At 44.5% G+C, this 72,089-nt stretch overlaps 1 protein-coding gene across 1 annotated transcript; it reads right to left on the bottom strand.

The window, feature by feature from the left end:
- Positions 1–32,406: 32,406 nt before the first annotated feature.
- LOC134601009 (dead end protein homolog 1-like) lies at positions 32,407–71,178 on the bottom strand. Its single transcript, XM_063445423.1, has 6 exons — positions 71,126–71,178; positions 47,387–47,504; positions 42,628–43,089; positions 38,352–38,750; positions 38,049–38,122; positions 32,407–33,125 (listed from the first exon to the last, which is right to left on the bottom strand). Exons 1-6 carry the CDS (start codon positions 71,165–71,167, stop codon positions 33,117–33,119), a joined length of 1,104 nt encoding a protein of 367 aa, XP_063301493.1. The 5' UTR covers positions 71,168–71,178; the 3' UTR covers positions 32,407–33,116.
- Between the last annotated feature and the right edge of the window lie 911 nt (positions 71,179–72,089).

Here is a 72,089-nt window from a genome sequence, read left to right as displayed (position 1 = left end):
ATGCTACCGACACTCTCTCGGCCCACAGGTGGCGAAGTAATTGGGATCGCTTCTCCGGGACATTCAAGCCTCGGGTGTTGTTTGACCATATTTTCAATTGTGCTGGGCGAGTGCCCGACATGGTTTCGCGGGCCGGGGGTCTCCCTCTGTTGTCCTGTGCGCGCGGCCGAGGTAGCGGGATGGGTCCGGGGTGAGGGGGGTTAAGGGGTCGTGTAACCAGGTGGGGGGGGGAAGTTTGGGGGGTTGGTCGGGTCAGGTGGGTACAACGTCGAACCTCGGTCGGAGGCTATCTTCGGCGGAGGCCAACCTGTGGTTCCGCCGAATTCCGACCGGTATGTACAAGTCTGGTCAGTTGCGTGAGGTGCGGGGAGGGCAGCCAACGGTGTCAGTCACTCAGTTGTCTGAAGTTAGTCCGCGTCTGTCTCCTAGGTCTCCCAACCCGCTGGGGGTGATTGTCTAATTTCGTAGTCGTCTGTCGAGTGGGGTGTCTCTTTGTTATGGTAGTGGTATCGTATGAGAGAGGGGGCGTCTTAGATCGGGTCTTCTGGTGATCAGGCTTTAGAGGGGCCACCTGCCGTGTTCAGTCTCATTGTCGTTGTCTCGGCTCTCAGGCCGCCGGGATTCCAGTGGTCTGACCATCTCTCAGGGGGCCTCTGTCAAGCCTAGGGCAAGGGCTCGCTGGTCGGGGTATATCAGTATTTCGGTCCAGTCTGTTACAGCATTGGGTCAGTACTATCTGGGCATGTTAAGGCCGGTCTAGGGCAACATTTAACAAAAACAAGAAAACCATAAAGTTTCAGACAATAAACATTTACATTACTTCATACATTGCATGACCCCTATCACAGGTTATCTAGATGCCGCGGCCGCCGGACCCCGCGATCGGGCCCCAAGCCTGCTATTAACTGTGGTAGCAGCGGGAGGCCCTCTAGGTCACAGAGGTGCGGTGGGTGCGTTTCCCTACATTGCTTTTTCGTAGTGTACTGCGTCTCGGGCCTTCACGTTCCCCCTGTTCCCCCTCCCCGTGTGTCTATGCCCAACCATAATACATGATCACAGGGTTTCACAGTCGTACTTATGCTCATCTGTTCTAATCCAGGCCTGTTTGATGCGTATCGTCTGGGTTTTGTGTCTGGGTGACCCATTCTGAGCTACTCTTGGCTATGGATTAGTCTAGCCATCGAGGCTGACGTGAGCTGCGCGCCTTAGGGCCTAGTACCCGTGGGTCGCCTTGTATAAGGTTGAACGGCTGCGAGCGCTGAGTGTCCCGTGTTAGGTCCATTGGGGAGAGTTCAGGGCCTGACTAGATCATCGAGCAGTTCTGGGTTCGGCGGCCCTGTCGGGTTTGGGTAGCAATGTCCCCTGTGCTTGGTGACAATCAATAACCCCTGGTGGAATCCCCGTTTCCCTCCATGGGCCCTTCCCTCCCAACCTATGCTGGTTCCCCCTTATCAATGCTATTACTGTGACTGTGAGGGGGTAGTCTCCATCCCGGTGCCGCCGTGAGCTCCCTTCTTCGCTTACCCTCTCCCCTCCCAAGTGGGCATATATCCCGGGCCTGTGTATGAATGGCGGGGATGGAGTGTATTTGTAGTACATACCAGTTCGGGTGGAGTCTGCTTCACATGGTGTAACTGGGCTTTTACGGCAAGGGGGGCAGGTGTTTGGCAGGTTCATCTCCGCTTATGGTGCAGGGATCCGGCGGCTTGTGGTGTAGTAGCTGCCCGGGGTCAGTGCAAAGTGGTTTCTCGTCTATTCCTCTGGAACTACAGGGCCGCCCCGTCTCGGGCGCGGGCCCGTGTGGTCATCAAAAAGATTCTCCGCCGGGATGGTGGGTCCAGTGGGGCGAGTCGGCGGGTAGTCCAATATCCAGTTTGGAATAGTCATGGGTGGAAGGCCAACGGCCCGTAGAAATCGGGGAGTGTCGTTAGGCCATCTCATAATGTGCCATTGTCCGTCTACTCTAGCTTGTAGGCTAAATGGGAACCCCCATTTGTATGGGATCCTCTTCTCCCGCAGGAGGCTGGTTACGGTTTTCAGTGCTCGTCGGGCATCCAAAGTGAGCGTGGATAGGTCCTGGTATAGGGATATTTGGGCTTCTCTGTATCTGATGGTGCGTTGCGATCTGGCAGCCCTCATGATGGTTTCTTTCAGTTGAAAGGACTGCAAGCAGCAGATTAGGTCCCTGGGCAAGCCGTCCCTGCGCGGGGCCCTCAATGCTCTGTGGGCTCTTTCTAGGCCGAAGTCTGCTGGGGCCTCTTCTCCTAGGATATGGGAGAACAGGCCTGTCAGGAGCTCATGGGGCGTCTCCCCCTCGGATTCCGGTAGGCCGCGCACCCGGATGTTATTGCGGCGCCCACGGTTATCAAGGTCCTCCGTCTGTCGTCTGAGGTCTAGGAGCATGTTACCTTGCCTCGACGTAGCTAGATCGGCTGCCTGCGAGTGGTTGGTGGTGTGCAAGCGGTATTCCTCCAGGGCGTCAACCCTCGTCTCCAGGGCCGCAAGATCTCTCCGAACTGCCGTGATTTCCTCTCGGATCGCGGTGCGGAGCTCCGCAACAAGGTCTGCTTTGTCTTTGCGTGTGAGCATATTCGCTGATATGGCTGCAAGGTCAGCGGACAACTGGGAAAGGGCATCTTCCCTTGGGGAGCTCCTTGTGGAGTCTGCCGGACTGCTAGGTCCCGGCGATGAGGGCGCCATCTTGCCTTCGTCGCGTGGTCTCCCCAGGGTGAGCGGGGTAGAGAGATAGTCATCCATCGGGCCCGGTGTGTGGGTCCCGTGTGTGTGCGGGGGTTTGGGGGTGGCCCCTCGTTTGGTTCTCCCCATATAGTTTGCAATTTTCGCTGCGTTTTATCGGGTTTTTGCGGGTTGGGGCCTAGGAGCTCTGGTCTCCTGCGTCCTATTCCATCGGCAGCCAAGCCACGCCCTCCTTTTCTATTCTACTGGATTCAAATATTAATTTAGAAATACAGTGAAAAATATATCCTATCACTCAGAACTCAATTTGTGACACATAAAACCACCATTCAATGTATGTTAAGTAAACGTTTACCCCATGACCTGGGAGTGGGGAGTGATGGGCTTATAACTTAAACAGAAAAGGGTACCTAAGTGCCATAGGACAGATGGAAGCTCCTTACACGCACAACCCAGGACACAGAAACGGTCACAGCTCCGACACTATGACATGTACAGACGGCTCGGCGGGGTTCCCGGCCATAATCCACCATCCTATCTTCACTCGCTCGAACTTATATGAAGCTAGCATCGAGACTCACTGGTCTCTTTTCCTTTGCTATGCTATTATACGGCCTAATCTATACTCCCTAAGGTGGCGATTGTTCATCAGATACACTTAGTTTTGTTTGAAACAGGTGGGTCTCGACCATCTGCTGTGTTAAAACCAAGAGTAGTGGTACGTTGCGAGTAAACACACATACATATACGCATACATTGATACACCATCCTAGGATGAAGCTCATCTACTGCACTTCCATTTAGGGGAAGGGAAACCCGGAACTTGTAAATAAATCAGTATTCAGAGCTTAAGATCTTGAAACGTTATGTTCAATTGTATTATGTTGGATCTAGGAACTTTCATGTTTACTTTGACTTATACCGGAAATATTGTATTTCTTTCTGGCCTGCGAGCCAACTCTTTGCTGACTTTCATAAACAGATTTACAAAAAAAACAAAAAACGTTTACCTAAATACTAGTTTTCCTTTTGTAAATCAAATGTCTTCCTCTATAAAAAAGTGAAAACCATTATGCATTACTTAAACTAATCTTGCTTCCAATATTATTTTTATAGCAGTTAGTCCATCACCTGGATGAAATATAAATACATTAAAAAAATAAATAAAAAAATCATTAAATAAAGGGTATAGGGTTATACATATTTTCCCTCTTGCTATAAAAGGCAGCTGTAACCTTGACTTCTATGAGGAAAGGGGAAAAAAAGGGTTGCACAATTATTCTTTTCCTTATGTCCAATTTCTTCCTCTTTATTGAAGACCTTTACTTGTAATCCAATTCATGGCCTTTTTTAAAGAGTCAAACGACTCTTCTTTCTTCATACGTTATTTGTAACGAGCAATTATATCCCCATTTGTATCTAATACTGTGCTTCCTTAGTATACTTGTTGCTTGGTAGAAGGAGCTTCTTCTTTTCCTTGTATAATATGAGATATCTTGGAATACTTTTACTTTTTCCTTCTTTTCTTGTGTTTCTTGTTGCTTTAAGCATGCTTTCTTTCATCAGGTAGCAATGGCAGCAAATTATAATACCTCTTGGTATATCTTTCTCCAGGCCTTTTGGTTTTTCTAGCCTATGGTATTTTTCCAAGAAGTTTCTAATAGTTTCTCGTGTTATTTCTTCCAGAACATTTTATACGCAAATTACAGCATCTTGATTTGTCTTCCACATCTGCGATTCTATTTTCCAGAATGTTAATTTGTTTTGCTTGTTGTTTTTCCCCCATCTTCTTGAATTTTTTATCTGTAGCTCAAAATTTTCTAGTTTTTCTTCCAAATTTTTTATATCTTTAGCTATTACTGCTATTTCTTCCTTAATTTCTGATACGTTTGTTATTATTTCTAATTTTATCTGTTGGAATAGCATCTCCAGTCTTGTATTTAGATAATCTGGAGTTACTGTTATTTGATCCATATCCCATGATTTTTCTACGGCTGGTTTTTTTATCTTCAAGTTTTTTATTTTCTATATAATTTTGTCTTTCTTCCATTGTTTGCTTTTCGTTGCAGACTTTTGCAGATTGAGGTGAGGAAAAAAATAGCTAGACAGTCTTTTCTCCTATTTACAGTCTGTCCTTTTCTCTCTCTCCTTCATTCAATTTTTTCGTTCCATTTTTTTTATTTTTTTTAAAGCCATTCTGGCCTAGAAGATCTTATTTCTTATTATTCTCCCTCCATCCTCCGTCCTCTCCTTCCGCACCTGTTCTGCCTTGTGTTAAATGTCATCAGAAAATGTTTTATTCCCTTTTTTTGCCAATATCTTGGTTAAGAAGAAAAAAAAAATAGCATAAGAAATATTTATAGAGCTGTACTAATTACTGTGCGAGTGTCGGTGTAGACTTATTAAGTCTTGCAAAGTTATTTTAGCATTATTGTCTCACCTAGTAATTTGGCATTCTGGCTTTGTTAAACTCCTTTTTCACTCAGTCTTGTTTAGCCTATCTCCCGACTTTAATCCCTCTGCAGCAGCCTACACACGATACTGCAATAGAACGTGCGGTTTTCCGACCGCCAACTCTTTTTCTAAAGCTCCGGGAAAATGACTTTTTACCGGGTCGCTTTAACTTTCACCGCTTCTCGCGTCTCCTTGCTCACTTCTCGCCTGCCCGCACGCTCAAAGACTCGGCACTTCCGTGTATTCTCTGGCTTAACGTGAGGACGGTACGCCACGTTACATCATCACGCCCCCTCCGCCGGGAGAGTACTGTTTTACCATTGAGGAATCCCTGAACATAAATGAGTGTTAGAGCCTATATTGACAATGATATAATCTGTGAAAGTGCAATTTTTTTTTAATGAAAAATGCAACAAGAAAAATTATGAACACTTACTTTGGCCAGTGTTTGTAACCAAGTGGCTAAAAAAAAAAAAAAAAAAAAAAGGCTGAATATAGAGAATGAGACAACATAATCTGTCCTGGTTAGTTAGGATCCTTAATAAACTTGATGCATAAAATATAACGTTTAATAGATATTATTAAAAAAAAGGTTAATTAGCCTTAGAACACACGGATACAGGGGATTGGACAAATATATACAGGGGGGTAAAGGTATATGCAAAGAGGGGGTAGTACAAAGTAATAAATACCTTTTCAAGGAAGATTGGGGGGGGGGGGGAGAGAATAACAATAGTGAATTCCCCAAAATGTAACCATAGATTACACTATTATGTGAACTGCTGGTAAGTAGAACGTAGGGGGAGAAAGGGGATATCATCTAAATGTCTAGTTTGGTGAAACCAAACTACTTGTGAATTCCTCTCTCACTCTTTAAAGATCAACCAAGAAAAGTAGTGCATTTAGTTATTGCATATGATCTGTGGTATAAACTAGGGTATCCGAGCTTAGAGTTTTGAGGGTTAACTTGAAAAAGTAGCTTGTGCTGATCAGTAAATATCATGCTATGAAGCCTCGTTCAATATAACGGTTAATTGTGATGTCCGCTTAGTTATAAAAGTCTTACATGGATAAATATACAAAAAGATAAGTCCTGCGCTCACTCCCATCACTCTTGGGCAGCAGCAACGACCACAGTACACATCAGCCCCAATATATAGTAAAAACCAAAGAAAAAAAAGTTACCTGCACTCTCTCCTTAAACCCTATGTATATTTAGACAAATGGGAGGTAATTTAGTTAGTTGCTCCAATGGCCATTGGAGGGAATGCCCGCCTGCCAACGTCAAGGTAGACCCCCCCCCCCCTAAGCGGGTCCTACACTGACCCTTCACTTTTTTTTTTTTTCTTTGGTTCTAACAGATAAATGCCAATTCCTCACATATTCATATATATATATATTTTCACTGGAAGAATATCATATGTGAAATATGATGAAGCCATTATGAAGCATACATTCAGGGAAAGATCAGGTGAAAATCCCAGCTGTTTTCAACAGGATTATTATAAAAGGGTTGCACATGCAAGAGCTACCCGAATTGAGATAACCTAAAACAGGGGTGCCCAAAACAGTAGACCCCTAAATACAACTCCCATGATGCTTAGAATGACAAAGCATCATTGAAGCTGTAGTTTTAAGACATCTGAGGACAGTGGCGTAACTACCACAGTCGCAGGTGCAACCAAGCCAGTCACTCCAGTGGGTCACCATGTTTTAGGACCAGTGCACGGCGTGAGGTGAGTGCTGTCCTGCGTCTGACAGGAAGTGAGATATGGCAGCCACCAGGAGGGGGCTCAGGACAATATTTACAACAGGGCCCTGTGGTTTCTGGTTATTTCTGGGGATGTACCTTTTGGGCATGTATGGTCCGTTGAGTGGTGTACGAGTTTGTATTGGGATGTAGGAGTGGTTGGACTATTGGCTGTGGAAGATGCACTTTCCTTTGGTTCCCCACTTCCTCTTCCTGTTGGTAGAAAGTTTTAGGGAATTGAAATCCCTGTGTAATAATGCAGCAATACAAGGAACCTGCAGTATATGCATCATGAAGAATGCATTTTACTAAACCTCACAAAAACCACTTGATCAAAACTAGTAATTAACTATATACCCCTCCCCCAACAAAAAATAAATAAAAACAAAGGTTAGGGTTAAGAGAATAGTGGAATGCTAGATTACTGCTAGATTTCCTATATTCTACAGTTGCTAATTTTCACTAGAAGTCTATTCTATACAGTCACAATCGTAATAATTATATCCACCACTAAGTGGCAGCATAAGTCGCACTATATAGTTTTGTGTGTTTGTTGAGGTTCACTTCTTAGAGCATGAAATACACAGTAGTGGGGAGGAGGGTGGGGGATAGCTCTGAAATGGTTACAAACAGAGTTGGAGGGAAGTGCAGTGGGATAGTTGGAATGTTAGATAGTCATCTACCATTCCATCTGTTGTCCTCCCACAGACCACTCCAATAGTCAAAAGGTAAAAATTGTGTGTACCTTGAGTGAGAACTGCTAGTTTACTTCTCTACCAGACCACACCATATGCAAGAGAACTCCAACCTGTTTCAATACAATCATACAGACTGAGAAACTAAATTGCATGCTCAAATGGTATGAAAGATGTTCCAGTGCTGCATAGTGCATCTTCCTCCCTAGGAGGGAGGGAATGCAATCGGTTATTTTATTTTCTGTAATGGGAAAATTACTTGTCTTGATCCAGTGGTTTTAATACGTCATCTGTAAAGTGGTTTTATTGTATAGTTGCCAACCTCATTTTCTTTCTTAACCACACTGTTCAGTATATTGGGATGAGGAAGACAAGATAATAGGTTAAATTGTTTGAGCACTCGAGACAGTATTTAACTGTAGAGCAAGCTGAAAAGTAAATTTAAAAAAAAAATAAAATATATATATATATATATATATATATACACACACATATACACAAGATACGAATTTTATCTGTTTTTTACACACACATATATATATATATATATATATATATTTATATTTGTGTTAGGTGCTTATGATAGTACAGTGTGAAATACCATAGATAAATGTAGGATAATAAAAAGAGCAAGTCGATTGTGGTGTGCCGGAACCAACGATGAGGTAGGCCTGAGAAAGAAGAGGGCAAAATTGAAGTAAACAAATTTATTTACAGACAACCAATACATTTACATTTTATCAACCAGACATGTTTTTGAAAGCATCCCTTAATTCTTGTACTGGGTTAGGTATGTACCGTGAGTAAGTGGATGACTTCCAGCACCCCAGTGTTTTGATAACATGAGTTGGGATGTTTACACTGGAGGCTGTGGACGCGGCTGCTACACAAAAGGAGTGCCCTGAGTAGTTGGCTGTGTTGAGGCCCAGTTGTGTGAGCAAAGACCTGACGTAGGTCATGAAGGATGTAGTGGTGAGTACTGAACCTTGCAGCTGTAGTAATGGTTGTGAGGGTAGTAAGTTATGATGCTGTATGTAGGCATCAAGAACCCTGACTGGACACCATCTGTTGTGCGTGGGATAGTACGGAATGTTTACGGGTATGTGCTGACTGGTTTTGGAGTGAGGTAAAGTCAGGATGTAATGATCCATATGTTTTGTCAAGTGGGAATAGAGGAGGAAAGGAGTAGTTTGGGTCGTGGAGGTTGTAGTGAATTCTCTCGGTCTTAGAAATCCATAGAAAGCTATGTATATTGCTGTTTTGATGATGGAGTTTGTATTGGTGTCAAACGGTTTTAAGTCAAGCAGGTTAGATAATGCTTATCTATGGGTAGCCTCTGGGCTGTATGTGTCGGTTCTGATTTCTGAATACCTCTGAGTATGGTCTTAATTTGGTGAGAGGCCATGAAACTGTTATTTGGGTGTAAGATTAGCATGCGGTGTTAAATGCCAGTGAGATAGAGTTTGATGGTGTTATATGACATTTTAAGTTTAAGGTGGCAAAAGGAAGCAAACCCCAAAAAAGAGGTCATAAATGGTTGCATGATGTTATGTTCCAGAAGGAATCTTTTGAATAGTGTGAAAGCTCTGTTGTATGTTTTGTGTGTATTGTTTGAAAGTGCCAATTTGGACAATGCTATGCTGAATGATGGTTTCTAGTCCAGTATGAGTTGTTGAAATGTTGGAGTGATGGTGGCTGTGGGCGCCGCTGACGGGAGTGCTTGATGAAACGTCTGAAATTTAAAGCGAGACAAATTGTCAGCAGCTGTGTTACATACACCCGGAACATGGAAACAACATAGGAAAAAATTATGACAAGCTGCCAACCAAGTGAGTTTCCTCCGAAAACTCATGATTGTAAGGGATTTGGAACAACCTTTGTTGATGATGCAACAGGTTGCCTGGTTATCTGAGTAGCAACGAACTGGCATGATTGCCCATAAATGACCCCATGCTACGGCAGCCGCCACGATGGGATAGATTTCAAAAAGAGCTGAGGTAGTGGAAAAACCTTCCAAATCCTGAACTGCTGAAGGCCAGCTGCCCCAAAGCCATTTGTTCCCAAAAATTGCTGCAAAACCAGTGGTAGATGCCGCATCTGACCAAATGGTGGGAGATGAGTCAGTCAATTGAGGGAGGAACATACTTTTACCATTCCAAGTGGATAAAAATCTCTTCCACATGTTTAGATCTGCCGTAGCTTGGGTATCTAAGGACAACCTGTGCGTGTCATGTAGGAAAAAGTGGAAAAAGATGCAATAGTCGTGATATAAAGGAGCGGCCTTGAGGTATGATGCGCATAGCAAAATTTTGTGATCCCAGCAGAGACTGTAGCTCTTTGCGGTTGCAAGTACCGAGCTGAAGGTAGCTGTTTATGTAAGTGAGAATATTCACTATCTGATCGTGTGGTAGGCTCGCTTGCATTATGGCGGAGTCTAATTGGATACCCAGAAAAGTGATAACCGTGTCTGGCCCCTATGTTTTCTTAGGGGAGATAGGTACACCTAGTTGCTCAAATAGCTTTGAGACTAGTAGGAGGGGAAGTGTTCCTCGACCAGTAGGAAATCGTCCAGGTAATGTAATACCGTAGGGCATCTGGCCCTACGTTCAATAGTAACCAGCATAATGCTTCGGCAAATGTGTCAAAAATAGCTGGGCTACTTTTGGACCCAAAGGTTAACTGGGAGAAAAAAAAAAAAGTAGTTCCCGGACCACTTGATGCCATGCAGGTGCCACAGTGGGGGTGGATTGGTAGTAATTTAAAGGCGTTGGTAATGTCGGTCTTACTGAGCCAGGCTCCAACCCCTGCTTGTATGATAGCGGTAATGGCGTGATCTATGGTGGTGTATTGCAGGGAGAATTCCTCAGAGCGGATGAGGGAATTAAGACTGGGGTTGGCAGATGAGCGGGGTGCCGATAAGTCAATGATGAGTCTATGTTTTGGGTTAGATTTCCCTGTGACAATACCAATGGGGTTAGTGCGCCATTCTGTGAATGGGGGAGTTTTGAAAGGCCCCAATACGAAGCCTTCAGCCACTTCTTGAGCTATGAGGGTGTCAACCGCTGTGGGGTTGTGTTGGGTGGATTGTAGATTAGGGCATTCCAGAGTTCCGACTGGTAAGTGTAGGATACCTGTATGTAAGCCTTCTGTTAAACCAGAGATAAGCAAGTCTATTAGGTGTCTAGATGGGTGCTGAGACATAAATGCAGTGAATACTGGCATATTAATGGACGTTAGGTAAGGCTTGGAATACATTTTATTTGGACACATGGTCTTTGCATGTGCCCTAAAACATTTTGAACAGACATGCAATAGTCTACATCCACTGTAATTACAAGACCCAACATTAAAATTATTACATATCTGGGACTTGCCTAGAAACTTGATTGGGCATCCCAGTTTGTCTCGTGACAACTTCTCTGGAACCCTAGAGGAACTAGCTCCTTGCGTGGTGGCATGTTCGTTCGCCGTGTTGGGACAAAAGTTTGTAGTATGGGCTGTGGAGGAGCAGTATGCACAAGCCGGTGTTCTTAGACTGCAAAGTGTCTGCAAAAAATGACGGTATCAATCCTTCCCCAGTTGGATCGTGTTCCGTACTGGGAGAAGGCTCCAGACACTTTTGCAGAAAAAGACCTATGGTAGTCATAGAAGGCTGAACCACCATATTTGTTGCCCAGGTCTACCAGCTTGTGCATATAGAGATCAAACTCCTCTCTTCTGTTGGGATAGACCGCACAGATGACATCCCTGTAAATACCAAAAGCTAGTACAAATTCAGGGATAGTCAGTTTCCTGTTTAGGCGGGCATCCCTAGACCTGACAACAGATACATCATCATAAGCATACGTTTTATTCTCAACAATATCCTGGGATGCAATCAACAGGGAAGCCAGGTTGACGTCTTTACCTTCCAGGATATCCCTTTTTATATGCTCAGGTATCATATGAGCCGGGCTAACTTCCTGGTCATCAAGGGTGATGGCTGGAGCAACTAATGGCAAGTCAGCTGGTGCTTGTGAAGCAGCAGCGGGTGGCCCTGCTAGAGTAAGGGCCGTGGTGACCGACTCAAGTTTCTCCAGCCTGGAGTTGACCTTGCTTATGGACGCCATGAGTGAGGATAACATGGCATGTATATCTCCTGGGTTGGACTGGCTAGGTCCTTTCCCGGCATCCATGTTATTTGTAGATGTGCGTAGCAGTTTGAAAAAAAGTTCTGCTTTCCTTGCTGTGGCGGGGTAGGGGATTTGTCGTCTCCTCAATTCCGTGGTTATACGTGGGATCGTCCAGGATCTGATCGATGCTGGACTGGCTAGCTCTCCTCCTTGAGTGGGAGTGACAGCTCTAGCCGGGGTGCTAGGCAGGGAGAAATGCTCTACCCCTTCCTGAGACATACTATAAACAAAACAATTAATTAGTATAGGAAACCAACAAATTGTACTGGCAGGCTAGCTAGGCCGGATGGTGAAAACACACTTGTTTGGCGACTGTTGAGGCCCTGCTAATTGCCAAGCGGCTTGAGAGGCTCTATGCGTTGGCGCGAGGGGTTATTGAGGCCACTCGTCGTAGTGGCAGGAGTTTTAGGCCTCTCTGTGACTGTAAGACAGAAAACAGGGGAAGGGAGTGACAGGCGAGGCCCTCTCTATGCAACATGCGAGGCGGCTAGCTAACGTGTGGCCCGATGGGTGTTTGCCTCTGAAACGTTTAAGGCGGGTGTTGGCCTCGCGGGACCACTAACTGATGGCGATTGCCAAGAAGGGGTAAATACCAATTGGGATGCCTGTGACCCGATTGCCAGCACTCTAACCTAGGGGGATGAAATGAAATGTATGGTAGAAATACCATATGAGCAGGTGTACGTACCTGGTAGTATGACAAATTCACAGGGAAAACCCGTGTGGAGCAAATATATATAAGCTTGACAGCCGGAAATGGGTAAAAGAAAGTAGTATGATTAGTGTGGATTGTTGGAAAGAAAACAGACTTATAGCCTGTAGCAGCAATGTTTTAAGGTTTGCTTGCGTATGATTGCAAATAAAATGTTGATACTATGCAATAGATGTGTTACTCAGAAATGTTGGCATGGCTTTAACTTTCTTTTGCAGATCATGGCTTCGCTGGACGAGATCCTGGACGGAGTGAGAGCAGCCGTGCGGGACAGAGGGATGGCATGGCTTCAGCAGCAACTGGGGGCTCCTGGGACCGGTGATAACCCCCTTGCGGCTGCAGAGCAGCGTCCGGTGAGGAGAGCGAGACCGCCCCAGCGGCTGAGTCCGGGCGTGATGCCCGCAGCACGTCGGCGGCGGAGCCCGTCCGCAGATTCGGGCGGGGCCCTGGCTGTGGATGCAGGCCAGGCGGAGGCAGAGAAAACGCCGCCGGCACCGTCTGTCCGACGCGGTGCCGGTCGGGCTGGGGCGGCGGCCAGGCCGAGGCCTACTTTGCGGCCTACCACGTGGAGTGCTGCCCGCCAGAAGGCGAACGGCAGGGTGGCAAAGTCGGCGGCAGCCCCCAGGGTGGCCAGGAACGCAGAAGGCCGGGGAGGAGAAAACGGAGCCCAGGGGCGTCCCGGTGAGTTGTCCGCCGGTGTAACGGCCGGGTGGCAAGGGGACAGGCAGGAGGATAATAATGGCGGGCAGGCGGCTCCCCTAGTGGCAGAGGGGGCCCCCAGCGGCAGGGACACAGTGGGAGCGGCCATGACTAGGGCCGGGCATGACAGCATGGGGACAGCCGACCGGCTCACCCAGCTGGGGCAGCAGAGGCAGGCCAGGGCGGCAGCAGAAGGGGAATCTGGCTACCAGGGACAGCGCTGGGACTCCCCTGCGGACAGGGAGGCGGCAAGGCTGTAGAAATGACCCCAGGCCGGTAGTCAGCAAGGAACGGCGCGGGGATAGCGCCAGGCATGACAGGGCATGGAGCGCCAGAGAGAGGAGCCCATCTGCTAATAGGTGCAGTAGGCGGAGGTCAGTCTGCAGGGACAGGAGAAGGAGGGAATGGCGCAGCGCTTCTGGGTCCTCAGACGGGAGCTCACAAGGACAGTGGTGTAACACATACGGCCAGGAGGGCCAGGCGTAGGGAGCGTAAGGAGGAAGGGCGGGTAGGTGGACGCACGAACAGACTACCCAGGTGTTCTCCTTACAGGTCGCAGAGCGCTACACCGGCGGTCCCGAGGCGGGATCAGGCTGACAGGAGTCGGCATCTCTTGGACACTCCGGAGCCGTATGCAGCGGATGGACGGAAAGCGACCCCGCGGCCCTCTGCGGCCGGGGGCTCTGGCGGTGAGTCAACTGGTGTACCACACTCAGAATCACTGTTAAGCTGCTTAAAATCGGTTCTAGATTCATGGGCGGGTTGGGGGGTTTCGTCACCGCAGTTCGAGGGTATGGGTCCCGGAGGCAGGTCTCTGATCGACAGGAAAGGCAGTCGGGGCAGTGAGTGGCGACCCCGGATTAGCTAAGTCTGTGTCGGTAGGGGGGCCGGGCGAAAGAACAAACTTATGCGGCGAGATTACAGACGCGGCGCGGCAAAATGTGCACGTTTCTTTTACGGGCCCTTTGGGCTGTCACCTAAAAGCAGAGATAAAGGACAAGATTTGGAAAGGGGAGTTTGTAGAGGTTTTTTCCCTTCTCCCTCTAGAAGAGTTCCTTGACTTGAAAGAGGAGGACAAAAAAGGAGGAAGAAGAGAAAAAACGTAGGTATAGCAAGATCCCCAAAACGTTTGCGAACTGGCTTAGGGCCTTTTGTATATTGGCCAGCGTTATCGGGGAAAAATTCCCCGACCGCTGCTCACAACTTTGTTATCTGAACGGGATTGCGGACACGTACCGAACGTACGGGGGAATAGCGTGGTGGAAATACGATGAGCAATTCCGCCAACGATTAGCAGTGAATCCTAGTATGAGGTGGGATCAAATGGACTTGCCCCCTATGGATGAAGCCGATTATGGCGCAGAAGGCTGCGCCCTTTCAAGGGGTGGCCGGTGCGGTACCTGGAGGAACGGCGCCGGCCGGGCAAAAGAAGGGTTTTTGCTGGCTCTTCAATGAGGGCCAATGCAAATGGGGGACGTCGTGCAGATTCAAACACGAATGTTCCGGTTGCGGCAGTGCCCATGGGGCTAACAGATGCTTTAAGAGAGAGGTAAGCCTGCTCCCGGAGGGGGCAACCCCGGTGAAGGTAGGCGAGATGCTGCCGTGGCTAAAGCGTTACGCTAACCGCGCGGACGCAGAGTTTTTGATGAAGGGGTTTACGGAGGAGTTTACTATTCCATTTAAGGGGAAGGGATCGGGGACATTATGTGCAAACCTAAGATCCGTACGGGAACATCCAGGGGTGGTTCGGGATAAATTGCAGAAGGAGGTACAGCTGGGTAGGATGGCGGGACCTTATGTGGCCCTGCCGCTGCCGAACTTGAGGGTGTCCCCACTTGGGGTGGTCCCCAAGAAAGAACCGGGCAAATTCCGTTTGATACACCATTTGTCTTACCCTAAAGGGGCATCAGTCAATGATGAAATTGATGCGGCCCTAAGCTCTGTCTCATATGCATCATTCGACCAGGCGGTCGAGTTGGTTCGAAAAGCAGGGCGGGGGGGCGTTAATGGCGAAGGTTGACGTGGAAGCAGCTTTTAGGTTACTTCCTATTCACCTGGAATGTCACCATTTATTGGGGTGTTTTTTCGACGGGGGTTTTTTGGTGGACCTATGTTTGCCCATGGGCTGTTCTATTTCCTGTTCGTATTTTGAAAAGTTCAGCACATTTTTAGAGTGGGTGGTGCGTCAGGAGTCAGCTGGGGGTGCAGTGGTGCACTACTTGGACGATTTCTTGTGCATGGCCCCAGCGGGCTCCGACCGCTGTGGGCAGATAACCTTAGCCTAGCCACTTGATACTCCTCGTTCATCCCAATTACCCTAGCCCTATCCCGCCACAGCCAGAGACATGATACCTCAACGTCTCGAGCGCCCCTCACCACACAGAAATAGGGCCCGTGCTATACCCAAGTTCAGCAAGTCGCAGAGGCTAAGAAACAAAACAATCCAAATTCCCATACTTACAAACACCACTATAAAAAAAACCACTATACGACCCCCAAGATATAAACGATGAAATGGCTAGATTCTACCATGCCCTATACAACCTCAAAAATCATAACAGCCATAACCCAAATACCTCCGAAATTGGACCTCACATTCCTGCCGAAGCTGACCCAACAGGAGATACTACAAAGCCCTGTTACATCCCACAAAATCATACAGACTATAGTGGCCCTGCCACCGGGCAAGTCACCTGGGCTGCATGGCCTCTCTAACTCCTATTACAAACTCTTCTAACATTCTTGCCCCCAAATTAGAATCAGTATGTAATAACGGAATCAAAACGGGAGACATGCCACACAAGATGCTGATGGCACATGTGGCCACACTCCCTAAACCAGGAAAACCTCCCACCAAAAGCCAAAATTTACAACCGATCTCTACTCAACACAGATACAAAACTGCTTACCAAAATTTACTCCAACAGACTGACCCAAATTATCCCCATGATCATTCATGCAGACCAAGTGGGGTACGTGAGTGGGTGCCAGGAAGGTCTTGGACCTGTTAGGTGGGCTGCGGGGACTCCCAGTTTATACCTTACGCTTGATGTGGAAAAAGCCTTTGATCGGGTTCACTGGCCCTTCCTCCTCGCAGTCCTAAGGAGATTTGGGTTGCACCCTTCATCTCTGGTGAATGCGCTATACTCCCGTCCATCGGCACAGGAGGTTAACGGGGCTTCATGTCCCGGTGCTTTACAATCACCAATGAATCATGACAGGGCTGTCCTCTCTCCCCTATCCTCTACATCTTGGCATTAGATCCCTTAACCCAGCAGATTCAGGACAATCCCGACATCCATGGAATCAAGATTTGGAATAGAAAGTATAAGTTAATATTTGCGGACTATATCTTACTGACACTTTAACAACCCAATGTCTCCCTCCCGAACTTCCACAACATCCACCTACAATAGAGCAAGTGCTCATATTACAAATTGAACCTGTCAAAAAAAAAACAAAAAACCACACACCGGCTATGGGCATTATTATTCCAAACTCACACACACCATCAAACTTGCAAAGCACATTCGCATATAAATTACGCACAGACTTCCTGAAATTCCTAGGCATAGCCATAACACCACAGATCTCAGGCCTCATCAAGGCAAACTACTTTCTATCATGGACGGGCAGGATAGCAACAACTAAAATGTTAATCACACAGAGATTCCAATACCTATTCCGTACCTTACCGTTGATGCTTCCAACCCGCTACTTCCAAGACGCGCAGTCACTTATCAATTTTATATGTAATAATTTGAAGCCAAGAGTAACTAAAATTACTCTATACAAAATCTCTCTCCCAAGGTGGGTTGGGACTCCCGAATATCAGGGGTTATTACAAAGCAGCCATCCCAAACCGCCCCACTGGCTTGATATTGATGCAGCCTATACTCACGATCTTCCTCTCATAGCTCTGGCATGGGTGCCCAAACAGTTGAGACCTAAAAATAGAGACATACTCCCAACCACTAAACTCACACTCCAAGTATGGGACCACTTCCAGACTACGCATGCTTTACACAAGGGGATCTCGCTTGCACTACCACTGGCCACGCTGCCCTTCCTTATTTCAGACTTTAACCACATTGGCATGGCATCACACACACCTCCACCACATATTCCAAGGGTCTAATCTAACACGGCAAGTTTTCACATACAAAACTGCTCTCATGGCCCAATAAACAAAAACTATTCTGTCGTTCCATATTCTAAATGGCCTACAGCTGATGTACGTAGAAAGAATATGTCTCTGCCTACAACCGCCTACCAAATTGATATCCATCCTATACTCTAAAAATTCACACCACACAAGCCCCAAAAACGAAAACTTCGTGAGAGCAATGGAACGGGAACTAAGTTTCCACTCAGCGAAAATCAAATGGTGCAAAATTCTACTGGCACATCAACCGCTCTCCCTATGCATCTCCCATATGGAGTTTACCAGGAAGATCTTATATAAATAGTATCTAGTTCCAACACAATTAAAACATAGTAACCCGGGCCTGTCTGATAACTGTTGGCGCTGTGTATCCACACAAGGAACAATGCACCATATTTGGTGGTCCTATTCTCACTTAGCATTATTCTGGACAGACACAGAACAACTCCTATAGAAGTGTTCAGGGATAGCCATACCAAAACAACCTGAAGTGTACTTATTACACCTCTTCCTGAAAGGCCTCCCGAAAGCCAGCAAATACCTCATTTACCATATACTTAGTCGCTCTTACCACTATAAGCAGAATGTGGCGCTCACCCAACCATCTTGCAATATGTCCAAACACTGGATACAATGAGGTAATATGAAATAATTGCAAGAAAGAATTTACCCCCAGAAACATTATTAAAACCAGCCTGGCTTTACCCCTCCCCTCATTGCCGGACCCGGCCGTGAGGCAGAGCATCGGAAGCCATCAGGCAGGCTTCCGATGCTCTGCCGGTGCCGAGAGCCTCGAGGGATCAAGGCACTCTGTAAAATAAATGAAGATTAAATTTTTTTTAAATAACCCCTTACCTCCCTCCCTCCATATGTACTTACCCGATCGCTGGCAGGGAACGGTGTTCTTCTATGGGAGAGAGGGTGAGGGGGGACTGTCTGACAGCCCAGACAGTCCCCACTCTGAAAATTAGGACCCCCAGGGACCATGTGACCTCTCTAAAAGAGCGGTCACATGGCCGCAATAGGTGTCCATAGTGCTGCCAGCAGGGGGACTGCCTGAACTGACAGGCAGTGCCCCTGCTGGTGAAAAAAGTTTTCAAATAAAAATGTTAATTTAAAAATAAAATATACATATGATATATATTTATATATAATATCATACTAAGTATTTTTATTAATATATATTAATCTAAAAAGAGAGTAAAATTACATGTATATAGTATATTATATATATTAAAAAGTAAATAAAATTATGAAATTTTATTCTAACTATATATATATATAAAAAAAAAAACAATCTATATATTATATATTAAAACTATAAATATGTATACATTTTAATTCTATGTAATATTTTTACATAAGTAATGTTAAGTAATGTAAAATTGATTGCAATTTGGGGGGCCTGCCTGACAACCCAGAGAGTTTAATTTGCTAGCACTATATTTAACCCAGTAACTTTCCAAAACACCCTAAAACCTGTACATAGGGGGGTACTGTTTTACTCGGTAGACGTCGCCAAACACAAATTTGAGTGTTTTTAAAACAGTAAAACATATCACAGCGATGATAGTCCGTGAAAGTGAATTTTTTTTACACACAAACGGCACTTTCACTAATGAAATCATTGTAATACATTTTACGGTTTTTAAACACTAATTTGTGTTCAGCGAAGTCTCCTGAATATAACAGTACCCCTCATGTACAGGTTTTATAGTGGTTTTGAAAGTTACAGGGTTTTTTCACATTTGAAACTTGCCAGATTGGTTATGTTGCCTTTGAGAGTGCATGGTAGCTCAGGAATGAGAACTACCCCCATGATGGCATACAATTTGCAAGAGACAACCCAAGGTATTGCAAATGGGGTATGTTCAGTCTTTTTCTTCGTAGCCACTTAGTCACAAACACTGGCCAAAATTAGTATTCATAATTATTTTATATAATTAACACAAAAATATTTTACAATTTTTTTTATAGTAAATTATGTAGGATATGATGAAAATGTTTTCTTTAGAAAGACCATTTAATGGCGAGAAAAATGGTATATAATGTGTGGGTACAGTAAATGAGTAAAGAAAATTATAGCTAAACACAAAACGCAGAAATGTTAAAAACAGCCCTGATCCCAAACGGTAAGAAAATTGAAAAGCAGTCTGGTCACTAAGGGGTTAATAGATAATTTAAGTGCTGGAGAACACTGATTTTTAGAGGGTTGGTCCACCCACCACATACCCCCTCCTGAAGTTAACACCCAGTGCAAAATATAGTGTAATGTACGCTACCGCATGCTGTGAAATAGGCTATGTTCTATACATGTCAGTTTAATATGAATACCTATGTAACATGCCATGTACCATGTATAGGGTATTATTGCACTGCACTGAAAATTGCAAGCCAAAAAAAGTCTGCAGACAATCTCCCCCCCCCCCCCATCCCCAAACAATATACAGTGAAGAATCCCATTCAACTTGAGAGAAGAGGGATCAGTCAAAAATGCAGGTGTTCTTGAAGCATAGCCCACTGAATGCAGCTAGACACATTTTAGCTTTACAGCAGCACTCCAAGTTATTGTTAGACTATGAATACATCATGTTGGGTATAATAAGCAGAGCTAGATGTAGCATTCATAGACTGAAAAACGAGGGTCATCTTTTTTACGCTGTTGAGATTTATGCGAGGATAACCCATTTCACTTGTCACATACATGCTACCTTAATGTTGAAAGGCATTAGTGTCCCTTAACATGTTGATTTAGCAAACATACACTGGTAGTCCTTAAGGAAACACTTCAGTGACAGTAATACAAACATGTGTTCCTATCACATGTCATGAAAACACACTTTAGGCCCCCAGCCCCATGTCAGCCAAGTAAAAGGAGGTTTTATGCAGCTTTCTTCCAGTGTCGCAGCTGGCTCAGACCTCTTGAAAGATCAAACTTTATCAGCCAATCCAATACATTCCCGTGGGAAAGCACTGAAGCAATGCATCTCTACCAGGTAGACAGACACTACATTAAGCAGTAGTTCTGGTGACTATAGTGTCCATTTAAGGACAGCTTCAAAAGCTTGTCTTACCCTTGAGGACACAAGCCATTTTTGCGGTTTGTGTTCAAACGCAATTTGCATCTGTCATTTATTACACCAACACATTATGTGCCGTTTAGAGGGCAAACAGGGCTTTAATTTTATGTCACATACATAGATAAATTCTCTTAAAAAAATTCCCCCCCCCAAAAAAACACATTTTTCCAGTTTTGGCACCAACAACATTTGCATTATATGTCCAGCTTAGAAAAATTCTAAATAAATTCATGTGTCTTGATTTATAGACTACATCATATGTATAGGATTTCAGCTTATTTGGAAAATTACAAGTCACAAAATACAAGGACTAAAAATAACATTTTAATGTGAAACAATTTTAGAAGTTGGTATATTTGTGTTGTAGGTTTAGTAGCCACCACAGAAAATAAAAATTTGCAACAAAAAAAGGTACACATTTTGGGGGCGGGGCCTGACCTGCAAGCGATCGGTCGCATGGCGGAGGAGCTCCCGCTATACATGCTACCTATGAGGAGAACACTCACCGTTACCAAGCCTGAAATTATGCCGGGAGGTGCTACCCATGCTGGGGGCACCCTGGCGAACACGATGATACCAGACCCGAGTTCCTCCCGCAATCATGAACCGACGAAGGTAGGCTGCGGCCTACGGCGGACGGAGCTGAGGAGAGACGGCCGCTCTCCTCGCCCAAATGCTGGGGGTACCGAGCTATTGCATACCCGCTCCCCCCCCTCAGGACCGGCGGGGGTGATCCCGGTCCAACCACCCCTGGCACCAAGGCTCATCCAAGCACAGCAAACGAAACCCAGCAGGTCGCCCGCAAAAGCAGGGAAGCATACAATGGCGGACACCACGTGTGAACACAGTGGCACAATATGGCACCTCACCTGGGCACAACTTGAAGCCATGATCGACACCTTCTGGGCGAACCTGGAGAGCAGACAGCAACAGACCGAAGACCCGGCGAACTCGCCTGGCAGAACACTCAAAGACCCCTGCTACAGCCACTTTGGCAACCACCTGGCACAATCCCAAAGATGGCGCCGCAGACGGAGACCTCACCCGCGCGCACGCAAACCACCACAACAACGCCATACAGTGAGGCCAGCCCGAAAGGGCCCAAGGGCCCACACCAGACCCCATGCATGGCAGAAAACCACAATGCTACCACCAGCAAGCGGGCCTACCACACAGCATCGAGCACAGCCACTGCCAAAGAGCGCCCCATCAACCTGGTCGACAACACCGCATGCCGGCAACATCAGCACAGATCTGCGTAAAGACAGGTGGCCGAGGAAAACGACGGCACCCACAATGCCCCACCTTGCTCGACCCCTGCGGGACACTCAAGCATATACAGAGCCCTCTTATAAACGAGGCATAGGCTGACAGGGCACCAGCACCCCAGGAGAGGGTAGAGGCCCTTACACATTGCCTCTGCTGCTAAGGACGCTGCCCAGACCCTACCACAGCCTCCACAACTGAGACTGGCTTACCACTTAAGTAACCTTCAACGTTTAAATGCATATTATCTCTTGTCTTTTTCGTCCAAGTATAACAATCGTATGTCACTCATAGCCTAAATGTTCTATGTTGCGCTGTCCACACAGGGCCACGTCACCTGCTACTCACATATTGATTAGCCTGCTGCCAGGCATTCTCTTGAGTCCCTCTACCTTTCTCATACTCCCTGTTTATAAGCGTGTACCATATCACAGAAAACTTGTCACCTTACACACCTGAGCGATACATAAACGCTGTCACATATACACGCCCGAACACACAGGTCATATTTATGACAATAGGGCACTAATTGTATCACTTCAGATGTGTACGGATACTTCTTGTATTTTCCTATAATTTAAAAATGTGCCGACGCAACAAAATGAAGCAAAGTATTAACTCATGTGGACTAACGCTTTGTGTAACCTGTTTCATTGTAATAATCGCATGTTCTTGCTCTCGTTGTTGTGACGAGGCAGGAGAATTTGTACACCTGTGCACAATAAAAATAAAGAATTGAAAAAAAAAAAAAGTACACATTTATATAAATTAGACATCACAGGCTATTTACCCAAGGTTAGTTTGACACTTTACGTAGCCATTTCATCGCCAATCTCTGCCAAATATTGGAGTAAAATTGTGTTCTTTTTTGGCATATACACAAGGTTTTTGTCATCTTTATTTTGTAAAGCTGGTGTGCTATTCATGCACAGAACCACATATTGTGTTCAGCTACATCTGCTGAGTACAACAATTGTATGCCTTTGGAACTATTCTGTGAAGCTACAATGCCATATAAGAGACAAGGCTATTTCAGTTTCTATAGTTGGAAGATGGATTTGACGGGCCTATGTCTCATTTTAGGGTATTATAGCAGTGTGACGTTCAAATAACCCCACAAAGGGCTTTCATTTGATAAAGCAGACACCCCTGGGTATCTAATATGGTGTATATTGTATCAAATTGGTGGGGGAAAAAAATTGTGACAAGTTTTTTTTTTATATTCTTTATTTTTGTTGTGCAAAGGCTTGACAGACAGGTTTAATATGCCACGATAATAGTTACAGGCATTTCAAAAGACATATTTCTGTGGCAATTAAGAAAAAACTCCCCCCCCAGAGTAATAAACAAGCAGAAACACGGTATGACAGACAATGAGATGGCAGTAAGCACATGTTAAACATATCGAGAAGACTAGCGATAACAGTGTTTAAAATGAGTGAATCTATGAACATGTTAAATTATATCTAATTCTGTAGCTTAGTAGCCGCTGGGTGCTATTCATAAAATTAAGGCAGATTTTAAGTTGGCGTTGTCTTAATGTGCCCAACGTGAGCTTGCTAACTAAGTAGAGCTAATACGTAGTAGCATTTATTACATTTACACACTGTACTAGTAAATACATGCTATTTGAATTATCCTGTCATCTATGAAGCAATGCAGGTGCTAAATACATCTGAATGAAACGATCTGACATTGTTTAAGTAAGGCTCGTGTAAAGACACGCTTAATAAGGACGTTTCCCAATTTTTCTACATCTTCGCAAAAAATATCACCCTGGCTGGTCTAAAAGGCATATATTGATACCGGCTCCTGGGGCTGGCTGTAGGGCGGGCATGACATCTCGCTGGTAGGGGCAGACCGTTCTGCTGTGTCCGTGTGACAGTGCATGAGTGTCCACCAGAGCAGGGACCCGAGCAAGGTCCAGCCATGTGTGCCGTTGGACTCTTCGTTGGTTTCGCTGTGGGAGTGCTTCACTTGGCTGCTGTGTTGGAAGTTGCTGTTGGGGGTAGTCGCTGTGCCATGGGTACCTTTTCTGGATTTCCCGAGGTGAGCGCCTGTCAGAACGGCCGTTTGGGCCCTATGTGGTACAGTTGGCTGCTGGGTGAGACTGTTATGGCCGCCGGTGGTCAGGAGGTGTGTGTGGGTTGCCATTGTGGTCGGCCTTACTGTGGGTGCTCCTCGATCTGCTGCGAGGTCGGCATTCTCTGGCGATGGAAGGCCGGGTTCAGTGTGGGCCAGTTCCGCTGCCCTTGTGGCTCGCGCTAGGCCTCCTCCGCTGCTCGCCTGTGGCGAGGTCAGTGTGGTGGGGTGGCAAGTGGTTGCCTGTGGGGTTGCGGTGGTTAGTGTGTGGAGCTGGAGTTCTTCCGGCCCCCTGGGCCCTTGTCCATAGACCCAGTTTGTTACTCTACCCCTTGCGAGGGCGCACTCCCTTTCCCCAGCCCCTGTGCACATGGTAGCCACCATCTTGGATGCAGTGTTCAGGCCTCTGGGCCAGATGGTGGTGCCGTCGGGCCCTGGATGCGTAGCTTCTGGGTGAGGACCGGGATCTCCCCCGCCGGTCCATGGGGGGGGGGGGGGGGGGGAACAGGGCGAGGACCGGGTCTCGATCTCCGGCTTGGTACCTTTGGGCAGGATAGTGGGGCAGCGGCCGCCTGCCCCTCTTACCGCCGGCGTAGGCCCCAACTTGGTAGTCATGGGCTTAGTCTCCTGGGGACTGTAGCTGCGGGAGCCAGCCTCTCTCAGGACCCGGTAACCTCGTGGTTCTGGAGACCCTTGCTGACGGTTAGTAGCTAGGTCGTTCGCCATAATTTTTAAGCATATTTGTGGGAATATTGCAGGAGCTGAACTTGTGTGCGACCGTTCAGCTCGGCGGTCCCGCCCCACCCCAAAATTGTGACAAGTTATGTCAATGTTTGTGGTGAGAAAAAAAAGTTACATTTTTACTGAGTATTTCTTACACTTGAAATGTACCACTATCAAAAAACAAAACAAAACCCCCCCACAAATTATGCGCAGTAACATCTTCTGCCCAATGTATGACCTAGACACTATTTTGTGAAGTTACAGTGCTGTAAAAGACGTGATAAGTTCAGGTTTTTAAGTGTGAATTTTCATGGAGGGTTTTGATGCGTCTGTCCCACTTTGAAGCCTTTTAACAAGCTATATATTCCAACTACACCAAAAAGGCACACCATTTCTTAAAGAAGACATACCAGGGTATTTCAAAAGTCATATTTTGAACCTTGGCGTGGGATAATGTTTCCGCTAGCTTGTACCAAGTATAGTGGGAATACGTTTTTTCTGCCTTTTTGACACACAAAGTGAGTTTGCACAGTATGTTTTCCAAAACCTTGTGTGCTACGACTGTATAATACTTCATATGTTGCTCAGCTATGTCGGCTGAGTACAGCAATACCCCATATTCACCTTTGCCAGGAATAATGTGGATGTTGAAGGGGCACATTTGAGACGCAGCCAGTTTTTTTCTAGCTTTGAGGTTTTACGCGGTGTCTATGTTCCATTTTGGAATAGTTTAGCTGGCTGGTTATTCAAACTTCCCCACAAACATACTATTTATTAAAGAATACACCATGGGGTAATTCAAAATGCATATTTTGAACCTTGGCGTGAGATCATTTTATGTGTAGTGTAACGAGCATTTTTTAATAAACAGTACCGTTAACCCCATACTAGCAGTAAGCAGCGCTAACAGTAAATTCCCAGGGGTAAAAAAAAAAAATAATAAAATAAAGTATTTTGATCACTGTGGGGGTGGGGAACCTTCGGCTCTCCAGAGGTTTTGGACTACACCTCCCATGGATTTGCCAGCATTATGTGTGTAAGCATTATGGGGGATGTAGTCCACAACATCTGGAGAGCCGAAGTTGCCTATCCCTGTGCAGTGTAGGAAGTGATCAACTGACAGGGAAGGTGTTCATTTTTTATTTGGACTGGGATTTAAAAAATGTAACCCGGGGGGCGTGGATGCCGAAGGAGATGCTGCCTGATTGAGGAGCTCCGTCCTGCTCAGCCCTAAACAGCACACCCTAAGCGAGCTAACCTGCCAGATGGGACGAAACAAACGGCCGGACTCCCACCCAGCAGAGGGACGGCCGCTGCAACAGCAACTCACGGGCACACTGGACGGCTACCCCAGCGGCACTCACAACATGACATGCCCCGACAGCACTAATACCCTGACTACCTTGCAAAAAGCCTTAAGGGGCAGAACAGCACAATCTATGAGCTATTGCACACCAGACCACAACCATGCCCTGTGGCCTACAGAAACTCCACAGAGCACCCCCAATCCCCTGAATACCAACGTAGATACTTAGGTACCCTTGGCTCGGAACCATCCCCTCCCCCCCCTCGGATGAGACAGCACCCCGAACCTCACCACATACACACAAGACGACTGACAGGAACTAAGGGAGATGACACGACACGCTAGCTGCACATGGAACGCAGACCTAGGCTTAGGTCAAGACAAATGCGAATATTACCCCATCGACAAGGTTACAACATAGCCACTCACACTGTACAGCATGATGCACCCACTTCGCTACACATATAGTGGGAATGATGACCCACGACACACAAATAGATTTCAAACACACTACAAGGTACAGGCCACTACCTGACACAATACCCGTGTAGACTAACCATTGGGAGACCCACTGCTGACGCCCAGCCAGAAATAGAGACCAGCGGTACGGCTCTGACTATCTACCCAGTTACACAGTGCCTTCCCATATTGGGGGCTGGAATACAATCGAACATCACTTGAACTAACACACACACACGGCAATAGAGAGTGAGGAGAACAGACACGTCCGACCCTTAGACACAACGAGGAGGTAAACAACCACACGACAGGCAGCACCACACACGAACACCGTCCCATACTACCCATAAACCTATCGCACCCTCCTTGAACACCCATACCAACCCGGGGGGGGCATGCCGGGGCGCGTCCGGGCCGACCCGTGGAAGAGAACACGCGACGCCCTCCCAGTTCTGAGGTCAGAGACGGTGGGACTGACCCATTCGGAAACGCTGAGAACACACAAATGGCGTATACACCGTCACCCTTCGTGGTGCACTCTCAAAACTGTAGAGGACTTAACATTCCAGAAAAAAAGGTCGCACCTTCTGCGCAGTCTCAAACAACAACATGTGTCAGTGGCCATGCTCCAAGAAACATTTCAGACCAGATACAAACAAGCTACTCAAAGACAAAACATTTCCAACGAATTAGTAACCAACCAACGGCATGTAGAGCGGGAACGGCAATCCTTCTGGCATCACACCTGCAATTCACACTAACGGACGCGCTAAGAGACACAGGACGTAGATTCCTCTTCATCAAGGGTGAGATAGCGCAGAAGGTGTATACCTTCGCCACAGTATACACACACCCAACAGTGGCCAAGCCAGCTTCCTCACGAAGACACTGACAAAGTTATCCCGATTCACGGAGGACACCCTTGTACTGGGAGGTGACCTTAATGTCCCCCTGGATCCAAGGGTAGACTCCTCCAGGGGCCATAGCAGTGTACCAGCAGCGACAATAAAGACGATACACAAAGCCCTCAGGGACTTGAGGCTGGTGGATACGTGGAGAGCATTCAATCCAGAGGGAAGAGACTACACGTACTACTCCACCGTCCACAACAGGTACTCCAGAATTGATCATGTCCTGGTGCAACAAGAGGGACTCACGTACGTACAGAGAACGGATATCCTCACCACGACATGGTCGGACCACAGCGCGGCACAGGCGACCATGGCTTCACCCCTGTTCAGACCGACTAGAACAGCGTGGCGGCTAAACGACTACTTGATGGCAGACGCGGCGACGAAGGAGAAGATCGCAGAACACTTAAATCAGTACTTTGAGGAGAACAGCACAGATGACATATCACCCATGTCGATCTGGGAAGCACATAAAAGCGTGCTCAGGGGCCCACCTTATCCGCATGGCCACCCAATATAAGAAGGAGACCGGTCAGCAAATCAGGGAGCTCGCACGACAAATCTCCGATTTGGAAACAGCACACAAACTAGATCAACAAGAACAGACCTACAGGACCCTGATAGCAACCAGGAGGCAGCTGGCAGAACTTCTCGAACGCAGACATGCAAGAATACAGCGATCACGCACTTTCTTCTATATACACGCCAACAAGGGAGGCAAACTACTAGCACAGATGCTGAGAGGCACACAGGGCAGGGCACAGGTACACGCAATACGAACCACACGCAACAGGATCACACAATTTCCGGAGAAAATCGCAGATGAATTTAAACAGTTCTACACAAAAGTATACAATATAAATGACGACGAAGGAGGTTTGCCACAGGCCACAAAACAGAGGGACACGGTAGAATACCTGGGGAACTTCCAACCAAAAGCCCTCACGCCGGAAGAAGCAGAGGAACTTGAAGCACCAATCACCGAAGGGGAAATCCGACTAGCACTAAAAGAAGCGAAAACAGGGAAAGCACTGGGACCAGACGGCTTCCCGGTGGAATATCTTAAGAAATTCAGACGCCCTCGTACCACACCTCACCAGAGCCCTAAACAGTCTGAGAGAAGGCAATGCCTTCCACAGGGAGACCCTGGCCACAACAATAGCGGTGATCCCGAAGCCGGGCAAGAACACCGAACAGGTTGGAAATTACCGCCCAATCTCACTCCTCAATGTAGACGTCAAGCTGTTTTCGGAGGTCCTGGCTAAGAGACTACAGAAGTACATGGCTAGACTAGTACATCCAGACCAAACGGGCTTCATACCTGGCCGCGAGGCCAGAGACAACACCCTACGTTTTTTTGCCATACAACATATAGCAAAAAAAATGGAAACGAAGCTACTACTGCTGTCGACAGACGCTGAAAAAGCCTTCGACAGAGTAGACTGGAACTTCATGACGGAGACACTACGCGCGACAAGTATTGGAAACTGCCTGCTCACATGGATCACAGCACTCTTCAACCAACCGTCTGCCAGGGTTAGAGTAAATGAGGCCCTCACCGACAGCTTCCCCATCAAAAACGGCACGAGACAGGGTTGCCCGCTGTCACCCCTGGTGTTTGCCCTCACTCTGGAACCGCTCCTAGACCGCATCAGGAAAAATGAGAGGATAATGGGCCTCAGATACAGAACACATGAACACAAAGTGGCCGCATATGCGGATGACATGCTATTCTTCCTCGAAAACCCACTAACCTCCACCACACAGTTAATGTCGGAATTCGAAACATACGGACGCTTGTCTGGACTCAAATTGAACATCACTAAATGCGAGATCTTAAACGTCACGGTCCCTGAGGAAGAATGCGCACAGATCAAAAGGCATGTGGGACCCTTTCCACTGGAGTCCAGACCGAATGAAATCTCGGGCTGTGGGTCACACGCGAGGCAAAGGACATTTACGCCCATAACCACATGCCCCTACTGAAGACCATTCTCGGGAACCTCAAAAGATGGCATTACCCCCACATATCTTGGCTGGGGAGAATTGCAGTAGTAAAAATGAATGTTTTACCTAGGCTACTCTACATATTTCACACAGCTCCACAGGTGATTCCACAAACATTTTTCAAGACGCTCAAAACGGCAATCACACAATACATTTGGAGAGGGGAGAAGGCCCGCATTGGCTTTGATAAACTCTGCCTACCAAGAAGCTGGGGGGGGATTAGCCCTACCAGACAGACGGTATCACCAGGCAACGGCACTGCAGAGACTCAAGGAACTCCACACGGACACACCTAACAAAAGATGGGTAACACTCTGGAGGGACTCCACTGAGAAAAGACTGCACACACTGATTTGGCATAGAGAAGTGGACGCACAGATATTATTGGGGGAGGAATCCCCACTCACGCACAACCTGAGACACTGGAATATGTTAAGGAAAGGACAGCAGATCTCACCCAAACCCAGCCCGCTGATACCGATCACATATAAACCTAATCTAGGAGACAGCCTCCCACCATCAGCTTGGCCGATTGAGAACCAAGACGGATACATACCCATATATGCAACTCTAAGCAACACGGTAGTGAAACCACTGCGTGACATATCGGAAGAGAGGCCACACACACTGATGCACCAATTCCATTACGCCCAACTGACTCACTACTACCACATAGAGCCAAAATACATAGGGACCTCACATGGTTCGAGAACCTATGCACACAGACACCAGAGACAGGAGGGAGGGTCTCCATGATATATCAAAGCATAATGACAGGACAAAGAACAGAAAACACCTTATACAAAAGGCAGTGGGAGGAATGGACGGGGGAATCCTTTGCGGATACCCAGTGGGAAAAGATCTTAATACTACAACACAAAAGCTCCACTAGCTCCCACTACCAGGAAGTAAACTATAAGCTTCTCACGCACTGGTATCGCACACCCTCCCTGATTAACCGCTACACACCAACCATTCCGAACATCTGCTGGAGATGCGGAAACGGCCCCGGAACCTTGAAGCACATCTGGTGGGACTGTGATAAAATAAAACCGTACTGGGAGAACATTGAACAGGAAATATGACACATCCTAGGAGACCCTACAGAGCTGACAATGGGGGCTGCCCTCATACACCACACAGAACGACCCATACCCTCTTACAAAAAGTCAATCCTGAGACACCTGCTAAATGCGGCTAAATCCCTAATCCCATTGCATTGGAGGAAAGAACATATACCCACAATAGAACAATGGAAGAATAAAGTAGAAGACATAAGAAGAGGAGCGTAAGCCAAAATAGCAGAAACAATAGGCAAGGAGGATAGACACAGAATTATGGACACCCTGGATATTGTATATCGCTTAAGACACGAAACAAAAAGAGTGCACCCAACCGGGAGAGCCGGAATGAGCGTAGGAGGGGACTCGGGGAGAGACAGACACCCTCCCTCCCCTCAAGGGGAGAAGATCTCCACACACACACACAGATAAAGAAGAAAAGGGACACTTACACTAGAAGCTGATATGAAACACGACTAGAGCAGAGAGACACGAACTCCAAAGTGGAGGACACATGACAAACACAGCAACCATGGAGCACACAAAGAAGCAACACATGCAAGAAACGGTGAGCGACCAAAGACACAGCAGCAAATAAACAAAACATATACATATAAAACTAGATACATGACAAATAAACGAATAATATCAACTACAGACATGCTAAAAAAAAAAACCAAAAAAAACTCTTACTAAACAACATAACTGGACAAGGGAAAAGGATAAGTAGTAAGGAGACATGAAACAAACAAGATATACAGCTGGAACAGACATGACACCATACGATAGGACTACGGGCACACGACAAAACGCGAAATCAGGCCCACACACTAATTCTACCATTAACAGACGGACACCAACAAATGACCACAAGAATTGACGGAAGACTGGGCTAAGGAGACGGAGCCTACAAAAAGCGAAACAGGGAGGAAACCAAATTAAACAAAAAAAAACCAAAAAACAGAGGGACAGACTGAGCACACCCATAATGACGAGACCTGGCACACCAGACAAAACGCAGCAACATGCTGAGTTTGCCACACGAAAATGACTCAAGCCCATTCAGACATCGGCATGACGCTCTCATGCACAGTAGGCTACATGCAAGCTAAGGCCCATAACCAACAGGGGAAAAAAAAATGCTAACTCGCACGCGACCCCCGAGCCTACACACCGCACCAAAGGGTAACCGACCGCCCACACACTCTTGAATAACCCTGACACATACACAGCAACAGAGGGACTGAACAGAGACTGGAATGTCTCCTGCTCCAACGCCCATGATTAGGTTAACGCCTAGGTAAACAGTAATAATTGGTGAAGTTAAAAACCATATATGCAACCCTAGAAATTATAAGGGACCTGTGTGTCCGGCAACATTGTGGGCCTGCGAGCCAGAGAGCATACCCGCACGTCATGCTACCTACGCTAATGAATGGTGCTCATGCTGTTGTAGATCGTGATATGTCTCCTGGGACCTGCGAGTCCTATTTTTTCCCTCAACTTTGACAACACAAATAAAAACAGTTTTACAAAAAAAAAAAAAGGAACCCCTCAGGGTTAAAAAAAAAAAAAAAAAGTGGATTGAGAGTCCCTGCTGCATATATGCTCACAGGTTGTTGCACTGCTGCAGGGACAGTGCGATCCGGTGCTCCTGGACTGCCTCGAATACCGAGGCATAACAGATGAGCGTTAACCCCATGATTGCGGCGATATGGGCTTAACTTTAGTAAAGTAGGGAAATTTTCCGTCTTTGGTCCTTAACGCAAGGACAAGCTTGATGAAAATTTTCCATCTTTTGTCGGGAAGGGGTTAAGCAACAGTAATCCCAAGTGTAGGCATTACATTTTTTTTTTTTGGGGGGGGGGGGGGAGGGGGAAGGGCTGTAAATCTGGTGTGTGTGTAACACTGGCTGGTTACCTTCTCAAGAAAGTCTGAAGACAAATTAATGTTGCCTATGGTGCAGGTAGTATAGAAGGCAGGACTGAGACAAATCATTCAGGTAAAATTTTCCTGTTGACATGTTAATTATCTTAGACCATTAAAATTCAATAATCAATGAAAACCACACCAAGTGTCATACAAAAATATGTATTATAGACAAGTTAAAAACAAGACAAGTCATGCTGTAACAAAATTAAACAAGTTTTAAAATATGTATGGGCCAACCAGTGGCTGTAAAAACAAAGTATTACTGGTTACATTCATGACTACACACTCTAGTGAACAGGACCTTCATGTAGTGTGTTCATTCTTTTTTTAAAATCATACAGCATCCTTTCATGTGCTTTTCAGATGTCATATTGTTAATTTCCATTTTTTGTTTAGCCTGATTTTTTTTTTTTAAAGTGAAAAATAAGTGTTATTGTGATCGCTTCATATACATTTCTATATTGTGTAAAGACACAACTACAAAGTAAAAACCAAACACCAAAACAATGTGCCAGACAATCTACCTGTGCATGCTAGTGTGCTACAATAGGTCTACATCTTAAAAATGCAATAACCCACAGAAGATGGGCGAGAATTTTTTTGCATATGGAACTTTGATTCAAAATTTACCACATCGGTCACTTATAATAATATTGTGTCACACCTACAACACTTGTTAAACAGATCCAAGTGATAGATTGATATTTTCTACCCTAGAAACTACCAGATAACAAGCTTCTGTATTTACAAGTCAAACAGAGGTCAACAGTTGCCTGGATACAATTCTAAAAACAAGTTCCATATGTCCTTTGCAGACTTTACAATTTACATTTTCCAGTGATTTTAAACATGTGAATAAAAATTTTAAAAAGTGTATAAATATCAAAAAACAAGCTTTAAAAAATGAAAAACCCAACTCTGAAGCATGTTTGTCATTCTGGATGTTCAGTTGGCCTGCAAAAGAATAATATTGAGTTATTAAAGTATACAGCACACGTTATACATAGGTTGCCATTACACTGTATATAAAATATTTGGAGATACAATTTAGATCACTTGCACTTTGAATCTTTAACATTCCACGCAGCATTACCACTCCAGCTTGACAACTTTCCATGGGAGGAAGTTACCAGCAGGCCCCCAGGTGCCTGATGCTCCTGTTCAGGACCTGCCAGCACAGAAAGGTGCAACCAACACCCAGTGGAACCCAGGTAAGTTATCAAAATAGCAAACTGACAACTTACACTGGGAGGGCTCCAGGACACACATCTGGCACCATAATCTCTCACTAACCTACGGGCTGTACCAATTAAAGAGTTTGCCATTTCAGCAAGTTATTCTTAGTGAACTGTACATACGGGGAAAAACTATTGCACTGGTTTACTTTCTGTATTTGCTTTTATTTGTACAAACCAAATATCAAATAAGCCTTCGGCAAGAATTTAAAGAGCCTTTTTGCAGTCTGCAAACCACTGAATTTAAAGGGACACTAGAGTCACCCAGATCACTTCAACTCAATGAAGTGGTCTGGGTGCCAGTCACTCAGGTTTTAACCCTTTAGATGTAAACATAACAGTTTCAGAGAAACTAGGTTTACATTGCAGGGTTAATCCAGTCTCTAGTGGCAGACTTTCTGACAGCGGCTAGAGGCACATCTGCAACACTGGATGCGAAAATCACATCCAGCGTGCAGAACGTCCATAGAAAAGCATTGAGAAATGCTTTCCTATGGACTGTTAGAATGCGTGCTCGGCACTTGCCACGCATTCCGCTCCACTCAGGAGCCAACGTCGGCAGGGGAGGAGAGGTCACCAGGAGGGAGCCCGGCGCTCGATTAAGGTAAGTAGCTGAGAGGGTTTTGACCCCTTCAGTGCCTAGGGAGGGGGGCCTTGAGGGTGGGGGCACCCTTAGGCAGGGCCGGCGCGTCCATAAGGCGGCCGCACCGGCTCCAGGGGCGCAAGATTTCCGTGACCGGCAGGAGGGAAGCTCTCCCTCCTGCCAGGCCACCATCTCGACCCCCGGCACGGCTGTGCTGTGATCAGACGGCGAGGGAGCTCTAATCTCACCACTCTGCTCCCTCGCGCGCTGTCTGCTGATACCGCGGGAGCCGGAATATGACATCTTCCGGCTCCCGCGGTATCAGCAGACAGCGCGCAAGGGAGCAGAGCGGTGAGATTAGAGCTCCCTCGCCGTCTGATCACAGCACAGCCGCACGCCGCCCAGCAGCCACAGTGGACCCCAGGGAATGACTCCTCATCCACACCAGCTCTCAAAGGTAGGGAGGCTGGGTGGAAAATGTTTATTAAAATAATGGGTGAGTGTCAGAGTGGGTGAGTGTGTCAGATCAGTGAGTGTGTCAGATCGGGTGAGTGTGTCAGATCGGGTGAGTGTGTCAGATCGGGTGAGTGTGTCAGATCGGGTGAGTGTGTCAGATCGGGTGAGTGTGTCAGATCGGGTGAGTGTGTCAGAGTGGGTGAGTGTGTCAGAGTGGGTGAGTGTGTCAGATCAGTGAGTGTGTCAGATCAGTGAGTGTGTCAGAGTGGGTGAGTGTGTCAGATCAGTGAGTGTGTCAGATCAGTGAGTGTGTCAGATCAGTGAGTGTGTCAGATCAGTGAGTGTGTCAGAGTGGGTGAGTGTGTCAGATCAGTGAGTGTGTCAGATCAGTGAGTGTGTCAGATCAGTGAGTGTGTCAGATCAGTGAGTGTGTCAGATCAGTGAGTGTGTCAGATCAGTGAGTGTGTCAGATCAGTGAGTGTGTCAGATCAGTGAGTGTGTCAGATCAGTGAGTGTGTCAGATCAGTGAGTGTGTCAGATCAGTGAGTGTGTCAGATCAGTGAGTGTGTCAGATCAGTGAGTGTGTCAGATCAGTGAGTGTGTCAGATCAGTGAGTGTGTCAGATCAGTGAGTGTGTCAGATCAGTGAGTGTGTCAGATCAGTGAGTGTGTCAGATCAGTGAGTGTGTCAGATCAGTGAGTGTGTCAGATCAGTGAGTGTGTCAGATCAGTGAGTGTGTCAGATCAGTGAGTGTGTCAGATCAGTGAGTGTGTCAGATCAGTGAGTGTGTCAGACTGTCAGAAGAACACTAAGGGATAGGGAAGGGAGGGGACCAATAATGGACGGGGAGAGGGGCTGGTTAAGAGGCACATAGGTGAAGATGTTATTTGGGGGGGGGGGGAGGGGGGCGGAAAAATACATCTTCGCCTATGTACCCAAAAATCCTTGCACCGGCCCTGCCCTTAGGGCACTAGTGTCAAGAAAACAGGTTTGTTTTCCTGACACTATAGTGAACCTTTAACCCCTTAAGGACCAAACTTCTGGAATAACCGAGCAGGAGGGGAGGATTTAAACTGTAAGTAAACTTATTGGGGGGAGGGAGGGAGGAGGGAGGAGGAGGACCAAGGGACAGGGGAATGACAACACACAATGCATCCTTCCATGTACACAGAAACAATGCATCCCTGCTCCCATACAGACACACCAAAACATACAATGCATCCTACACTCACAAACACACCATGCATACCTCACAAGCACACAATGCATCTTACACACTCAATGTACCCATTACATACACAGAAACACCTTGCATCCCTTACAAATATAAACTGATTAGCACAATGCATCCCTTACACAAACGGTATCCCTATACACTACATGCCATACCACCACACACACAACACCCTCTAAAATAACACATCCCCTATACTTCACTCCCTGTGAGCATACGCCGGTCAGACCCTGGGGGTCCAGATGCAATCCCCCCCCGTTTGGCATACATTAAGGTATTGTTATACTCCACATCGATGTAGCTGAACCAAATAGTTTTGTTTACATAAGTAGTCCACATAAGGTTAAAACAAACAAAACAACCTGTAAATCAGGACGAACTAATGTCTAATATTGTAAAGCGCTACAGAATCTGTTGGCGCTATATAAATGGCAATAGGACCAGAGTAAATTTAAACTAATTGTGTTTTTTTTCTGAAATCTGATCAATGTGAAAACACGTAAAGTATAGTTTTATAGCTAATCTGAATTTTGTGTCGGTTTTATACAATGGTTATAAAGTAAGTCAGATTAATATAGAATTTTACTTTCCATTTTATTTGCTTCCTGGTTCCACACATCCCACATAGGGTTGTACCACCAAAGCAGGTTAATGTTCTGCCAGATGCAAGTAGAAATTACTTTTTCCCTTGTATAGTTCTCCTTCCATGCTACTGGACCATTGAATATATCTACTTTTGTTTCTACATCTATCGCTCCTTGGAGAGATACCATCTCACTACTGCGGATTATATATCTTGAGAATGGGATTGTACCATTTACATTTAATACAGCAGCATTTTGAGAACCTCTAAAGTGAAAGTGTGCCTTTGCTATATAGCCATAAGCTATTAATCTCTAAAATATATTGCACTATTTGCTTATTTCCTGAGATATTTGGCATTGCATAACAAAATGTCCTGTTTACGTATGCATATTTCTTATCATGGATTATATTGAAAGGGACACTAGGCACCCCGACCACTTCAGTTATTGGGGGTGGTCTGGGTATAGTGTCCCTGTCCCAGTTAGCCCTGCAATGTAAAACATTGGCGTTTGAGAAACAGCAATGTTTACAATTTCAGTGCAAAGAGGCCTCTAGTGGCAGTCTACCAGAGAACCAATAGAGGCGAACCCAGGAGGTTCCAGGACTCTAGGTTGCCTAAGGGATGCTTGACATCCTCCTGCTCTGCAGGAGGACATCCAGTGTCAGTTAAATCCCCATAGGAAAGCATTGATATGAGGCTTTGCTATGGGGGGAGGGCCTAATAAGCTTGCAGTGCGCACACGCTCACGTCGGAGGCGGAGCACCAATTGAGTAAATAAGGACTTTTTACACGTCAAGGGAGGACAAAATTACAAATTAAAGATCTGGTTTATGAAGCATGTAGTAGCCCAAATGTAATTTACTCCATAAAACCAGATACCATGTGCTGACGTGGACACCGTGGGGAATGGGAAACAGGACAGGACACCCCAAACAAACATTATACCATGTGTCCCCTTGTATTAAAGTTATCTTAACCATACTCTGCAACATCCAAGTACAATACCCTATATTTATACCTTTGCAACCCAAGACATCGTAATCCTAGTCTAAATCCCTAATCCTTAACCAAACCCTAAATACACCTAACCCATACTCCAGTTCTACGCCCAACTCCAAATTCCCATGTTGGCCCTCATCTGAAGCCCAATCCTAAAATTAAACACATTTTAAATATGAACCTAAACCCAATATTTATTCCAAACCTAATCTTAATCCCCAATTGAATCCTAACCCCAAAGGTTTCCCTCTAATATCAGTACTGATATTAGCCCAGGGAATTTAAAGCCAAAACTGGTATGTAGCTGCCATCTACTGCCAAAGCCCAACACTGATCAAAATGTCATGGAGACATTGAGGGTGACACTCCAGTGTCTATTCAGACCTTGGAGGTCGCCCAATGACCACATCCGATAAGAATCACTAAGGTGGCCGAGCTTGACTGCTCAGTGTTCTCTATGCTGACATGGGGAGCCACAAGTATCCCCATTACAATCCCTAGAGTGCACACTTTGAGCTCTGCAAACAGAGCATTGGTTGGTCTGGGGCCACTAATTCTTGTCCCAGCTGACAGAATTAATTCCCAGGTTGTTTTTGGTTCCTTTTTGTTAGCATCAAGTATTTAACCCCTGCTGGTACATTTACTGCATGAAGGTCTATGCAGTCACAGGCAGCATTAAAGTTACACACTGCATGATCGACCATCATGGGGTTCTTAAATAGTTTGGGAGTTTAGAGTGTTCCTTTAACTGGTACGTAGGGGGGGGAACGCAGAGATCACTTACCCAACATGGACTATGCCCAAGGTTCAAACCTAGAGTTTGTTGGTTTGTAAGAAGGTAAGACGACAAACCAGCATCTGCAAAGATAAGACCACTTAGTTAGGTACTCAGCAACACAATGGAAAGAAAAAACCCACACAACCACATACTGAGCATAATGCAGCTGAGAAATAAACCTGCTCTTTGCAATCAGTCTTCCAATATGAATGCACTTACAAAATGTATCTTTTAACTCCAGTTTGTCCAAAGTAATTTCTCCTGTACAGACATCCAAGTACAAAAACATTAAACACAATACAAACCCACCTAGCTTTGTCAGGATCTGTTTTGCCACCACCTCTCTTGCCTTCTCGTGTTTTTCAGTAGGTATAAGGTTTTCTCCAATAACCCACTCATAGCCGCTAAAAGGTGTAGAATAGTTTGGTATCACTACACGATACCAAAACCTCTGCCAGCCACATGGACTCATACTTGAAAACTTTATCATAAACAGTGGTCGACCAAGCTTCCATCTTTGACACAGGGCATCTAGACAATCAGTAGCGCTGACCATTTGGTTATCAATATTCCTCCCATCCAGGTTACACATCTGCTGTACGAGGTGACAGTCACGCAAGATTGAAGGTTTGCTAGATTCCAGCTTCTGCTTTAATTCAGACTTAAGCCAGTCTACAGTGAGTGGTTGCCCATATAGAAGATGCGAGCCTATAGAGAGGAATGCAAAAAAGTTAAAAATCAAAAGTCAAACTCAGTGCTAAATCCCAAATATTTCATAACCATTTAGATGCACCCACTATATTCTTACAGAGTGATTCAAGTCAAGGAGAGAACCAAGTTGAAAGGTTACACCAAGAGCACCATGACCACTTCAGTGTTTTGAAGTGGTCTTGGTGCCTGAAATCTGTATTAAACACTGCACATATGGAGTTTAACAGATTTGCTGCCAGAAGTGTAATTCCACCTCCAGCAATGTCAATGGGGAGTTCTAGATGGTCAACGTCAATTCTGTGCACAGTTTCATGCAGCGTGCCATTCTTTGGCAGAGTGCAATCAGCTGACTGCTAACTGGATAATCTTCTCCAGAATTTTCACTCCAGAGAGGGGCCTCTGAGCCCAACAGGGGCTCCGGTAAGAAACCTGAGACAGCCCAGTGTATTCCTGGCATCAAAATCACTACAGCAGGCTGTCATTTATGATGCTTGGCATAACCTGTTAAGACTCAATGGAGAAAGCCACTTTGGCCCCTTAACTTGCAATAGTACGAATAAGGTTATAATATGATCAATAGGTCACGATGAAAGTTTCTCAAGAAGACCAGGGTAGAATCTACAGAAAAGTCTGTTGTAGAGGTTATGTTGGTAGGATTACCCTGGCCCAGTTCCCAGTAATGGTTTGCCCTCTTATCTGGGTCCTCCAGGCTCCTTGCTGCTCTGCTAAGTCACTCACTTCCACATCTAGTCACCATTCATTAGCAGAGTGCCAGCTGATAGCATGCATTAAGATTTGCACAGTATTGTCAATAGCCATCCCAGAACGCTTATCCTAGGCTTGCCAATGACACTGCTGGATGTGGCATTACACAACTGGCAGCAAAGTTAAACTCCAGATGTGCAGTCTTTTTTTTGGTTATAATCTTTATTACAACTTTATTTTGTATACCAAAAAAAACTGAAAATTATGACTACCACAGTTACCACAGTGAAGGAGTTTAAGCATGTATGGGATAGGCATAAGGCATATCCTAACTATAAGATAAGGCTAGGGACTAATGGAAGTATTTAGAAAAAATTGGGCAGACTAGATGGGCCAAATGGTTCTTATCTGCCGTCACATTCTATGTTTCTATGTTAATAACAAGGCCATATTTAATGGGATAGTATTGTCATAAAACAGCTTTAGCTTAGTGAAACAGTTTTGGTGTATACAGCATGTCCCTGCTCAATGCTCTGCCATTTAAGAGTTAAATCACTTGATTCTGTTTATGCCACACTAGTCACACCTCCCTTGGCAGTGACTCATCCTCCATGGGGAAAAAAATAAAAAATAAAAATATAAATAGTATCATTTTCAATCTGTACAGTGATTTTAATTGATGAGCTTTTATCTCCTGCTCTGTTAATTGAACTTACACACAGGAGGCCCTAGAACAGGGGTAGGCAACCTTTTAGCAGCACTGTGCCGATATAGGATTGAGATGTCCCGTAGCGTGCCGGTCCTATTTTTGTTAAATTGAGGTGTGTATGCTGCCGTATTCTGCTTGTGTTATTTATACTGTTACTGTACACCCTGGTATAAGAGGGGTTAATACCGCTGAGGACGTTCCCTTTCCGAATGAAGAAGCAGCTAACAGCAGTTCCAATTAGCCGAACAGGAACCATACGAAATCTTTCATGAGCCAAACAGCCAAACGAGTAAATCATACGAATCCAATACCCCCAAGTACGAGACCAAGCTCCGTATTGAGGGTTAAGCAGAGATCTGGTTTATTGAGGGCTACCTGCCCGGTATTTATGCAGGTCTCCCAGCTGGTGGACACTCCCCTAGGGGACCAGATGGAAGACTGGGACAATGTGGATACAGTAGCCAATCACAGTGGCACAAGCATAAACACTCCCCTTTGATGTAGATAAACCCTCCTCTCTATCTTGGAGATAATTGGGAAGTAATCCAATTATCTCCATGGATAGAGGCTAAACTCCATTTTGTACCTGAACATAAAAATACAATAAAATCAAATACTTTACATTACATGAACAGAATCCCCACATTCAACGTATCCCCAGATAGCTGGGATCTGAGCGCACATTATTACCGAATGCCGCTCAGATCCTATGCATACAGTTCAATCGCCATGGAGCCAAAGTCTTTCACATTGTCTTTCGGTATACGAACGGGCTCCATGGGATGGCTATCTGGGGTGCGTCTATTCGTGCCGTAAAGTACCGAACAGACCTACGTTCGTGTGCTGGATGGCAGAGAAGGGAGGTCGGCGGCTTCAGCGGTGTTCGTGAAAAATAGTGTCCGTTTTCAGTTCCATAGTTTGGGTGCCGAACACCGCTGGCCGTTCGGGACTTTAAAATGGCTACAGCCACGTGGGAGTTACACGAACAGCGACCTCCCAACGTTCACCAATTAAGCTGCGGTTAACATAGACGAAGGCAACGGAATAGAGCATAGTTCCAAGACAGAGGGGTCTGTCACATACTGTAATTGCTTTGTATCGTTGTGCGGATTGTATATATGTTTGCTTGTGGGCTGTTAGTATTATTTGTATGAGGGGAGGGTTATTCTGCATTTCTGTGTAAATCTAGCAGTGTGGATGGCTTCCCTGGGGTCCAATGGGGACCAAGCTGGCCAGGTACAGGAGCTGCAACAGCAGCTGCAGGCTGCTCTACTACATTGTGGATTCCCATTCACAAGTGTTGGAGGAAGTGATCTGAGATCACTTACTCTATGTGCTGCAATGTATAAATTGAGGATTTTCCTTCACCACGTCTTCGTATTAGCAGATATCTGAAGTTTCACTGGGACTCCTGATAAGCCAGAGCTTGTTTGGCTGTAGCAGCCTTGAGTGCCGTGCATGGCACTAGTGCCGGAGGTTGCCTACCCCTGCCCTAGAAGGCTATTAACAGCAGTACATAAGAATTTAAGTTAAACACACAAGAGGAAGTTTAAATATTAGATCACTTTACAGGAAGCTTTTGGAAGGTTGTGCACATTACATCCAGTGAGGTGCAACTAAGGCTGCATAAACAAAGTGATTTTACTCCGAATGACAGAATTAAGCAATGAGACTGCAGGAGGCATGATCTAATGCTACATTAAGCGAGAGTTGTTGTAGTGCCTACAGTATGCCTTTAAGGATGTCCAAGTAAAGACATAAGCCAGATTGTTATGAATGATGTACACACTTTAGTTAGGACAAGTCACTGAGTCAGTTTATCTGCATAATTTTCAGTAGATAAACAGTATTATCCAATAAATAGCATCTGGCACTCTAGCTAGTGTAGTAAACAAAAGTTTCAAAGTTCGTACACACCATAGGTCCTGAATGTTACCTGTACCAAAAGTGAGTGGGGTGGAAGTTAGTTTTTGCCATAGGAAGAATACAGGGTCAGAACACTAATTTTTTTGTGACACTACCTGCTTTAGTGTTTATAGTGCCTTCAGTGCCCTGGCACCTTCCCAGAGTGAATAAGTAAAACTAAGAATGCTTTGACAACTTACCAATGGGCCACCCACTGCCGCAAGAATCTCTGCCTTAGAGGTAAAGCCTGCTGTGCGGTTCACATGCACACACTTGCTGAGTCCTGGGTCAGTTCTCTCAGCCAATGAGTTGGCCCTGCACTTCAGGGCTCAGATCAGTGGAGCCAACAGATCAACACCAGGAGGCAGCAGTGACAGGTATCAAGATAAGTCGTCAAGTCATTATTAAAATGGCCTGTCACCACAAACACAACAGTGGGTACTTTGCTTTGAGAGTGTTCCTTTAATAAGGAAGAGATCAATGTGCAAGTTAGTTAACAAAAACTACAGGATGTTTCTGGCAAGAACCAAGCTCACAGGAAAAATTATAGAATACCTTCTCGCAAACTCTTTTTTGCTAAAGCAGCTGCTCTATGCGAACAGTACTTCACGACAGCCATTATTTCATCGCTCTTCTTGCGGCTTGGATGCAGGAATACCTCTTCCACTCCTGGGGTCAATTCTTTTAAGACACTCGTCAACATTAATTTTTCCAGCATACATGGGAGACCATCTAATATAATTTCACACTTCTCTGTACTTCGGCAGACCAGGATCCGACAGCCATTTGTCATTTCATAGCCATTTAATGCAGCAATTGCAGCATAAGCATGTCGCCTGCTTGTATAGCGGGCATATGCAAAGCCTCGATTGAGGCCACTAAAGGTCATCATCAAGCGGAACTCATACAATTTTCCAACGCTTTGAAATAGTGGGATTAATTGGTTTTCATAACACTCTTGTGGTATTTTACTAATAAAAACTTCTGACCCACTGCCTGGCGCATCTCCAATCCAACCTGCCAATGCAAAAAGTATGATCAAACATTGCTTTTAACATTAGGTGTTTACTACTAAGTCACAGTATAGTTACAGAAAAAAAACCCTCAAAATTAAACTTGCATTTTACACAAAGTGTTACCAAATGGTGGGAACACAAGTTGTTTTCCCCCAAACTATTGAGGCAGATATATTACTTTTCTTAATTTGGTCTTAATGTTTAAACAAAATGAGAAGAGTGTGGAGCAAAAAGGTGCTTATTCTAAAGAAAAATTCAGGACCGTAATAATTCAATAGTCTGGTTTTCTCCTGTGCAGATCCCCAATACACCAGCTGTTACAATACATGGACATTTATAAAAATGTAATAGTATAGTGAAGCCACCACTATCACAATCCAAACCATAGGCCAAAAACCCTTGTCTACTCTATTGGAATTCAAAGTTTAATGAATAAGTCCCCAACACTGTGCCATAAAAACTAAAAGCAGAGCAGAGTGTAAGGCTAGACACCCCCTCTCCAGAATAATGCAGCATAGACCACTTTGCTAGTCAGAATATCTGATTCTGCTGACTGGTCATGATGTGGTTAATGTTCAACGAGTGAGGCATGAACATCTCAAATAGCAGTCTGAGCAGTTTGTTGCATGATGTATCAATTTCTCATGGTTCTTCAAGCTTACAAACAAAAGGACTTGGTTGAAGATGGAAACCAGCCCCATCTGATCACATAATTGCATGAGGGGGATTTTATTTTAGAGTAGGACAGACTATTTGCAAAACCTAGTTGCAAGAAATAGAGGAATATTTTTGTACTATGCAAGGGACAGGACTTCGATAAGTTTCATATTCAGTTCTACCTCAGGTTCTCAGGACTTTGCTCTCTGTATTCCCTAAAAGAAGGTTGTAGCAACCATTCATAGGTCCTCCACAAGCTGATTTTCTGTGTCTTAGTCAAACTGTTTACTATGACATGCCTTCTGATTCATTTCTGGCCAAGACATTTCTTCAATAGAAGAGATTTAGCATCAGAGACTGAGCTCCCATAACAATTGACACATGTTAACAGTAGCATCAGATCTTATTTGGCAAGAAATGGGCTATAACTCATTTTCTAGATTACATTCTTCTTTCATCACCTAATTTTAAATTGGATCCACAACTGTTAAAAATACTTTATATAGATCAGCTAGTGGAAACTGGTATAGGACTAAATTAGGGTTCGTGGCCACTCATAGCACAGTCTCCACTGGGGGTACTCACTCATCGAATATTAAAAACGAAAGTTTAAAAAGATAAAAATACAAAAGTGACATAGGTCACTCTCTCATGGGGAAGCCATAATCTGGCCCATTAAGCCTACTAAAGGGACATTGTAGGCATGGTTAGTAGTTTTAAATATGCACTTTGTTCAAAATATTCTAAATTGGACTATTGGCTACACAGAGGCTAAAATTCCCATTTTCCATATCTTACAGCTAAAGGAATGAGAATTATTTTTTTTTTTAATATTTTTTAAAGTATATGCAGATAATCTTTTTGCACATTATGCTACGTAAAACCTTAAGCAAACTTTTGTTTCTATGCATAATCTTTACATATATGGAACATATTTAGAGTCATAATGGGACAAAAGTTATCCAGAACCATTGCCAAATATAACAAACCCATTGCTCTTTTGTAGAACCTTCTCCAACCTCAGGAGTGGCAACCTTACTAGTAACAGTCTAGAATCAAATCTCTTCAGGACTAGCAGAGGACAAAGTCACGAATCACAGGTTCACAGGCAATAAAGAAGCAAAAATGGGTCAAATACCAGAGACAAATCGTAATAGGAGAGCAGCAGAGTAAAACTGAGCAAAGTGGACTGAGGCATTCACCACCTCGGGCCATGATGTGGACTGGCCTTGTGAGCTGCACAGAGGAGGGCGTGATGTCTTTTGTGCAAGTAAAATTGCTTGGCCAACTTGAAAAATATTAAAGGGCACTGATCAAAGAATATGTAGAGATGCAGTCTGTTGCTCAGTGTTTCTACAAGAATAACTGTCTACTGCTAGATATTCTAGAAAGTGAATAGATCGACACAACTACAGAAAATTTGTAGCCATGCCAATATTTAGCGTTTCTCAGACAAGTCCAGCCAGATGTTCGAAGGGCTGGCCACAGTCTTTTCCAGTCATCTTTACCACGGGATTTGCCCAGAGGCCAACTGGCAACCTTAGTCCGAATGTGCAAGTAAAAGTTACCTTAACTCACTTCCTCCCAGAAGACTGTGGGAGAACCAACAATGTTACTGGGGTGCTATTTATAAAATAAAAATAAAAATAAAAAAAAGGTTGTGGTTATAGCGCCTGGCGAAACACTAGGCACCAACTGCCTCATCTAGTTTAAATAGGGAGTCTAGTGGGATGAGTTGGTATGGCTAAAAAGAAGTTTGTAGACTATGCCTTAGCTATACATCTAGTAGGGGGCTGTACAGTGTGTGGTGAACCGCACCAGAGAAGCACCATCTCCAATTCAATAAAATTGTTATAATTCCTAAAGTGTCCCTTTAACCATACCTCCCAACATTAGGTGTAAAACACATACAGGAAAAGGCAGGCCTGTATTAGGCATCTCAGTGACTCTGCAATGTCCAAATGAGTACCAACTTTGAGATGCTCTGGCCATCCAACCAAGGTCTGCAAATGCACAGAGCACTTTTCTTTTGAAGCTCTGACCATGGGCTGGTTCAGTGGCCAGAAACCATTGAGTATCTAATTCCTGTGGATAATTCTCTGGTTTCCTCTGAGGAAACGAAGGATGGATGGATTTACTGGCTTGAGCTTTCTGTGCTGTCACTAACAGTTTAAAATAATTGAAAAACATTTTACAAAAAATTCTAGGTCATCCAAAGAACTGGCATACTCTGCAGAATCCAGTTTAGGGTATTCAGACGGATTCATGCGCTTCTCTCCATAGTTCAATAGTGTGTTTGAAGAAATCCCTGGTATTTTAGAGATGTATGTATATTAAGTAAAGATTTATAATGGGTCAAGTGTATAGTTTCTTAGAGCAGTAAGGCAACACTTACAATCTGAAACATTTTATTCTCGGAATTAGATCCAGTTTTATCATTAGGCTTGTACATCAAATAAATGCAGAGAGAGTTTATAAGAAACTTCAAAGCAAGGATATGTGCCTTTAAGCTGTCCTCTCAGTAGGTCTTCAGACTAAGACAAATATATGAAATTTTATTATTGTAGGAAACTACGAACACTGATGCTCCAAACCTGTTCTAGCCATTTGCCAAGTAAGTCACACTGCAGAACTAACTTACTAGTCACCAACCAGTTAACAGCAAGACATTGCTGTCAGGAACTCTACAACATTTACAAGGCAGCACTTAAGGGACACTATAGTCACCAGAACAACTACAGCTTATTGAATTTGTTTTGGCGAGTAGAATCACTACATTCAGGCTTTTTGCTGTCTTTTCAGAGAAAATGCAGTGTTTACATTACAGCCTAGTGATCACTTCCCTGGCCACTCCTCAGATAGCTGTTAGAGATCCTTCCTGGGTCATGGCTGCCTAAAATGCATCCAAACATTCAGTATCTCCTCCCTCTGCATGCAGACACTGAACTTTCCTCATAGAGATTCATTGATTCAATTCATCTCTTTGAGGAGATGCTGATTGGCCAGGGCTGTGTTTGAATCATGCTGGCTCTGCCCCTGATCTGCCTCTTTGTCAGTCTCAGCCAATCCTATGGGAAAGCATTGTGATTTGGACCAGGCTACCACTTCTGCAATAATTACACTTGCAGGGTTAAGGGTAGTGAGAGTTGGCACCCAGACCACTCCAATGGGCAGAAGTGATCTGGGTGCCTGGAGTGTCCCTTTATTCACCCGGATGGGGGGGGGGGATGAATCAATTAAATTATTCGGAACAGATAAGGGTACACACAGACACACAAAGCAGTAGTTACAGATCAGTGAAGCAGTTTGAAAGAATAGTGGTATGTTGCAACATGGATAGAAGATCTATGCCAAAAAACAAACAAAAACACATACTGTATATACCGCGTGGCCCAAAATTAGGTATAAATGGTATTGCAATCATTTTAAAGAAGTCATGTCTTTAAAGTCATGCAGTATTACAGGGTTAAGTTTGAATTCCATGTAAAGCTTTCACTACTGTGTGTGGCTGGGCAGACATTAACTCTGATGTTAAAACATTTACATTTTGCTTGGCTTTAACAATGCTCTAAGCAGGGAGCAAGTGACATTCACTTTACATGCAACAATTTTTAACTTGTACCTTTGTCAAGCATCCTTACCTGGAGGAGGTCCACCATATTTCCTCTGACCATTTACTTGCACTAGGTTTGTTTTAGTCTCCTTTACCCATGCCATTAGGGACAATTTGTTTGCATCATTTATGCCATTTATCCATACCTGTAAGCACACCAAATAAGATGTCCATGTGAATCTTTTTTTCATTAAAAAAAATAAAATTAAAAAACACAAGTAGTTATTGGGAACATTTCCCAAGTTTTTAAACTAGGTTTATCCCCATATTTAACAATATGCTTTTGTGAAGAGTGAAAAATAAGAGTAAATGTAGATATTCACATCTTTAGCCTGCAATGGGTCACCTCCATCTTCGCTCCCTGTTAACCAGTCCTTACAACCTGGCAGTCAGAAAGCATACACAGTCAAGAAATTTAATATCAGTCCAACTCCTTATTTGCAATGATCGTCCCAGCTTTGCCTTGTCTGAACTGGATTAGTGGGTCATTTTCTAAATCTAACAAACTTGCAGTTTTTGTTCAACTGCAATTTGCATCTCATTTATTGCACCAACAGATATTATCTATTGATTTTAAGATGGCAAAAGGGTCATAATTTGATGTGGCTTTTTCATAATTAATGAGAACTTGTATATGTAACAATTCTACCTCCCCCCCCCTCCCACCCAACAGTTTTGGCATGTGCATAATAGGTCCATCTTAAGAAAAGTAATCACAAAAAAAAATTGCAACACAAAAATATTTATATAAATTAGACATTAGAGACTGTTGACCCAAGGTTATTTTTACACTTACCACATAGCCATTTCATCACCAATCTCTGCTAAATTTTGGAGTAAAATTGTGTTTTTTCTCCATTTTGGCATGTACACAAGGTTTTTGTAATGAGTATTTTGTAAAGCTGGTGTGTGCTATTCCTGCACAGAACTCCATACTGTGTTCAGCTACATCTGCTGAGTAAACGATACCCCCATTGTATGCCTTTGTTACTACCCTGTTGAGCTACAATGCCATATAAGAAACAAGGCTATTTCAGTTTCTATAGTTGGAATTTTCATAGATTGATTTGAGGAATTATATCAGTTTGACTGTTTAAATAACCCAACAAAGGGCTTCCATTTGAGAAAGCCAACACTCCAGGGTATTTTATACAGTGTATATTGTGCCTTCATTTGTTACCTTTTTTCACCAAATTATGGGTTTGTGGTGCGGAAAAAATAAAATTTAATTTTTACATACATGTTGCATTTTTGCTGGGTATTTCTTACACTTGATATGTGCCACTGTCATAAAATTCACCAAATTAGGCGAAGTTACATCTTATGATTAAGAGAATATGCCTAATGTATAACCTAGACACCATTTTGTGAAGTTGAAGTGCTGTAAAAGACATGACAAGTTCAGGTTAAGTGAATTTTGATAGATTGTTTTGATGGGTCAGTGTTCCACTATGGATCACTTGAGCAGGCTACATATTCCAACTACACCATAGAGGCATAACATTTCTTAAATAAAACATCCAAGAGCATTCAAAAGACATATTTTGAACCTTGGCATGGGATAATTTTTCCGCTAGCCTGTACCATTGTAGTTGTAATAAAGCATTTTTTCCTGTCTTTTTGACAAACAGTGAGTTTGCACACTTTTGTGTACTACAGCTGTATGATATTTCATATGTTGCTCAGCTATGTCATCAGAGTACAGCAATACCTCCATATGTACCTTTGCCAGGTATGTGTGGATGCTGAAGGGGCACATTTGAGACAAAGCCATTTCGTTTTCCCCCCCAAACTGAATTTTTATCCTGTGTCCATGTCCCATTTTGGAGTAGTTTAGCTGGTTGGTTATTTCAGTTACCCCACAAACATACCATTTCTTAAAGAATATGCCCCTGGGTAACTCAAAAGGCCTCTTTAACCTTCGTGTGATTATTTTGCTATTTAGTACCAAGATTAGTGGTAATGAGCATTTCTTCTGCCTTTTTGACCCCCACAGTAAGTGGCTACTGTATATTTCGCAAACCTTTTGTATGCTATGGCAGTATAACACTTCATAGGTTGCTCAGCTTTGTCTGAGTATAGGAATACACACTGTGTCCACGTTCCATTGGAGTAGTTTGGCTATAAATACTACTAATCTGGTTCATGGATTGCAGGATAAAAATTTACCAGGAAAGGTTAAAGGATCTAAACATGTATAGCTTGGATGAAAGAGATGGGGGGAAATATGATAGAGACATTTAAATCCATAAAGGGAATCAACACAGTAAAGGAGGAGACCATATTTAAAAGAAGAAAGACTACCACAACAAGGACAGTGTTAAATAAGAGGGGGCAAAGGTTTAAAAATAATATCAGGAAGTATTAATTTACTGAGAGGGTAGTGGATACATGGAATAGTCTTCCAGCTGAAGTGGTAGAGGTTAACACAGTAAAGGAGTTTAAGCATGTGTGGAATAGGCATAAGGCTATCCCAACTATAAGATAAGGCAAGGGACTAATTCAAGTATTTAGAAAATTGGGCAGACTAGACGGGCCAAATGGTTCTCATCTGCCGTCACATTCTATGTTTCTATACCATTTTTTAACCCCTTAAGGACACATGACATGTCTGACACGTCATAATTCCCTTTTATTCCAGAAGTTTGGTCCTTAAGGGGTTAAAGAATATACCCTAGGGTATTTCAAAAGGCATATTTTGAACATTAGCGTGGGATAAAAAAAAAAAAAAAATCCGCTAGTTTGTTTCAGGTGTAGTGATACTGAGCATTTTTAAAATGTATTTTACTGTTTTAGACTTTTTTAATTTAAACATTAACTTTCAGCTTTTCAAAATCTTATAAACTTTACCATTAACCACTAACTGGCAGCCGTAACAGTAAACTCCCCAATTTCCCCACTAACTGCCATCCACCCCAGCTAGCTAAATATACAATTTTAAAATATTTAAGTTAATGAAATAAATTGAACCCTTGAAGGTTAAAAAAAATAAATAAAGGGGGGCGTTGCCTGCTACCGGAGCTGGACAGACGCATGTAAAGAAAGCTCCGGCAAAAAGGAACCGAAAGAGTCATAAATAATCGGTATACCGAGCGAGGACACAATTTACAACCTCACCTACTGCTGGGTGGAAAGGTCAGCCATGTCCCAGAGACAAAAATCCAAAGCTGGAAAGTCCGACCGGGCGCCATTCTTCCTTACAAAAACCGCGGCCTCCAAACGGAGAGAGGATCAGGAGCCTGCTCAAGATGGCGGCGACCAGGAAACTTCCCTCTCACCCTCGCGCACATCGGAGGAACAACCACTGACGATGGGAGGCATCCGCAAAATGATGGCGGAATTTACTGCAAACATACAGAAAAACATGAAAAAACAGCTTCAGGAGCTCACACTAGAACTCCGCAAAGAGGTACAGGAAATGGGATCCCGCACAGCGCAGATAGAAACTAAAATGGACGAATATGCTGTAGCTCACAACAGCCTGGCAGATAAAATTCAGGAGATGGATAATATCCTGGAAGAGCATAGAATAAAATTGGCAGACATGGAAGACAGGGCAAGGAGGAATAACCTCAGATTCCGTGGTATCCCAGAATCAATACAAAACGCTGAGCTATACAGCTATCTGGCCGACCTGTTTCAGGCACTCGCCCCAGAAATCCACCCTGACCAATTAATTATAGATAGAGCGCATAGACTGAGAAGACTCTGCCCAGGCGGGGAAGACCGCGGGCATCACTGCTTATATTTGCATAAACCACCTATTTTTCCACTTGGTGGCCATCTTGATTGACAGCACCACTGTGGGCGGAGCCAATCCCTGTTACCAGGAGGAGGGGCTTGGTATCCCCTTATTTGCTGCCGCGCATGAACAATAGCTCCAGCTTTTCAAACGTGGCCGTGACCACTGCACCTCAGCACTTTTATCATCATCATTTTGCACTTTGAACTTGCACTCTGCCCAGGCGGGGAAGACCGCGGGCATCACTGCTTATATTTGCATAAACCACCTATTTTTCCACTTGGTGGCCATCTTGATTGACAGCACCACTGTGGGCGGAGCCAATCCCTGTTACCAGGAGGAGGGGCTTGGTATCCCCTTATTTGCTGCCGCGCGGAGCGCAGGCGGCACTCCGGCGGCGCGCCAGAGGGAAGCCAGTCTGTGCCCGCCCGTGCCCCGGACGGGCGGACCAACGACAATTACATTACCCCTTATTTGTTTTTATTAATTTTCCCCCCCTATTTTTATTCTTATTGTTTATCTATTTATTTTGTAATGCTGTTATTTTTACTCTTCGCATTTTTTGCTATTGATCATTTTTGCTAAAAGTTAAGATCGCATATTTTTGACAATTGGTAAACCTGGTCGTTATCTGTTATTGTTATATATAATCTGCAGATTGTGCATCAGTTGTTGAACTTTGTAGCAACATGAGTAACTTGAATTACTCTGCCTCTGATTTGAAGGCTCTAAATACTAATGGCCCAATAGATATTCGTACTGCCCTCAAATTAAAGAAAAATAAAATATTATCTCACTATGGAAGCTCCCAGATTAAAACTATTCTTAATTTGGCTAGCAACCTTAGTGAGACTAATAATACTCTAAAGAGTAATCATGGCCGTCTTTTAAGGGTGCTCTATTGAATGCCCGCTCAGCAATTAAGAACGCTGAGGCCATCAATATTGTAATTAAGGATAACAACCTTGATTTTTTGTTTTTAACAGAAACATGGTTTTCTCCCTCAACCCCACCTCGTCTTGATGAACTGGCTCCCCCTGGATATCACATACTTATGTGTAATCGGGCCACAAGAAGAGGCGGGGGGATTGCGATTATTTTTTAAAAACATCTTAAAATCAGTGAAATTGAGATGGTGACATCCTTCACCACATTTGAATATCTCTCTCTCCTATGGCAGCGCACTGAGAGGGAAACGGCAGGTCTAGCTCTTATTTATCATCCGCCTAATACTAGTACCCCCGTCTTTATGGAGGAGATATCTGAACTGCTAACTACTATAAGTCTTAAGTTTACCTCCTCCATTATTTTGGGAGACTTTAACTTATGGGCTGATTCTCCTATGGACTCTCATGCCCAGAGTTTAATACTCTATGCTAAAACCATAGGGTATAACCAAGCAGTATCCGGCCCTACACATAGAACCGGACATACACTAGATTGGATTTTCCACAATGGGTTGATTTGCTCGACTGCCACTCCTCAACCCACGGCCTGGAGTGATCATAACTTGATCAAGTTTGAGGCAGTAGGTGTTGAAATGAAGAAAATCCCCCACATCCCAAAAAGAAATAATATCTGCTCATGGTCTCAAGATATTTCCAAAGTCACCGGACCTCTTCTTAGCACAACTTTTTCCAGCAAAATGGACCCTATTAAATTTCATGATTCCCACACAGTAGAAGAGAAAATCTTACTGTTTAATTCAGTGATTGTAGAATCAATAGAACTTCTAGCCCCGATGAAAAAAACTTGTCTAGTAAGACAAGTAGATAAAAACCCTCCCTGGTTTAATCAGGTGACCAGGGAGATGAAATGGCGATGTCGAGCAGCTGAAAAACGGTGGAGAAAAGATTACAATACCGACCTTAAATTGGAATATTTAAAATCATAAATCTAGTATTAAAAATACAAAAAAACAATATTTTACAGATAAGATTACAAAAGCGAAAAACTCAGCGGCAGAGCTTTTTCGCACAACAAACCTCTTAGCAAATCCTAACTGTTCGCTTCCTCAAGAAGAAACATCTCAAAAGTTTTGTGAATCCCTTTCTCACTTTTTTAAACAAAAAATTGATCTAATTAGGAGCAACATAGTGGTGGAACCTGATGCAGAAATTCTTACACCCTATGATGGCTCGATGTTCTCGAATTTTAAACCCGTCAGTACATCTGAGATCTTGATCATCCTCAAGTCTCTCAGGGCATCGTCCTCATCGCTGGATCCCTGCACTGCTCAGCTGGTGAAGGATGCCGCTGATGCTTTGGCCCCCTATATTGCAGACATTGTTAGTATGTCATTTGCCACCGGAGTTGTTCCTGGCATTCTGAAGCAGGCTGTGGTTATTCCTCTGCTGAAGACACCAACTGTGCCACGCTCCGTGTTGAGCAACAATCGACCTATTTCCACCTTGCCTTTTTTGGCCAAGATCATCGAGAGAGCGGCGGTATGGCAAATTCAGCCTCACCTGGAATCTAATCACATTCTGGATGACTTCCAATCGGGATTTCGACCTGGTAGAGGGACAGAGACTGCCCTGGTTAAAGTCCACGACGATCTCCTGTGGGCCTTGGACAGAGGGGAGGAAATTGCCCTGGTACTCCTGGATTTATCGGCGGCCTTCGATACCATCGATCATGATAGATTGACAGAGAGGCTACTTACTGTGGCTGGTGTGGATGATCTTTCTTCCTGCCTACAGGATATCCAGTCGTGGATGGGAGCCAATTATCTAAAACTTAATGGCTCCAAAACTGAATGCATCATCTTCAGTAACCAGGAGGTGAGTAGTATCTTTCCCTCATGGCCGGACTCGTTTTCTCCATCTCCGAGTCCTGCCACCAAGGTCAGAGATCTGGGAGTCATTTTCGACTCCAGGTTGACACTGAAGCCCCAGATTAATCAGGTGGTAAGCTCTTGCCACTACCACCTGAAGCTTCTGAGGTCTATTTTTAGATTCATTACCCCCTCCGATCAAATCTCGGTGGTCAACGCCATCATCGGTAGCCGATTGGACTACTGCAATGTCCTGTACCTTGGACTGCCTCAGAACATCATACACAAGCTACAGTTGATACAGAACGCAGCTGCAAGGCTACTTACGGGTGTGGCCCGCAATGACCATATCACTCCATCATTAAGAGCCTTGCACTGGCTGCCCGTTCGTGAACGGGTTCTGTTTAAAAATGGTTGTTTGGTATATAAGGCAATCCATGGTATGGGACCAGACTATCTGAAGGATAAATTCACACGCTATGCTCCCAGTCGATCCTTGAGATCGGCTGATTTAGCCTTATTGAAGATTCCAAATTTTAAAAAGAAAAAGTGCGGAGGGAGAACGAGTGATGTTCAGGGAGCGCAATTTTGGAACTCCCTGCCTCTGACATTAAGACTTGAGAATGATCTACTGAAATTCCGCCGGAGCTTAAAAAGTTTTATTTGCTCAGGCGTATGGGATTACATGAAATTTTTAACTTGGTTCAAATGCATGTGATTATAATGCTGTGGTTTTGCTGGATATTGTTTTGTCTGTTTTTATTGCTGGTATGCGCATCGAGACCCTATGGGTAATAAGACTGCGTTTTCTTAAGAATTTTTAATAAATAAATAAATAAATAAATAAGACCAAAGCATCTGCCACCGATGTCATAGCTAGGATCCATTTCTTCCATGCTAAAGAAAAGATCATGAGAGCTAGCAGAAACGCTGGCATGCCAGAAGACTACAAGTCTGTTAAAATTTTCGCAGACCTCTCAGCCGACACCTTACAGTTTAGGAAGTCGCTGGCGCCTATTACCACAATCCTGAGGGAACAAAATGTGAAGTATCGTTGGGGCTACCCAGCTAAACTCCTAATATCCCACCAAGAGGCGATCCACCTGATTACAGATGCGGCCCAAGGTATCCACAAGCTACACGACTGGGGGCTCCCACTTCGATCCACTGGCCCTACTAAATCGTCGAAAGTCCCGTGAATGTCGCCGGAGTGGACGACTCAATGAAGCATCCAAGATACACGTAACTATAATATACACACACACACACATCTCAAACTCCATCACATGTTGAGCTGAACAACAAGACATTGTCAAAGATATTTTCGCCTTATGGCGGCATACGAACTCTGTTTTATTACTGGTTTTAGCACTAGTAGAACTATGAATGGGAAACATACACTACTGGTTAGATTACGACTCTGCCCCTTACGCATGGTTATCCAAAAAGGGAACAGATTGAGCAGCAGTGGCTGGTACAGATAGATATGTAGACTAAAATAGCTCACATGGTGTATATAGAAAGCGGACCATAAATGTATTAGCTCTGTTTGATAATTGTTTTAGATGTTTGTAAATTGGTTGATGTTGCAGTTACAAGTGCTCTGAGGTTCCTAGGTGAATGACCGACATGTTAGACGGGTTCACCGACATCCCCCCCCACTAACCGCACCTACTGGTTAGGTGGCGGAACGCGACTCTACACTTGGGAGTCATACTGGGCATACCACCCACGAATTGTTCCAAACCCTCCTTACCCCACCCGCCCCACCCATAGTCATGCAGATCACATACTCCAACCCCAGAGAATTTATTTCCACAAACAATACCAGCGCTTGACAACAATCACCATGCGCAAGCCATTACCCCACCTAGATAGAGCACACCCTAGCACCTGGTACTATATACTACTGTTAAACCATTATGAAACTATTGACCTATAATGTAAAGGGGTTGAATACCCCAGGTAAACGACGTCTTTTGTTGCAAGAACTTAGGACGAAGGGGATAGATAATGCCTGTATTCAGGAGACTCATTTCAAAAACACCAAAACCCCTGAAATACACCAAACTCTTCCCGATTCAGTACCATGCGGTCTCAGTGAATAAGTCCAAAGGGACGTCTATTCTAATTCACAAAGATGTGGCATTTGTAGAGCAGGGGAAGTTGGTTGATCCACAGGGCAGATTTATTATCTTGATGGGCCTTTTCAATAACACCCCATACACACTTGTCTCAGCCTACTTTCCTAACACGGGAGCGGAGGTGTTCCTTCGACGCCTCTTGCAGCAAATTGAGAAAATAAGAATAGGAGGGTTGGTCCTCTGCGGAGATTTCAACTTTATTACCTCTCCTGAGGAAGATACGTCAGCGATACACCAAAGCATGAGACGGGGACACTTGATAGCCATGGGTAAATCGTTAACCGCACAACTTACATGACAGCTGGAGGGTCCTCCACCCTGGGGAAAGGGACTATACCTTTCACTCAAAGGTACACAATACCTACACTCGCATAGATACCTTTTATGTAGACCAATCGACATTGGCACAGGTTTCGAATTGTCACATTGGAGAGATAACGTGGTCGGACCACAGCCCGGTATACCTAGATCTATCTGACTCTTTCCAGTTTAAAGGGAGAGGGACTTGGCGGTTAAATGAAACGTTGTTACAAGACCACACATTCCTGACCCAGGTAAAAAAGGAACTAGAGAACTACTTCCAAACGAACTCCAGGGGAGAGGTGTCAGATCCAACTGTGTGGCTAGCACACAAGGCCGTTGTGAGAGGACTCTTTATCGGACGCTCATCATATCTAAAAAAAAAAGTAGACAGGAAACACAAATAGAATGCCAGAAACTATTGGCTATAGCGACTGCCCAAAATAAAACAAACCCTTCTCGTGTACTGGCTAACCAGGTACAGACCCTGACTGACCGACTGAGAGCTGAACGCAACAAAAACTGCCTACTTTCTGCAAAAAATGAAAGCGACCTCCTATCACCATAGTGGTAAAGCCACAAAATATCTCGCAAATAGGTTAAAAGCAAGACTAGCAGCATCTAAAATATCTTATCTGCACACCACTGAGGGCAAAAAGGTACAAAATCCTCTAGACATTTCAAAGCATTTGCGAATTACTATTCGAACTTATATAACCTAAAAGATCAATCTAACGTCCCCCCGCTGAACGAATCTTTGATTCGTTCGTACTTACAGAAGCTCCCCCTCCCGCAAATAGACGACACCCACCTCACAGCCTTACTCGAACCCATTACGTTAGATGAAGTCCTGGACACCATTAAGCATCTGCCCGCGGGGAAATCTCCGGGGGCAGATGGGTTATCCAACGCATACTACAAAGTATTCGCGGAATTACTTGGCCCGTGGCTGGTGCGGACATTTCGAGCAGCGGCAGACACGGGGCGACTCCCTCCCGAGATGTTGCTGGCTACGATTGTAACCTTGCCTAAACCGGGGAAACCCCTAGATCAATGCAAAAACTTCAGACCTATTTCCCTATTGAACACTGATGCTAAGATCTATGCTAAAATCCTGGCCACCAGATTGAGTAGAATCCTCCCAACTCTAATACATGACGATCAAACGGGGTTTGTATTGGGGAGGCAGGGAACAGATAACTCCAGGAAATTGTCCCTCGTGCTGGAGAAGATGAGGGGGTCTGCTGCTGGCTCTAGATGCGGAGAAAGCCTTTGACCGCCTGGGCTGGCCCTTCCTCAGACAGGTGTTGGAAAGGTTCGGATTCCCACAGCAATTTATTAACCAGATGTTTGCCCTGTACTCCAGTCCCACGGCCCAAGTACTACAAGCTGGGTTCTTGTCCCAACCTTTCACAATCTCAAACGGCACGAGACAGGGGTGCCCCCCGTCCCCCCTGCTTTATGTGCTGGCCTTGGAGCCGCTACTTACAGCAATTCGAACACATAGGGGGATAGAGGGAGTAGACTGGCACGGGAGACACAAAGATTAGTGCATTCGCGGATGACATCTTGCTATACATAACTAATCCTGACAAATCCCTACCTAACATTATGAAGCTTATCACCGAATACGGGACGTTGTCCTACTACTCCCTTAACACCACCAAAACACAGGCAATGAGCCTCCGCCTAGATCCACAAACACTAGCAGGACTCCAGAAGAAATATCCATTTGAATGGAGAACTGGGAACATAAAATCTCTATGCCTGACATTCACCAAAAACCCGAACGAAATGTTCCCCTCTAATTACAATAGAGTTTGGAAGGAGTGTGCCGAGATCCTCAAGGGCTGGGGTCGCCTCTTATGGTCAGAGCGCATAATTGCACTCAAAATGACCATACTGCCAAATCGGATCTCCCACAATTCTATATCTGGACACCAAGGGAGCACAGAGCACTCCCGAGAACGGCGTGCCCAGCTATTACTAACTCGATCCAGTTATGGGACACCTATGCCATCAAACACGGACTCACCACCACGTCCTCCCCCCTCACCCCATTATACTGTAATAAGGCATTCACGCCAGGATGAGACCCTGGGACTTTAAAGGCCTAGAGCATGCCGGACTCCAGAGGGTCTTCCAACTTTATATTGGAGACACGATAATCACCTTCCCCGACCTACAAGCCAAAGCAACCCTGAAGCCGGCCGACTTCTTTAGATACCTACAACTTAAGAATTACGCGGCCCAAGCGACAGTGAAAGCAGCCGCCAAAGCCAACCCAACCTTCTTTGAGCGCATCTGCCTCACAGAACGTTATCAGAGAGGCCTAATCACCCTATTGTACTCCCACCTCTGTTCCACCACACGGGAATGGGGGACCCTACATTATACGGAGAAATGGGAAAGACTTGGGAGAAACCCTAGAGGGAATAGACTGGCAGGATATTTGGGAAGCCAATTCCAAAACCTCTATCTGCGTAACGATGCAAGAACAGGCATATAAGACGATGATGAGGTGGTACATTACTCCGGTCCAACTTTATCATATGAAAAGAACACCCACAGATCTCTGTTGGCATAACTGCGGAGAAAAAGGGACTTATGCACACATGTGGTGGTTCTGTCCCACAATCAAAATATTCTGGAAAAATATCCAGCAGCTTGCATCAGGGATCCTACACAGACCGATAGGCTTAAACCCTTGGACCTTCCTCCTGGCCAGACCCCTAGATGACTTACCCAGATCAGAACAACAACTACTCAACAAGATTGCCTTAGCTGCCAGAAAGGCTCTAGCCCAAACTTGGCTGCAGCCTACTCCCCCCCCCCATTATCCACAGTGCTCAACAAAATCAAAGAGTGCCATCTCATGGACAAACTAACGGCCCAATTGAGGGGCAATATGACGACATTCACGAAGATATGGGAACCATGGGATAACTATATTGACGACTGAATGGCCACAGGCAACATCCAGGACCATCCCCCCCCCCCCCCCTCTACACCTAGTTTTCCGCTACCCCATTTCCTTGATTGTAGGCCGAGCTTACCGGTGACCCGGCCTATAGGTTCGACACACTAAAACCAAGGCTACTAAACGACAACCATGTCACTTGATTTAAAGTTACGTATTTTGTTATATATGTTTCTAAGTGTTGATCTTTTTACTGTACTGTACTGTATTGAAAAACGATGACAGACCGATAGCCTAAACAATTGATGTAAACGGCTTGTTATGCAATTCTCTAATACCACACTTGGGCTTCTGCGCAAGCCACGTAACTGCACTATTCATTTATGTCTGTCATTGCAAAATAAAGAATCATAAAAAAAAAAATGACCATACTGCCAAAACTTCAGTACCTATTCAGGAACCTCCCTTGGCGAGCGCCGAACTCCTACTTCAAAAACATACAAAAAATGATGTTGCACTTCACTTGGGGTATGGGTAAGGCGAGAATTTCGCAAAAAGTGTTGATGGCCCCTGTGAGTAAGGGGGGGATGGCATTTCCCCATGTTAAATCCTATTACCAGGCAGCGATATTGACTTCCTTGCTCACACATCTAATTAGTAAGAATCAGCCCCAGTGGGTACAAATGGAAAACCAAGCTATAGCTCCGTTCCAGGTCCCTAACCTAATGTGGCTGCATAAATCCATTAGACCAGTCATCCCGAACCTGCCTACACAACTTGGCTTAGCACTACACACCTAGGAAACACACAGGAATTGCTTCGAATCGAATCACCCTCTATGGCAACTCCCATAGAAGCTATCACCTATTGTATCCCCACGTTCCATGCACTGCCATGGCGAGTAAGGGGAGCTACGCACCTCTCGCATCTATACGTAGCAGGCAAGCTAAAGCCCTTCTCGAAATTATGCACGCTTTACAATATACCACAAACATCCCAATACTCCTACATACAGCTCCAATCCTTCTTACATGGACGTAAGAAAGAACAAACACACAATCACAGACAAGCAGAGAAACTCTCGATATGGGAAAAAATAGGGATTTCTGGAACGCCCCCGCTTACATTCAAACCACTATCTGAAAGCTACAAACTCATCCAACCATACCAGCCGTATCACGAATCCACACAAGCACAACACTGGATTTCTGACCTAAACACTAGAATACCAGAGGATACATGGAGGCACATAGCATCCTCTGTGCGGAAAGCAGTTAAATCAGCCCCACTTATCGAACAATATCACAAAACTGTATATAGGTGGTACATGGTACCAACCCGCCTGCACAAACTGTACCCCCTCACACCTCCGACTTGCTGGAGATGTGCACGAGACCTTGGCTCAGTGCTGCATATCTGGTGGAGATGCCCTAAACTGGAGAGGTATTGGAAAGATGTACGACAAATCATAACCGGCACCACTGACGTTGTCCTCGACCCCTTAATATTTCTCCTACTAGACACTCCGCCTGACTTACCTGCCGCACCAAAGAAGCTAATATACCACATTCTACCAACGGCTCAAAGAGTAATAGCAAGGTCCTGGAAGTCCACCACTGTCCCAAACACCCAACACCTCTTACAAGATATAGATAAACAAAGAATCTATGAAACACAATACAAGGCAATACACCCACGTACACGATGTTATGGGGAAGCATGGGAGTTGTGGAGCTCATGGAGACGAAAAAACGCGGACTCTCCGGTGCCGCAAGCCCCGGGGCAGCACAATAATACCTTCCCCATATCACACACAGAAAAGGGGAACGATACATATACATATATATCTCTATATAAAGAGTGGGTAACAGACATGGTTTGTGTAGATGGCAGAGGTGGGATAAAGAAACGGAGGGGAAGATAGGAAGGGTCGAGCGTGACCACAGGAGAAGCACCAAGAGTTAATAGACAATGCGAGGGTTAACAGCAGGGATACGTACAAGCTGTATTTCATCCATTAGCCTGTTATGAAGTGCTTGAAAGGTAGGGTTAGTAATGACCTCTAACTAACAATATAACTGATGGAAATGGATTGTACAGCCGAAATGGAAATGAAATGTAAATCTGTATTGTGACTGCTTGCCCCCCCCCCCCCCCCCCTTCCTTCCTTTTTTCTTCTGTACCTACCCTCCTCCTCCCCCCCCCCCCCATCTTATGATGTCTTGAAAAACCAATAAACTTCAAATTTAAAAAAAAAAAAAATTATACATTATAAATTGTGATCTGTATTTTAATCACTGTTGGCAGTGATCAATTGGCAGGGAAGGGATTAATTTTTATTAGGACTGGATAAAGGGGGATAGTATTTTTTCCCTTTTTAAACAAAATAAATAAAGTCTTACTTTTTTTACTGTTAACCCCTAGCTAGTGTAACATCTAATTCCCCACTAACTTCCAACCACCTCATCTAGCTGAATATACAATTTAAATATATTTTAAATACATACATACATACATTTAACCTTTGAGGGTTTAAAAAAAAAAAAAAAAATATCTATTAACACTCAGTGGTTAAAAAAACAAATAAAAAAAAAAAAACAGTAATTTTACTTACCGTAAATTCCTTTTTTCTTTGTATAGTGGCAGTACTCACAAGTGGGATGTTCCTTCCGGTCTTGGACAAGAAGCTCCCCTTCTTTGAGATTTATAGCTGTGCTCCGCCTGCTGCCTCCATAAAACCTGTAAGCCCTGATAACACACCAGTAATAAAAAAAAAAGAACCAAACGGAGACCAAGTAATGCAAATTCATTTAATCCACATCAAAGCAGAGGGAAAGCCAGTACTGCCACTATACAAAGAAAAAAGGAATTTAGGGTAAGTAAAATTACTGTTTTTCCCTTCGTATAGTGGCAGCACTCACAAGTGGGATATAGCAAGATCCCTGCAACAAAATAAAGGGTGGGGACTCAGCAGGCCACAGCTTGCAGCACCTTACGCCCAAAAGCAGCCTCAGATGATGGAAGTGACTAAGAGCTGAAATCTGGCCTTTGAGCGTAGATACCCCTAGGCCGGCTTCAAACCCATCTTGCAAAAAAGAAAGAATTTCCGGGACTGAGGCTTTGGCAGGATCCGAACCCCAAAGTGAACACCAGGTTCTAAACTTCATCCAAACCCTGAAATAGATTTTCGAAGTAGACAAGCGGACACAGGACAGCAAAACGTCACATAAATGGTCAGAAAGACCATGACCTTGAAGGATCATCCTTGCAGCAACCATGCAGTCAGGTGAAACATCTCCAGGGTTTCTACGGGAAGAGTCACATTCTCTAAAATGTGAGAAGAGACTGGGAGAGGCCAACGTGAGATGGTCATGTTTTCTACTTCTGAAAACCAACTTCTGTTCGGCTAGAAGGGTAGGACTGCCAAAATTCTTACCTTCTCCCATCTTATTTTCTGAACAATCCGTGGTATAAGAGCGATAGGAGGGAAAACATAAGCCATGTCGAAGTTCCAAGGGATCGATAGACCGTCTAGGACATCTGAGTAATCTCCTGTACGGAGAGAAGCAAATCTTTGTACTTTTGTTTCTCCTTGTGGCCAACAAGTCTCTCTGGCCTGCCGAAGCGAGAAACCAGCTCCAAGAAAACTGTTTGATAGTGCCCAGTCTGCCCGAGACCAATGGCTTCTGCTGAGGTCGTCTGCAATAATGTTTAGAGACCCTCTGATATGGGTAGCTGATATTGCGAGAAGATTCGCTTGGGCCCAGGACATTATGCGGTAGCAGAGATCTTGTAGAGCTTTTACCTTTGTGCCTTCTTGGTGATTCAAATAAGCCACCGTAGTGGCATTAGTAAATAGAAAGGGAGGGGAACAGCGCTACAGTACTGATCACAAGGGGGGATAGAGCTGCACACCTGAAAGGAAGGGTAACCCTCAAACCCTTCAAAGAATGGAGAGAACAAAAGACAACAAATACAGGGTGCGCTAAATAAAATAAAGGGAGATGAAAAAGTCTTTATAGGTACAATGTGGACCTTGAGTGAGTGTTCTTATGTTCTTTCTTTGGGATCTCAGTAGTTGAATATGGAATACAAAAGCAGAGAGGGGAGACCAATAGTGCAAAACCGTAATGCGGAAAGGATCACGAACAACACAGACGTGGAGAAGTGCCAACTTACAATTTAAAGAGCTAAGCCCAGCTCTAGGTAAAACAGCATACAGTGGTATTTAGTACTCCCCACATGTAGGATATTGCTGGACAATTTGAGGTGTCTTCACAAGATTCTTTACACCATCCCAGACAGATATGCTGACGTCTGTCTGGGATGGTGTAAAGAATCTTGTGAAGACACCTCCAATTGTACTAAATACCACTGTATGCCGTTTTACCTAGAGCTGGGCTTAGCTCTTTAAATTGTAAGTTGGCACTTCTCCACGTCTGTGTTGTTCGTGATCCTTTCCGCATTTGAACCAGGAACAGGCGTGAGTAAACTCCCTGAAATTCCCAACGTTTGGGTACCTTCTCTACCACATCTTTTGTTAAAAGAAGGAGCGCTTCTGTTAGGAGAGCCTGTTTTTACCCTTGGATAGCTTGACAGTAGGAAGGATGGACGTGGTCTTGACAAAAACTATCCTGTAACCTTCTGAAACAGTTCTTATAATCCACCCATTTGAAGTACTCTTTTTCCATTCGTGGGCGAAGAACCGAAGGCGTCCTACTCTTTTGGCGTCAAAACTTCCTCTTTTTGTCTTGCCTGTTGGATTCGTGTCTAGACGACTGGCTGTTCCCACCATGTTTTTGAAACCTGCGAAAGCGTCCTCAGTAACGAAAGGACCGCTGACCCTTGTACTGAAATCTTTTATATCCCTGGGTTCTTGATTCCAGAGGTAGGGCTTTCTTCGTATCCGACATCTGTTTAATAATGTCTTCTAAAGGAGTACCAAAAAGTTTGTTCTCTCAAAGGGTAATTCACATAAGGCTGCCTTAGACGCTGAATCAGCTGTCCATGTTCGTAGCCAAAGCGCTCTTCTGGCTACTGACGACAACCCCATAATTCTTGCTGATAAAAGAAACTCCTCAGAGGCATCCGAAAGGAATTCATTGGATAGTTTCAGTAGGAACATGAGATGGGAAGGATCTGTATCTGATTTTCCCATAAGGGAATCTTCCAGGGCTTGTAGCCAAACGCTCTGAGAACCGCTGAACCTGCGGCCTGGAATATTCTTCTTGTCCATTGGGTCTTTAAGACCCGAGACTTCTCCAATGGGTATAGTGGTTTTCTTTGACAGCTGGGCAATCTGAATATCCACTTTAGGAAGATCTTCCCATTTGTCTTCAGACTGTAGCTTGAACAGCAGTTTAAAATGCTTTGAAATAAACGCACGTCTTTCAGGATTCTTCCATTCTCTATGAAGGAGATCCAAAATTTTAGGAGACATTGGGAAACCTTTAACCTTACCCTTGGTAGGTTCAGTTTCTTGTACAGCCGTCGTCACTTTAATAAATTTCTTCAGCTCTTCTGGTGGAAAGCCCTCCTCCACACTTTAAGCCAGGCTGGAAATATCCAAAGGTGAAGAAAAAGAGCATTCTCCTGAAGAGACGTCAGACACAGAAGGAGATCTTTTTCTCCTACGTTTTTTAGGCAGTTTCTCTTGAATAGCCGGTTCTTTCTTCACAGAATCTTTAAAAGACTCAAATGTCTGGGACAAATTTTCCTGAAACCAGCCCAGGAAGGATGCCATATCCGTCTGTTTTGCTTTCTCTAGTAATTCTGAAGAGCACTGATTACGTGTCTTTTTGCGACATCCGTCAGGTAGAGGTACAGCACATTCCAAACAACATAAGTGCTTAGACTTGCTTGTGGCTTTTTTGGGGACAGATGTTGACATCTTGCCTTTATCTGCCTTATCCGGAGATATAGGGTTGGACATATCTGTGAAATACTAGTAAATAAATAATAAATTGATAGATGCAAAAGTATAGGTGAATAAAAGGAGAGTTTAAAAAGTTACACCTCACCTTAAACCACCTAAGGTCCGTGTAGGAGGGCTGGTGACACTGAGAACCAGAACTGTACACCCACCCTTGGAGTCAGAAAGGTTCCGCACAGCTTTATTTTCAATTTTTTTGAATTTGGCGCCAAAACACCGTCTCGCACATGCGCAGTAGCGCGATTCTGTGTTTGGTGGAACGCAACGCCTCCCGGGCGTGCGTTCCACCGCTGTGCGCATGCGTAATGCCGACGAGGAGGACCGCCCGGGAACTCTCGAGGAAGCCACAGAAATAGCAGTACCCGGTCGCGTTCTGTAACGCGAGACCGGAAGTACTGTGCCACTCAGTTCCCACCCGGGGAGCTATCGGGCACTCACCTCCCCGATCAGCAGCCTGTGCTGATCGCACCATTCTCCACCAGACCAGGGGAACCGGTCCATCCCGTTTGCCGGGACAAGAAGAACTGTTGTTTTATCAGGGCTTACAGGTTTTATGGAGGCAGCAGGCGGAGCAAAGCTATAAATCTCAAAGAACGGGGGCGGGGCCGGGCCACCGAGCTGAGCGGTCGCAGGCCAGCTCGGCTCCTGCAAATAGAGGCACAAATAGCCTACTAATTGTGATTCTTGGAGAGTTTACCGGCAAAAACTGCGACCCCCGGTGATAACGGGCTGCCTGAGCTGAGGAGAGGCTTGCTCTCGACAGTTTTAGTCCCTCGGAGCATGGGGCCCGCTGCTACAGGCGGGACCTATACTGGCGGTGAGTGAAGCGGATGGCCGCCGCAACGCTATCCTGCCTGACGGAGCCAGACATGCGTGGAAAGCCTGCGGACCCGGTCCTGTTCCCCCCCTATGGACCGGGGGGGTGATCCCGGTCCAAACCAAGCCAAGCCACGCTTACCAGCTCACTATACAAGCACCGACATGCAGCCCGAGACCTGCACACAAGATGGCGGAGACCACGTGCGCAAGACCTGCACTCTCAGACGCAGGACGACCTGCAGCCACCACCTGCTCTGGCACACAGGGCACTACCAAGTACGGGCCCAAACACCCGGAGATACCCCTGGCATATGGAGCTCAACAACCACCGCACACGTATATTTCATTGCCGAGAGGCCCGCACACTCTTCATCTGAGCTGGGCGCTCACTGGGAGGATCCCCCCAACAGCCTGCCATACACCAGGCAGAACCCTGGGCCCACAGTCCTGATGATGGGTCCAATGGCACAAGGGCGCGAGTGCCTATCAAGGCCTCAGGCCGAAGACGAACGGCCCTCGGAAGCAGCGTAGCCACAACAGAGATCCTGGTCAGCGGGTTAAAGGCACCGGATGCACGCGGGACTTTGGGCCCAATTTTGTCCGCCTGTTACCTGACAACTCAAGGACTATCCCGAGTGGCAGACCTTTGGTGGTATTTGCCCCTCTCTTTTCTTCCAACAGGTCTCCCCTTGCTTAGCAAACGTACCTCTACCTAACCCTATCAGCTTAATTATCACCACTCAGCCGATGCAGATGTAGACAAGCTAGTTTAGCCTATTGGTAACCTCTTTAACTTTAGTAACTCACACAGCACGATATAATACCTGATCTTTATACTATACTAGCTAGACTAACCAAGCCTGGGACTCTATAATAAGTGCTTATTGTATTACCATTAACGTTAGCACCATGCATGCTACTCTGCTGTCTCTTATTCTATAACACTCTTGGGTTCGGGCAGCTATCCTCATGTTGATCCTCGAGATATTCCCATTAAGCCTGGCGCAAATTCTCAGCGTGTTTTAACTCATGTTTCAGTATAACAATTATTCGTCTGTTATTGCTAAGAACCTACGCTATAAAGCCATGTATATCATACATAATGTCCTTCAACTTGACCTCTTTACTTTATTTTGTACCCTCTAAGTTAAGCTTGTTTATATAATATTAATCCTAGGAGATATTGCAATGTGTCATGATGTCTACAACCTGTATAACCCCTGCAAGTCTCCCTCTCTTTATTCTGTACCACCTTAATCACATGCCTCAATAAAAGAAAGATTGACAAATCTCAAAAGAAGGGGGAGCTTCTTGTCCAAGACCAGAAGGAACGTCCCACTTGTGAGTACTGCCACTATACGAAGGGGAAAAAAAAAAAAAAAAATACCATGATCTGTATTTTGATTACTGTAGTCCATGATCAAATGGCAGGGAAGGGGTTAATTTGAATAAAGATGGGTAAGAGGGGGTGGGATTTAACTTTGTTTCCCCCACACACACTGAAGTCTGAAGAGCAGGGAGGCAGATCAGGAGTCCCTGCAGCACATGTGCTCACTCTGACAGCCTGTCAGAGCGAGCACAGCTGCAGCACGATCGGGTGCTCCTGGACTGCCTCGGATACCAAGGCAGACAGAAGGCGTGTTAACCCTACGATCGTGGCAATCTGGGTTCAACTTTAGCAAATTATGGAAATTTTCCAACATGCGTCGCGAAGAGGTTAACACAAGTTATGGTTTATTATTCAATGTTTGATGATTGTGACCATCTTTTAATTAACCTATACTTTCAGTAGTAATGGTGTTACCTTTAGACCGGCAAGATATATAGGCTGTCACAACATTAGATTATTAACATCCCAAACCAGTTCTTTTTCCCCCCCAGCATTGAAGAGTTACATTTCAGTCTGGAAAGGGATGATTAAGTCATCCTAACTTAGCATGCCAATCTATCGATGCCCTAACTGACGAATGGCTGGGCAATAATCTAGCATGTGAGTCTCTCCCTATATAAAGGGAGCCACACAGTGCCTCTTTTTCCCCTGACGAAGGTGCACCGAAACACATTGGGCGTCATGTTCTCAGTGGGTGTTAGGCACCCATCACCTATGCACTTGGGATGTCTAATAGACATGCAGCATTTTCACAGATTTATTTTCTCACTCTTTATTCTGTCTCCACTAACTATCTAGCTTACCAGGGAGAGAGGCTTTTTATCTTACTGTCCAACAAACTTTCTAGTTAACCTTTGTTAGGACTGTATATTACTCCTTAGATATTGTGTCTATTGGTCTCTGACACCCCCACTAATAAATTAGTCTCACCCTGGCATATTTAGGTTTATCTAGATTGGGGACAGGGCAAATCCTGGGCTAAAAACAAGCAGTCTAATAAAGCTACCATTAGTTTAAGCAATTTAATGGATGACTCTATACTCCCATGAGATAGTGGAGAAGCCTTTTAAGGCTAGTCGTCATTTTCTTATTTTGTTTCTAGTTTTGGGACGTGTGTGTCTATATGTACATTTTGTGCTGGTCCAGCTAAATTTAACAGGTATTTAAACAAGATACTTTCCTACTATCCACCTTTCACTCACCCACTTAGTTGTGGTTTGAGTGACTTAATTTTGTTTCCTTCTATTCAGATATTAGTGTTGAGCCCTGCAGGCAGCTGGAGTGTCTTTACTGGTGCATTGATCATAAGTGGTGTTCACTTAGCCATCTGATTGTTTGGTTAAAGAAAAAAAAGAAAAAAAAAGGCATTCAGTTTTGATTAGCCAATCGGCTTTCTTGTGCAGTAAGGGATAAATGTAGATAAATACAAATGCTTCTAAATGATCAGGCAACCAGTAGCACTATGTTTACACTGTTCTATTAAAGTTCAGCCACCGCAGGTATTTTATGTGCTCTTATGGTTACAGCTGGGAATCTTCTCAAATCCAAATGTTTGGAATTGCCTGGATGAATGGTCTGAACTCCTTATCAGACTATAACAAACCAATATACCAATACATATAGCCATGAAGTGTTCGGTTTCATAGACCGTTCTTTCCCCCTAGTGATATTGTGATGGGATTTCAGCTAGGCCCAAAATTTAGTAGGCCTAAAATCTCCATGTGTAGTCCCATATTGCCTCTCCATATAAGGTAATTCTGTGTATCCTGTTTGCGGATTGGTGTAAGGGTACAGATGGGGGGGCATAGCTTACAAAAAGTCTACTCCATGTGCTTAGACCTTTTGAACATTAGTTTAGCTGAGACCCAGTTGGTAATAAAGACCTTTCCTTCCTGAAATGACCTGAGTCCGCTGAAACCACATTCTATTCTCCTAAAGGACCATGTTGCCTGTCCATACAAGGTTATCCTGATGGCTGATTGGTGTAAGGGTACAGATGGGGGATGAATAGCTTATACAAAGCCTCTACTCCTGTGTCCTTTTGAATAGGAGTTCAGCTGAGACCCGATCGGTGAGAATAAAGACCTTTACTTCCTGAAATGACCTGTGTCCGTTCAATCTTTAAGGTCATCACATAGTTAAAAATTTATGAATAACCCTTTAACATAAATGAGTATTTGAGGTTTTATTCAAAAGTGACACAAAAGTACTTCTTTCCTTGGTACTTTGTCCTGGGATCAGTGTTTTTACACACAGTTTGCTTCTCAAGCTTCAGAGACTTCACACGCTGGATAAGGTAAAATGGCTTGGTCTTTTTATTGATTCAAAATTCAACACGCAACAGCAGGAACAAAATAAATCAAAATTCTTGCTCTTCTGAGCACTGACTTAACATTGTAAATTGGCTGTTGGATGGCTTGTCCATTTCCCCAACAAATATTCCCCTTTTAGTTTTATTTTCCCCAATCTCAAAAGGAAGCAAAACAAAATCTTATTGGCAAGGGAGTATTTAGCCAAGCCTGCAATTAGAGCGACTAGTCATCAAAACAGCTTTAGCTAAATTAAGCTGTTTTGGTGTATAGATCATGCCCCTGCAGTCTCACTGCCGAATTCGGTGCCATTTTGGAGTTAAATCACGTTGTTTATGCAGTCCTAGACACAAAGTAGGAGCGGCAGATTCATAGATTCCATCCAGCACAATTCCCTGCTTTCAGCCACAGGTGTAATTTCCACTTGTATCAATTGTTACATGCACCCTGGTGTGCACTCAAGCCATGCTGCCCTATCCGTTCTAAGGGTGGATCCATCCCCTTTCTGGGTGAGTCTGTCCCTTAGTGCAGACAGAGCTACAGACACAAGTAATGTACACTGCCTTCCTCTTTAACACTCCCAGCAGCGGCTCACTCTGATTTTTTTTTTTGCAGTTCTGCTGCCTAAAACGTCAGACATTTTAAATAACAGATAAGGCACTTTAGTGAATAGCAGGTCAGCACAAACAATTACTGCACCTGGATGTAAAATGGTTGCTGTGTGTAATGTAGCACCTGGCATCCAATACACAACATGCAATATGCAGATTAAAGACCTTTGGAGTACTCAGACACAGGCAGAAGTAAAGCTTGTTCCCAGCCACACCCAAATGAGGCTTTAACCACCTTCACTGCAACTTCCAAAAAATAAATAAAAAATTATTTTGAAACAAGCTCTTCATACTGACCTACCATCCCCTTTATTTATTTATTTATTTATTTAAAGAAAACCACTACATTAGCCTGCGCAGTTACACACCATATCCATCCCCCACCCCCACCCCCATTAAACGAGACAGCCTGACAATAGTGTTACAGAGAGCTCTCTGATTAATAAAACGTCTAACAGGATTGGCACTGGGTCATTCTGTACAGCGCACGAGTTATGCAAGTGGCGTAGTAAATAAAGGCTGCATTCTATTACTGAACACTAGGGGGCGGTGTGCGGGGTATCAGCTATAAACTAAAGTAATACAATTAAACCAATGAGTATGTCTATTGCAATTTAACTTTTTGGGGCTAACTGCAATTAAAACAAAATATTAAGTAATAATGCTAAAGTAGTAATATTCCTTATTAAAACATTGTCTAAATATTCAGATGATTCCATTAATGTTTAGAGTACTTTAGTATTGAATTTGCTAATCAGCACTACATTTTATAATAGAACACACAGCAGATCCACTACCCTGACATAAGCTACAGATGAAATTACCTGGCTCTCGGTTTCCTGCTGCAGCTTCTTCCCACCAAACATATCACTGTCCATGTTCTTAGCCTTCTACAAAGGTGTGGCTCCTGATGCCTTATATAGACACTGGCTCTTCTAGAACAGTCTAACACATGACCATCATCCAATCATAAACTGCCTAGCTTATTCCTCAGGCAGCACAATGTGGCCCTTAGGAAAGGATGCTAAAACACTGGATTTATATTGAACACATCATCATTCTAGACAAATGTGTTAAATTACTATGGAAACCTCTTTCTTCTACAGAGAAAATAGATTTATAATAAGTTAAGGAACCCCTCTTGAGTCTGGTCACTACAAAGCAAACCTGGTTATTTGAGACATAGCTAGTTAGGAAAAAAATATTTCTCTTTACTCAATGTAACATTTTTTTTCCAGGTCAGCTACTATTATATCACCAACATTGCTAACTGGTTCCACACTTAACACATCTAAATAGAATTATTAAATTGTGGAGCAATGATATGGAAACTGCATATTTAGGCAATTGTTGTTAACTACAGTGAGAATTGTCAGGAATTCAAAGTGATTTTTGAGATTTAAGGCCCAAATAGCTGAAATGGAAAAAAATATCCTAATTCGCTGATTCCAGTTCAACTACTTTGACCTAAAGGACGACTGTCAACTCAAATTTATTTTTCAATATACTAGCTTATATATACACATATACAAGATTTGAAAGAATATATATATATATATATTTTTATTCGAAATTTTATTGGTTTTCAAGTTTTTTAGGGTACAGAAAAAAAGGGGGAGGGGGGAAACATTTCCAATATAGCATTACAAGTAGAATATATATATATATATATATATTTTTTTTAATGTCATTGTCTTTATATTTATTCTGGATTTTTTTCCAGGGAGTGATGTGTTGGCTTTTTACATGGTTCCACTTGCAAAAATAGTGGCAGGTTTATTTGTCCGT

Source organism: Pelobates fuscus, chromosome 3 (assembly GCF_036172605.1).
Source record: "Pelobates fuscus isolate aPelFus1 chromosome 3, aPelFus1.pri, whole genome shotgun sequence".
Classification (NCBI taxonomy): Eukaryota; Metazoa; Chordata; class Amphibia; order Anura; family Pelobatidae; genus Pelobates; species Pelobates fuscus.
Note: the sequence above shows the minus strand (reverse complement) of the source record. Positions and strands in the feature narration are given on the sequence as shown.

Coding starts and splice junctions, on each gene's coding strand:
- LOC134601009 (XM_063445423.1), bottom strand. CDS start 71,167: ATGTTTGGTGGGAAGAAGCTGCAGCAGGAAACCGAGAGCCAG. Junction 47,505..71,125: donor AGCAGGAAACCGAGAGCCAG/GTAATTTCATCT, acceptor GTGTGCTTACAG/GTATGGATAAATGGCATAAA. Junction 43,090..47,386: donor ATATGGTGGACCTCCTCCAG/GTAAGGATGCTT, acceptor TTGCATTGGCAG/GTTGGATTGGAGATGCGCCA.